This window comes from Hetaerina americana, unplaced genomic scaffold, assembly GCF_022747635.1.
Source record: "Hetaerina americana unplaced genomic scaffold, ioHetAmer1.1.p SCAF_8, whole genome shotgun sequence".
Lineage (NCBI taxonomy): Eukaryota > Metazoa > Arthropoda > Insecta > Odonata > Calopterygidae > Hetaerina > Hetaerina americana.
The window spans coordinates 13,344,452-13,416,540 of record NW_027287427.1 but is presented as its reverse complement, the minus strand read 5'-3'; the positions used below and the strand labels follow the sequence as shown (position 1 = coordinate 13,416,540).

The window sequence follows — 72,089 nt, the reverse complement described above, 5'->3', positions numbered from 1 at the left end:
ATATATATATATATATATATATATATATATATATACATACATATATATATACATATATATATACATATATATATATGTACATATATATGTACATATATATGTACATATATATACATATATATATATACATATATATATATACATATATATATATATATATATATATATATATATATACATATATATATATACACACGAGGGTCATCCGGAAAGTAGTACCCGTTCGTGCCGCATGAAGTGCTGACAACGCGAGTAGCCGCTGGACGAGGTCAGATAGCTTCAGTGGCTTGTCTGCCTTCTCTGAGCCAAGTTGCGTGACGCTAGCATTGCCTGTGTTGTTTCTGTGATTGTTTACAATGTTTAAAAAAATTGAGAACGCCGCCAGTTGTGAAGTGAGGGCAGTGATTAAATTCCTCAATGCAAGAAACGTTCGCCCATGTGATATTCATCGCCAATTAAAGGAGGTGTATGGAGACAATGTAATGGACGAGTCGTCTGTTCGGCGGTGGTGTCGCAACTTCAACATGGGGAGGGGGAACACACACGACGATGAGCGTTCGGGGAGACCGTCTGTCATTACAGACCAACTGGTGAGCTCAGTTGACGAATTCGTGAGGAACGATCGGCGCGTCACAATTGATGACATCTGTGAGCATTTTCCCAATGTTTCTCGAACAATTGTTCATGAAATTGTTAAACACCATCTGCATTATGCAAAAATTTGTGCAAGATGGGTCCCTCGCTTATCTCAATGAGCTGGCGGCGAAGGACTATGCAGCAGGAATACAGAAACTTGTCACACGTTATGACAAATGCCTTAATTTGCTTGGAGATTATGTTGAGAAGTAGTTTAAAGTATCCTCTTTCAAATAAAATTTTTTATGTTTGTTAATATTTACTTTTGTGTCTTTATTTCACGAACGGGTACTACTTTCCGGATGACCCTCGTGTGTGTGTGTGTGTATATATATATATATATATACATACATATATATATATATATATACATAATTATACATACATATATACAAATATTTTTTTTGTGTTCTATTGTACCATCCAAATGTTATATTGTTCTTGTGAGTGCTTCTATATCATCGATAGAGAGAATATATGTATGTGTGTGTATATGTATGTATATATATGAATATATGTATATATATCAACACAGGGAAAGGAACTGGCCCGCCTACCCTGATGCGTGAATTTCACATGCCGTCAGGCTTTGTACTCTGTGAATTCTACCATCACCTATCAAACCGACCTTTGGGTTGATTACTGTGTTTATGGTTTATATATATACACACACACATATACATTCAAACATGATAACCCACCATATGGCAAATAAATATTCATTCACGTGGAAAAAATAGATATAAAGAAAAGGAATAAGAACACTTACAAGGACAAATACAGGAGAGGTGGGGAAGGCAGAATCAAGTAGATCACAAATACAAAATAATTCCTTGACCGGGACTTGAACCACAGATCTTTTGACTTGCTGGTCTGATGCTCTAAACACTTGAGCTATCAAGAAAATGTAATTTACACCCTAATGTGCAGGGGGTTTATGCAAACAAGTGCCCTGATTCTTTGGCCTGGAGATGGCGTTAGGGAGCTGTTTCACCCACCAAAGGAGAAATTGATGACACAAGAGGAAAGGACAGTTGGAAAGCAATAATACAACGTCATAAAGGATAGGAAGTGTGTTTCGTGTCACGCATAGCCAGAAGAAGGAGATGAGCCACATTGGTCAATTACACATTCACACAGAAAAACCCGCAATATGGCAAACAAATATTCATTCATATGAAAAAATAGAAAAAAGGAAAAGGGATAGAATCACATAAAGGACGAACACAGGAGAGGTGAGGAAGTTGGAAGCAAGCCAATCACAAGCGCAAAACTGAAATTAATCCAATGCCAATCTCACTGACAATTTAAATCTCACCTCTAAGAAGGCCTCATTCTTGTGATAGGGTTCAGCACTGCTTGCTTCACCCACCACTTTAGCTTGGGGTTCCCCTGTTCCATGGTCACTATCTTGCCTTTCTACATCCAGGATAATTAAAGACTCTTCCTCGACAAATGATCCAGATTCAGCCTCGTCACCCTTGGATGCAGCAGCACTTCCTTCATCACACTGAGATGCTTGCCGAGCTGATTCCATTGGCTCAGCACTCACTCCCACTCCTCCACTTCCAAGCGACTGGTCTGCTTCGGCTAGGTCATCATCACAGCAGTTCTCATTCAGTGCCTCAATTTCAGCCTCAACTCTATCCTCTTCTCCGAGTCCCCCATCCCCCTGACCACTGCCTGCAGCAGTCTCCTACAGAAAATATTCACAATTATGAAAACAAATTACCACCAAAAGTAAGTATGACATATTAGATTTTCTTACAAGAAAATGCTTTATAATACTCACTACAATCTCTTCTTCCATTTCTTCAATCTCCTCTGGAATTTTCCCACTGTTTGGTCCAACAGCATTAGATGAAGTGATAGCTTTGATGATCACTTCCCCAATACTAATCAAAAGTTCTTCACCAACATCTTTCAGCCTGTAAAACAAAGAGATCAACAGAAGGTTATGCAATAAACTTCTATAGATAGATACCTAAAACAAATAAATTTACAACAACTTGAATGCTAATTCGCTTGCCTTACAAAGGCTATAGTATTAAGTATAGAGTTTTGCCACAAGCTTTGATTTTTTTCAAAAATTATTGTAAAATGGCTCTCTTTCCAGTCAAGGAGAGGAGACAAAATATCAAGTAAGGACTTCCACTCATGACAATATAGGGATACCATCCAATAGATTAAATGAAACATGGGGAACTTCAAACTGAAACAATACTTCGTTAATTACAGTACTTGGGCAATCATTAATATTAAAAAAAAAAGTTTCAGCTCTCCAACCCACATACGCTGTAGTGTAAATATAGATGTATATTGAGATTATCAACTTAAGTTTTGGTTATCTCATTTGTTTAAACTATGGTTAGCATCATATAAATGATGGTAAAGCCCAGGCACAAAATCTTTTTCTTCACTCCTGCTAATGTTGTTCAGGAAAATCCTGAGAAAGCTGTCTCATAAACTATGCTATATTTTTGTTTTATAAATTCCAAAGAAACTGCGGGATATGCCGCCACAGTAACTTTTAACAGAGTCATCCGCTAATGTTGCATTGAGATTTTGTTTTATAGTTTAAATAAAAAATGAAATCTAACTATGGCACTCTAATGTGGAAAAATATAAATAGTAGATAGAGTAGTAAAAACAAATTTTGAAATAGCATGAGAGAAGATAATAAAAAATGAATCCACTTAATAATTAGCTATACGTAAAATGACTTACTTGCATCCCTCGAATGCATGACAGGTTTCCTCAAGGAGACTGTTAAGTTGGTGGAATGGCATTGAAGTATTAACAGCATTATCTTTTGATTTATTGCTATTTGCATTTATGCTAGATGATAAGAACTGGAATGCCAACAAACAAATATTCTGAAGAAGCATGAAAGAGCTTGGTTCATCTAAATGAGGCTTTAAGAGTGGCAGTAGCTGCTCCAACATGGACTGAATATTTCTATCCAAATGCTCCCGCCTCTTTTGACTTAGCGCTAAACCTGCCGCCTCATCAACACAATGAGATTCCTGCAGACTCTGAAATTAATAACAATGTCAATGTTATTAAGGGCACCTGCCTTAACTCAAAATTTAATGCAGCAAAATAGAAAATTTCATATCACCAGTTGATACACCTTGATTCCTCACCAAAAACTGACATTGATATTGGAATGAATGAGAGCATTAATTTAGAAAAAATAACCTTTAAAGAAAGAAGACATTCAATGAAACAGTCAAAAGAAAATATAAGTAAATGAGTCACTAAAACCGGTGAGTAACAGATTAGACCCACAAACTTCAATTACTTTTAAGGGGGGAGGATCAATTGTATTTCTAGTTTCCATATTTAATTTTTAACATACCTACAAACTAAACTATGATTTTCACCACAATATGGTTTCACAAAATACAAAATGCACTACCTGAAGTGAGTAATGGAAAAAGGAAAATGGAATGCACTCATTAATCATTGAATAAGGGGAATCAAGACAAAACGTAATAATTCATTGCATTTCATACGTATTATGGGAAATGACCAAACTAAGACAGCTGAGGTCAATTGTACTAATGAGTTTAATTGGGTAGAGGTAGGAATTTAAGGAGTGAGGGAATCACAGTTAAGCAAAATTGGGCCTGGATGATGTTGGATTGGCAAAATTTGTTCCTTTACCATAGTTCCCTTGGCCCTGACTGCATGTAGCAAGTAGGTAACACATGGGTGAGGATAATAGGCCTAGAGGTCTTAAGTGCCCAGGGCTCCTATCAAAGACCTCACCCAACAGCATTGATCTATTCTAAGAGAGGATCTACTCTTAATTAATGAAGCCAAGGGACCACAGTCATAGCACCTTGTCCAATGGAAGACAAATGGGGTGGTGTACTTGACTGTAAAGATATCCATTCAATAGATGTGTGCTGAATTTGAAGTGGGCTCCGTGCAGCATCCAATTGTAAAATGAATTACCACTAAGAAAGTCACAACTGGAATTATAGCCTGGACACCTGTCTGTGCAATCATACACCATACTTTGCCACTGAATACAACCACTCCTGTGAAATTCTAAATACATACAAATGTGGTCACAAAAACTTGGCTGACATAAACGTGAATATATTAAAAGTTCAATACCAGTGTAACTTACATTAGATTCACTTTCTTGCAGTTTAGATTCAACTTCAGAATGCTGTTCATGAGGTATTGCATAATTAATCCCATCTTCAGGCACACGGTAAGTTCTTTCCTGATAAATTTAAAAACACAAAATTTTTGGTACATCATAAGCATTAAAAAGAGATACGAGATTCAGAAGTACTGCAATTAAAACGAAATAGTCTCACCTGAATGTCTTCATCACCAGAAGAGTCACATTCTCTACCAAGACTTAATCCAGTTTCAGGTTCCATCTTAATTGGATGAAAGAAAAAATAAGATTACTTGAAAATGAGTTGAAAATACTTTTAAAAATATGCATGATTGTCAAATCCTACAAAGATAGAGCATGTTTGAATCACTCCTCTGCAAGCAGACAACTCATGGAGAATTACCAGAGGGGTTGATGGGTGCCCACTTTGCATTTCTTTTCCATTTTCTTGAAGATACCGACTAACAATACGGTGAATTGTATGTAAAGTCCTTTGTCTGAGGGCATCACAGGAAATCATCTGAAGGTCTCTAAAAAGCTGAATTAAATAATGAGGTCTATTCTCATTTTGTGCTATTAGTGTTGCAACTTCAGAATAAACAGACTCGCGGAGAACTTCAAAAAGGCCTCCTCTCTCCCTTGAGGAACGTCTCCGGCTGTGAACAAATAGTAAGTATAATGCAACTTTTAAAAAAGTACATAATTCAACCTTAAAAACTAATGACACAAAGAAATCATTCATTGAATATTTCCTAAGTTCCTATACTGATGTTTAATTGGGTTATGTCTAGGATGATACTTAGACATGCACCTTGAAATACAGGGAGTCTCCAATTAACAAAATAAATGGGACAGAATTTTGTTCATTTTTCAAATTTAAGTTCTTTCAAAAGGAATATCTTTCAAGAGGTGATATACATTTTAAAACTGGAACCAGACCATTAACTCGCAAAGAAACACCCAAAAGTTGTATTGACAACTTCTAAGTGCCACTACGAACTAGGAGCAGCGCATGAGGCTAAAAAAATTAATAATTTAATAGAATGTAAAATATTTCTTGCAAATAATTCTTCAAGTGAATAGACTGAAAGAGAGACATACAAAGATGTTCCAATGTAATAAGACAGCAGAGATCAGAGATGTTCTCACAATTTAGAAGTAACCATATACACTGGATATTTGCATGGGAAGAGAAAATTTTCCAAGATACAAATTTTACATATATTCTTGTGCCTGTATTACAACTATGAAAGGTATGCCACAGAGAAGTTGGAGTAGTACTGTTATGCATCCCTAATCCAGAAATCTGTAATCATGAAATGCTCATAGGCAGTTTGGTGAGAATGATTACAAGCATACTTGAAATGAGCTTTAAAAAAATGTCTTTAATAATGTTGTTTTGTAACTTGCTTCAACTTCACATCTCTGTTGATTTGGTTTTTTTCTCATTCACAGATAGGTATCAGCTGAATTCAAATGTACTTCCAGACAATAATTACAAATGACAATTATTTTGTTATTCACTCATGAATAATCATACAGAAATTAGAGAAGTTTACATAAATATTTGAACAGAAAGGGTTAGAGTGATAAAGTAATGGGTGAATGTGGTTGAAGAGATTTACCAGGAAAAAAATATTTAAAGTTTCATGAACAGAAAGACAGTTATGTAAGAATGCATGAATGAGACGGAGATGTAGGAAGTATGCCAAGATAGGTCAGCATGGAAGAAATCAGTGAGAGAAGGTTTTCTACACAGTCCTACCTCAAAAGGGAATGACATGAAGGATATTTGTTGATGCAATAATAATGTTACCATAAGTCAACACATCTTTCACCTGGAATCATCTGGCCCTGTGACATGTTCATCTTTCACATGGGAAGTCTGAGGGCTTTGCTGGCTTTCCCATGCTACATCATGCGAAGAATAACCGACTGCACCATACAATCCAGCTGAGACATCAGTTCCTATAAAATAAATAATTTAGAGCTGCACATCAAACATCATAATTTTTTTCCATAGAAATCCATCAAAAATGCTCATAATAATACATAGTAAGTTATTTTAGGGATCTAACTTTGTTAACGAAAAATGAGGATAGCAAATAATAGTATAATTGAAAATAAGGGCTAAACTCAGCAGCCAAAGAATACAATTCAAGATAAAGAATGATTGGATTCACAATTTAAAGGCTTTTATACGACAGCTGCATGAATATTATAATCTCTTCACAACATTCTTAATCCATTTTTATATATTTCTGTTTTTTTCACTAGGTCTACTTATTAATATTTGTGACCTATTATGACTTCTGTACCTTTTCAATTACCTTTTGTTGTAAATTAGTTTGATGAAAACATTTGTTCATGCTATTATTTTTTTACTTATACCTGAGCTAAGGATATTACTTGGTATTTTAGGCTGATAGGTACACTTTCACTCATGGTTAAGCTACAATGTTCTGGAGGATACCTTATACATACCAAGCTAGACAAAAATTTTAAAATCTAATATTTAGGCATCACAAGGTTTGTATAAAAGGTATCAAATAGCTCAGTTTTTACAACCATTACTCACTTTCTTCCACTCCTTCCCCACATCCATCTCAGCCCTCAGGCTCCTGACCACCTAAGGGCCTCGACATAGGTGGAAGTCAAGTAGTAATGCCTAAAGTGTATTCCCCAGATCTTCCAGTCTCCCAGTCAACCCTCTTCAATCCCCCTAGCCCCCCTCATATTTTTTTAATGACAACAAGTTGGTACTCCCACATGCACCCTTTGACTGTCACATATTCTAGGGGAACATGCAACTCTGTGTTCTAATTCCCAGCCAAACTTCCTCTTTCTCTGGATCCAATACATTGCCTCCATACACTCAAAACCATGTACACCATGGCCGACCCATTTTCATCTGTACACACACTCCCTCCATGCCCTTTTGGTCTGCCTTCACTCCCTGTAGCCCTGAGCCCTTTCTATTTCCACTAAAAATTAACCTCCCTCACCTCACATTTTCCCTTCGGTATGTTGCCACAAGGTGCCTTATTAAAGTGAAACTGGTTGGTTATATGCAAATACAACTATGTAAAAGTACCATGTCTTTCACTTCTTTGAATAATGAGCTTCTTTGTTGAGTGAGCACAAAACTATATCAGGAATGATATTTCAAGTATCTAATAGAATAGGAAGTTAACAATAATAAACACAATAGGTATTCATAAAAACAAGCCAACAGTCAAGCATTCCACTGCATGAAACTACTAGAAATAATTAGCTCAGAACTATATCAAAACTACAACCAACCCAATCCAGAAGTTTGTGACATGAAGTTGGCATTGGGCTGCATAGATGAACCTGTTTGCTGATCTGTATTCAACTTTTCTTTCTGCACTGGCCTGAAGGATGAGATCCAAAAACTTCATTAAAAAACTAAATATAAATTAATTGAAAAAATTCATAGCATTCACTCAAAACTAAATACCAAACATGAATTTTAAACATGCTAATGCCAAGTAAAATATTTTTCAATCAATGAACTAATGAGAAAAATTTTGAGTCCATATCTTTGTAAACTAATGTTTTAAAAAATATCCCAGCATTTGTGTCAACAGTTTCGTTTCCAGAATGACACCAATACTTAGGCATAAAATCTGCTCCTCTTAGGGGTACATTCAAGAAATATCTCAAGCATTTTCTGATTGATAAATTGATATGGTGTGGAAGAATTTCTGAAATTTTCAGAACACTGAAACTTCTGATTGTTTCTCTCTAACTGGTCTTGTATTTTACTTTGTAAAGTCCTGGGACCAATAAATTTTACTATATAAATAAATAAATATACATATAAATTATATATATATATATATATACACACACATATCGATTATACGGAAACACTCACACGAGTAGCACAATGATGGGACGGCACAATAGAACACAAATAGAACAGCAACATTTAAAAGGACACTGACACGGTAATCTGTTCGAGCTTTCGGCCTTCTTCAATAAAGACTTAATAAGACTAAGACATTACATATATATATATATATATATATATATATATATATATATATATATATATACACACATAATATGTATATACACACATACATTATTGTAGAACTTACAGGAATATTGTTTTGGAAAAAAATTTGTTTCTGGCAAAATAGCTGCAATTCATACAATAATGAATTTTGAAAGGAAAATAATATATTCAAACAAAAATTATCCTGACATCTTCCAAAGGAAATATCCTGAGTAGTAGTATTTAGGGGAGACGACCGACAGCTAAGGTCATTCGCGCTAAAGGGATGGACAAGAAAGGATGAAGGGTGGAGAGAAACCCGGCATCGGCATTAGCCTTCTCTTAACGAAAGGCACCAAGGGGTCCACAGCTTAACGTCCCATCATACGGACAGCATACTCACTCAAAGTGCCCTCCACAAAGCACCTCAAGTAGGGATCGAGATACCACTGAAAAATATTCAACACCGCCGGGATTTGAAACTGGGCCCACTAGGTGGGAAGCCAGTATGATAGTTACCGCACCACATTGATCCATGGAAATATATCTCTTAGCACTTACTTTCTTTATATAAATATCCAATGGAATCTACACAAGCAAATGTTTTATCAAGAGTTTTCAAGATTCCTAATCGGAATGGAAACAAAATTATGTGCATGAAAATAATTTAAATGACAGACTGCATCATTAGCTTTGATTTATCATTGGTCAAAAATGCATCAAGTGTTAGACAATGCTGATGGACTAGATCATAACATTTGCATATATATGCACTTTCAACATTCCCTCTCATATTCTGCTTGAAATGCTTCCATAAAATAATTACAAAATTAAGATGAATCAATGATATTCCTACATTTATTGTCATGGTTCCAATTCAAGAACTCAACTATTTCAAAAATTGATAAATTAACACTTTATGACGTCTCAAGACAATTTATGGAGAATATTATTTAAATTTTAGATACCTCAGTGGGTTAGTTAATTAAATTTTATTGTTGTTCCCTAAAATACAGTAAAAATATATTAATGAACAACCCATTACTAACTTAACCATCTGCATAATGCCCCGAGATTGCCACAAAATGTATGGCATGGAGTGTAATGTTAACATATGATAACACTTACATAGAAAGGCGAGCAGCCTGGGAAACTGCTATTGGAGAGGCATTCAGTCCAGATGCAGGAATGGGTGGACCGTGAGAGGCAGTCCTGAGGAAGTTATGTGAGCGCATAACCAGGGGACTTGGAATGTGAGGAAATCCCTCGTTGCTTTTACTACTGGTTGAGAGTAGATTTTGCCGAGAGTAACTGGGTTCATGGAAAAATTGTGATTATTTTAGCATACAATTCATTCTAAAAGTACAGGTTCAAGCTCTGATCAATTCAATGAGAATAGAGCTCTATTTAGCTTTACATATATTTTCCTTCATTTTCTAATTAATAAAAGTTCAATCCTAATAAAAGTTACCTAAATAAAGCTGGAAAATGGTAAGAAGGGCAAAATATGTCATCAGAGAAACTGAAATTGACTTCATCCTTCATTTTTAAGATTTTAAAAGTGACATAATTGAAAATGTTAAAATGCCATGAATGGAACCATATGGCAGAATGCACTTCAACTTTACCTCAATCTCAACTAAGTCTATTCTTGATGATTTCAATTTTGATCACAATATTACACTCAAAATGTTATGACAATACAATTATATCAATATACTAAAACATAAATTATTCAAACTACTCTGTTAGATGCATGAAACATCATCAATACACTTATGATTACACAGATGGGACAATCAATATTTTTAGATGATTACAAGGTTGGAGTAGTATGCTCTTTTTCAAGGACATTAGATTTATTATGCAAACTATTTCAACTTCTAGCAACAAGTCACGCAGCTAGTTGTACAATCCTCAATAGTGAAAGCAATTTTTTCTCAAAATAAGAAAAAAATATTTTTTCCAAAGAAAAATGTTCTCATGTGTCACGGTTAACTAACTACAATAAATGTTTTATTGTAAATAAAAACACATGACTCTCATTTTCAAGTTATTTAAATGTATATTACAAACTATTACTTTATAATTAAAACCAAATTAAAGTGGAAATAGGCATTGCTTTCCTTTTTATAGTATGGATGATACTGTCAAAGAAATGAGTCGGCAGCAAATATAACTTAAATCACTCCAAGTACATTAGGCATTATTTTGATGCTTGAAAATAGGCATTCACATGGTAAAAAAGTATACCCTGCCATAAAAGAAAAGTGATTTGAAGAAAGTAGTATGCTATGGGTATGCACGCAATTCACTGTGTGCCTTAAGAAATTCCGGTTGCATTTTTGTGTCATTCATGTAGGTAATTTTAGCTGCACTTAGTGACCAAGTTGTTAGTGCCACAAAAAACCCTCCAAGAATAAACTTATGTATTTACTAGCATCATAACCAGACATGCTTCCCTACATAAAATGAACTTTTGGATATGGCCAAACAAGGTAATTTACTATTTAAAAAGATTTGCTCCAAGCTATAATTACCTATACGTTTTTTTAAAGGCTTAATTATTCTAGGAGTTTTCCTAGATCCAGAGAAAATATCATGCGGTTCACTGAAAGGCACATCAAATGAACGCAATGCTGATGAAAAATTTTTAAAGTCAAATCATATGAAATATAAAAGAAATATTTTTCCTTGATTGTGAACTAATGCAGAGTATGGTTTATCAATGAAATAAATTTAATTGCTCACTGGAGAAATTTTCGATTTGAGTCTCATCCAAAATTAGCATTAAATTCTGCACTAGCTAAAAATTATGAAGAAAGAAGTTCTCTTTCTATTGATGCAATTTGACTGAGAATATGGGACCAGGAGAGGCATTACACTAAACAATGCACATGCAATGAAATACCTACAATTTGTTTGAACAAGCTGATGTTGAGTAAGAAAACACAAAAACTTGGAAAAGCTCAATGAATCTTAATTACAACACCCAAAAAGTTAAGGTAAAAACTAAAATTTCAGGATTTTTCCTGAATTATGGAAAATATGATGATCAGATGGTCAGGTAAGGAGAAGACCTATCATTCTCATACATTCTATTAAATTAAGGGCTCAAAGGAAACATTTTAGGGGTACATTCTCCAGAATATTCATTCACTACACGAAGAACAAAAAATAAAATTTAACATCACTTAATTCATTTTAATCAGATGTATTTTAAGAAAATATATAACAGTTAATCCTGGAAATTAAATAATTTCATCACATTCAACCGTGCAGAGTCACACATGGATACCTTAATGAGAAAAACTTGGGGTTGAGCAGAAAATAAAACATAAAATAAAACTTCAAACTTACCCAACAAAATCAGGACACATGCTTAATGACGAAAGTAGAATTTAGCTATGAACAGGTAACATTAAAAGAAATGAATGCAAAGTAACTGGTGGCTATACATGTAAAACGCATATTTTTAATAAGAACAGCCTCAATAATTAGTTAATAATTTTAATTGCTTCAATTCAGATTGAGATAGCCAAGTAGCAACAAATTTATTTTGTAGTTGTGATTCCAAGTGACTGTGATTGATAACTTACAAATATGGATTGCAAATTTTCATTTTTGTGAAGATAATTTTTCCCAATGGAATTTCCCAAAATCTATGACAGTACACATAGCTCAATTTTGTCTTTCTTTGCTATTTTTGGTTCTGACCTATGAGTACATCTAAAACGGCACATTATACATATAAAGTATTAATGATAAAATATTTCAATTAAATACAAAAAAACTACTTATAAACATTATCAGCAGATTAATATAATTAAACCATTATATTGGAAGCAATATTCATATATTTAATTGTTTGGATGGGGGTAATGAAGACAAAATTGATTCAGAAATAAGAGCAAACTATTAGTCAGTCTTCAAGTTTATTTTAGAGGTAACACTTGAATCTAAAAATGCATTCAATCTTGGGATACAATAAAAGAATTCAACATCCGAAAATTTTGTTTGCACGGAATCAAATCTTTATTGAATCACAGTCAATTTTTAGTTTCCAATTTCATATATAAATGACGGAATATATTATTTTCTGATGAAGCTCCTCAAAGAATGTAGTTTGAAACATTATGACAACCTACAGATTACAAACGAGACCAAAACTCATCACCAGCTATTCATAATGGATACAATCATAAATCACGGGAGATAACATTTAATAGGCATCAAATGGATAGTGATTACAGAATGACTTTTGCTCCTCAAGGCAAGATCCTAGAAAGAAATGCAAGAGATACCCTGACAGTAACTTTAATGGAGTCATTCAGTAATTTACATTAAAATGCAACAATTTCAAAGTGTAAAAACGGTCAGGAGAAATGATGATTTTTACACTTTGAAATTGTTGCATTTCAAGATGATGGTGTTCACAAATAGTAAAATATTGAATGAAAAATTAGGAAATCAAAATGCATATTTTTGGAGTAGCATTGTCCTATCCCATCATCGTAATCCTTTTGATAAGTCTCTGTTTATTGAGGGGTACACATAGTGCTCCATTTCCATGCATAAATTTATACATTGCATTAATTCAATGTTGTGACTACAAAGTGGATAACTCAAATTTTAAAACAACTTTCCTAAGAATACTTTGAGCTTTGTCATAAACGAAAATGGGACTAAAAACCAAATAGAAACATACTGCATATGTTCCCTAATATCCTGAAATAATCAACTTTTTCATGACTATTAAGCAAGGCTTTGGATTAAATGAATACCCCGTTTACTATTTTTGGCATAATATTTAATTTGACTGCAATACTTATTGAAGGAAGCTATCCAAATGATGTAATTATAACATTAATCATTGGAAAACTTTAGAATTTACAGTAAAGGGTCTATGTAATTTCCAATGCAAAAGCCATTCCTCTTCATACACAAAATTTAAAGTAGAATGTAAACCATTGGGTAACATAAATATTTTAAATTATGCAGGGGCAGTACTATGAACATGGAGCCTTCTTGTGAATACCTACTTCCTCAAGGATTAAAATACATCAAGTGTAAAAGTTGAAGTGATTTTATAAGGTGAATATAATAATAACAACTTTGACCTCATAACCATATAAGACAGGGAGAAATACAGTTGAATGTGATGTTTTTGATAAAAATAACACAGGGATAGTTCTATTTCAATTTTTTACGTTTTTGAAAAACCTTTTATCAACTAATTCACTCCAGTAAATTATTTTTCAACAGATACTACTCTTTCTTTTCCACTTGTTCGGCTATAGACAAGGTTCATTACATTAAATTGTGTAAATACAACTTTAACGTCTTGAAACTAATATTCTATTCAGGTTTAGCATATCCTTTCAAAATATCCTCTTGGTGGCGTTTAAAATAGAGATGGTTCTCAAAGAGATATCAATATTAACTTAAAATAAAAGAACATTGTTGCTAAGCAACCACAGCAATTTTTGTGTACACAGATGCAATATGACTCTACTAGAGAAGAACCAACTAGATCAGAGCATGCTTTTAATTGACCCAAATCAATTCCTGCTATTTTCAACACAATAACCCAGACCACAAAACCTTTAGATTGAAACCAAGGAAAATAGAGAACATTTTGCAAACTTCCCCTTGCATGGACACATATAGTTTCATTCATTAAGTTTTCTGTGTACCTGCTAAACAATGTTAAAATGGAAAAGTATCAAAATCATGGTAAATAAATTTACAATTTAAAAATTTTGGAAAATTACTTTTGGTCAATTTCATTCAGAAGACCTTGATTGGAGCCATATCGATTTTCATATTCTGAACATATTACAACAATTTTTTAAGTTTCATAATATTCTTTGAAGGCTGAAATTTGCCACCCTAATATTATTTAAACAAGAAGAGATGCAAGACCAAAACTTCAGATAGGCATACCTTTCCATACATGTGCGTCATTATTTCTTAATGATTACTACACAGTCCCATAAATAACATTAATGCATATTGCATGCAAAAAAAACTAAATGAAGGCTGAAAATAGGCAACACTGTTAACAAAACAGGGGTAGGTACTTTGTCTAAAAATAACTACATAGTTTATGCTCTGAATATTTTTTATCCTTATTTCAGAAACTACTCAAATGAACTAGCAATATGCATTAAAATGAATTCAATTGCAATGCTGAATATTTGGTTAAGTAGAATTTTATGCACTCCATAAATTTGGAAACATTAAATATATGCTTAAATTTATCTGTCATGAGCTAAAAATGCTGAGTTGCAAGGCCTGGGCTGACCCAGTTCTACCACAAAAATAACTTCTTTTTAACATGATGATTGAATTGATTTTTAAATAAAAATAAATTTTCATTATTTCAAATCTTCCTCCACAATAATAAAATTTCATTAAAAACTACTATACATGGACAAATACTAGTTTAATCCAAGTATACTCTAAGTAAATCATTTGCAAAAACTTTGAACAAGATATTAAAATATTGTGAAATCAAAATAGGCACTAGAATTAAATTAAAATGATTCAATTCATGAACATGAAATGGGTGTATGTATTTTGATATGCTGTAAGGAACTAATTTGTCATCACATAGCAGAAATTCATAAATGATTTTGATAGGTTGTATAATGACAAATGCAATCAGAACCATAAAACAGCAGATTGATCATCTTCTCATATAAATGCATTTATGAGTAAACAATGTGACAAAAATGAAAATATCCAAAAGAATTGTTCTCAAACTCTTAGGGAATATTTAAGATGTTAAATCGGGGAGATATCTTCTTAGGGACAGAAAATGGTGATATCAACCAATCAACCTAGATCTTTCATAATAAGGAGAAAAAAGGAGAGAACATACAAAAAAAACATGTGTGGCATAACTGTTTCTTTATTGATCTTTGCAACTGATACAATAAATACTTTAAAAGGAGAATAATAGCACACCTTTTTGACACATGGGAATACAAATCACCTGTTGTAATAACATTCCAGCGCAACAGAAATATCAACATAACTATTAATGTTGCTTTGACCAATATAAAAGTGACCTATTCTCATGTGCCAATTAACTTTTCATATGTTTCCAAAGGGAAATAATTAAATAGAGCAATGTATAAATCGCAAATGAAAGCTGAAATATCTTCAGCACAAGTTTTCTTCAAAGGCTATAAGAGCAACTTCTGAAATAGAATTCCAGCTACCAAAAAATAAAATAACATATTATTTTTAACACTGCCAAATTATATATATATACTGTTCCTTGGATGAAAACTTTCTAAATAAAACATGACTGTGTAAATTTCCAAAGTCCAAAATACTCTACAAAAATGAAAAGTTAAAATTAATTAATAAGAGTCCATTACCAGAGTGGTAAATGGTAAAAGAGTATTCATCCAGGCTCTGACATCTTCCCTATTGGATCAAGTACTTCACGACTAATCGAGAATGAGAAAGCTCACCTCCTGAAATTATCCCAATAGTTATTTGCTCGGATTCCGGGAGGCACTTGATTGTTGAGGGCAACAGGTGGACCCCTCGTTGCTGCGCCAGGGTGCAGCGCCCAGTGGTCTGCATGACCGTAAGAGGTGGTGCCCAGGGGAGGGGGAGGTGGTGGAGGGTGAAGGTGCTCTGGTGGGAACGGGTAGCTCGCACCGGGCGAAGTGAGGTGTGTCTCGGCAGACTGGGGGAGGAGGTGGGGGAGGCCCATCATGGGCGCCCCAGAGGCACACAGATTCGGGAGCGAGTGGGCGCTTGAGACACCTGATGCCCCTCCTGCCCCAGCCACACCATGCGCTGCACTGGTATCGCCCGACACCAGTCCCTCCCGACTGGCCTCTGGGTATGTGGCAGGTGGGTGGGTGGGTTTCAGCAACCGACCCTTCAAGGCAGCTGTGGTGACTATTCCACTGCTGACCCTCAGTGGTGTGGGCTGAGCGATTGACATGGGAACTGAAAATGTGGCCTGGGTGTTTGGGGTGGTCACTCGATTGGGGTAGGGAAAGGATTGGGGGAGAACTTGGGGCTGTTGGAGTTGTGGGTGTTGCTGCATCTGCATGCTTCTCAGCTCCTCTTCATCCTGAGCCACCCGCGGCTCACGGCCCACTCTTTCCTGGATCTGACAAGAGACCAGAGAGGGAAAATTGTTAGATGACAACATGAACAAACAACAACTGAGAGCAGTGTTTCCTAACTTTTATGGTCTCTTGCCTCCCTTGGGAAACTAAAAAATAGGTGTCATGCACCCCATTGTACTTATTTTGTAAGGTTGGTGGCTACATGTTAATCTTACGTTACACCTTCACCAGCAACAAACAATGCTTCCCAAGGAAAGCACATCTTATGCTTTGAGAACCACTGGACTAAGTTGAGAGACTTCGGACTGATTTACCCAAAACTTATTTCAATTCTCAAATCAATATTGAATTCAGGAAACATGAAATGGTATTATTTATGAACACAGAAACAGTTATGGTACTCATTTTCTATCATTCTTGAATCCAACCAACAATCATAGATGACATTAGGCAGTTCAAGAGAGCACTGACTGTTGAATCATACTGGACATTATTTTTAATAAACACTAGCATCAATGTAAATTTAACCATTGAAAGTGTTTGCACATGTGCAAAAATCAAAATTCAACAAGAGCATTTGATAATCAAAAAAGGTTCATCTGAGACTCAGCATTAAGATCACACACAAAACTGAACTTTGTTTTCAGTGACTGAAGAAAGAATAATATTATACGACCACAATTGAAATGAGATATGAAATTGAAATTTTCCAAGAGATAGTAATACTAGGTACCATGCGTCATGGGTTCTGGAACTGGTGAGTAGAGATGGTCGGGAGAGATTGCTTCAAAAGAGAGTTAATATGGGAGCCTGCCTCGCATTTGAGTTTTAGAGACTTAGTTGAAAACAATATATACTTAAACAATGCATAATTGCAATACATCTGAAAAGGATATCTCATATGAAAAACCACTAAAAATGATACCACTGGATATCCCTCTTGATAATAGATGAACGAACCAAGACAGGCTTTGTGCTTTTACTTGATTACCCAAAATAAGGAGAAATTTTGCTTTTCTTTAAAATGGAAATGTTAGATTTAGCATCTCTTATTCATAAACACATACAAATTCTATTATTCTCCATCCAGTTTTTTGTGCTTTGTAAATAATTTCAATCATTCGTGCAGGTATTGGACCTGTTAGCACTCTTCTTGGGCATAGCAGAGGTACTGGAATTTGAAGCATGCATTACTTTACCGGCAAGAGAACTCAAATGAGAATTTAATCCAACTAACAACTTTTAAATATGGTCCATACGATATAGGTTAGTCCAGTATTAGAAATATGAACATCATGAAAACAATTCTAAATAAAAGACTGAAAAAAGAACGTTCAGGATATTATCTGGTTCCAGATAAAAGAACTAATGGACTGAATATTTTTTTTAGTTTGATTATACAGTATCCATTTTAAGGCTTTAAAAAAACTATTTAACATCATCTATAAATTACTAATCGACTTATGCTCATATTTGAAAAAAAATATATATATAATATCATAAATACACCCATAAGACACTATTCATTTAACTCTTCCATCCAATTCTGCTATACTTCATAAAAAGTGAAAGCAAACAAACAAATGCCCATCATTATTAACAAGTCCATGAAACCATTATGTTTCATAACTTTGAATTAACTACTTTTGATCTGACACTTGAGAATTTAGGACCAAATATTTTTCATCAAATATTTTCAGAGACATTCCATTAACTTTTGGTACATTGGTTTCTGTACAAAATAGGAAAAAAGTCTCAATCAATCATTGAGTCAGAGAGGATACGGAGACCCCAAGAGCTCTAGACAAACCCCATCTAGAGACATATGGTGCGGAAGAAATGAGCGGTGAGATGGGAAAAGGAAGCCATATGAGAAAAACGGGAGAGTGGCTTGGATGGTGATTATAATAAAGCCAAAACCAAACCAATGCTGGACACAATTAAATGTGGAAACACTAAAATTCAAAAATGTGAGCATTCATGTATGCTTGAGAAATGATGCAAAAACATCGAATAGATATTGTCAATGTGGAAATTTTATTGCTTCATTTGATTGTTTAAGATTCTATTAAACAAATGAAAATTAATTACTCTTTAAAAAGAAATAAAGCACACTGGAATATATATTAACAGTATAAATAATAATAAGAGCGATGATTAGTGTCTTTGGTGTTATAAATTCTTGCATGACAGCATGATAATTTTTATTTTACACAGGTGCCCACACCCATCATTTTTCTACCTATCCATAGATTTCTATGAGTTTCAAACTACAGTGTTATGTGAAGATTAAGTAAAAAAATGCATCTATACTACTGCATTGGTATGCCCATTTAAATGAGTAGCTGTAATTAGTTGGTTAATGAGATACATTACCTATAATACAATATAAGGATAAAATTATCATATCAATTACTACTCCAAAATTGATGTCCAGCTAATATTTGTAAGCAAGCATCAATTTTTACCATTTGGGCATTTGATTGTATCCCAATTACAACTTTTTGAACATCATGACTACCTTCATTCACAAGGAAAAGCAACTAGCTAGCTAATGGACTAATTACACCAAAGGCATTAGCGTTGGATTTTGGGGGAAGAATAGAAGAATTTGCCAGATTTAGGATAGTCAAAGAACACCAGAAACTAGAAGTTTAAATTTGAGTTAATCGAAACCCAGAATATCAAAACCTACACACTAGTGTACACACACATATATCATTACAAAATTAATAATCTAATTACCACATTTGAGAGAAGGGTTTTATGGTTAACAGTCAGAGAGAGTTGAGTGGTAGGTAGGATAAGTACCCCTTGGACAGTGGCCTGCAGTGACGCTAGCTCACGATGCTGAAGCCAGAGTAGATGGCAGCACTGGCTAAGGGTCAGGAGGACCTGCTGCTGTTGGAGTTGGTGGGAGGCACATGAGTGGAGGGTAATCGAGGAAGGGGAATGGTCGGAGCTGGGAAGGAGGGACGTTGGCGTCAGCATCCAAGGGGATGCCATGTTGGGAAATGGCCATGACGATGGGGCTGGAGGAGTCGCAAAACCAATTGGGTGAGGGTGGGCCAAGTTATATCCACCAGGCATTCCAGGTAAAGTACAACCTTGTCCGCCAGCTTGGTGCTGCTGCTCCGTCATGAGGGACTGGCACAGTGAGGACGTGGCCTCGAGCTGATTTTGCAACTGTTGATAAAAGAACTAGATAGAGGACCACAAGCATCAAGGCAAAAAGAAAAAAAAAACAATTATTGTCAAACATGGAAAAATTGGTTTGGCACAAAGTCACACACTGTAAGCAACCTCAAAAAATGTATGGAAATACAAAAGGTTTCAATTATGCCTTGCATAAAAATAAAATAATTTTGACTTTCTTTTCACTTCCTTCTTTCCTACAACAATGATTTTTTTGAATTGCTTAAACAGCCTTTAAGACAACCCAGTCACTAGAGCCTACATTATAATTTATGATGAACATACATACTGGTGTGGACTGATTTTTCACTTTTTGTTACATGATTCATTGAATCTTATCACTCAAAACATTTCTCTCCCATAACCTATGGCTCCTTTGAAAGTATTTCAATATTGGTCAATTTCTTGAGGTTTTGCATCTAACAGAAATTTTTTTTGCATCACTCTTGAAAAAACTAAGCCAGGTTAACATTTGTAGTACCTCAAAAAGAGCATGGCAGATATTCCAGAGCCAAAGACAAACCGACAACTTTCAATTTAAGTATTCCAGAGGTGATAAACTTAAAAATACAAAAATTAATTGGAAGGGAAATCGTGCAAGAAGGGAGTGACCTGGAGGGTAACCGATTCGTCTTTGATTCCACTTCTTCATCTCACTCTCACCACTTAGCCAGAAAAGACAATGATGAAAACAATCCCTGATGTTCTAAAAAAGGATCCAATCATGAGCAAGCAAGGAAGCCAGGTAGCCAGTCAGTATAGTTTATGAGTCCAGTCCTGTGAGTCTAGTCGGTCAGTTGCTCACTCGTTGATTACTAACTTTGGTTTGGTCATATAACTTTTTGTGCATAGCTGTTTTAACTGCTCCATCATGAGCAGGTTTGGCCAAACATTATAAAGCCAGCATTTGGTACCAGTTCTTAGTAATTCATTGCAAATATCTTACAGTCAGTACATACATATGAATGTACATGACAGTACTATTTTAAAATCAGAATAATTCTTTTGCCAGCTCACTCCAGAGTAGTGGGAACTCAGACAAACCCAATGCTAAATTCCTTTTCTTCCATACTAATGGAATGCACCTCTGTGATTTAGCATTGATTTCTCACGCCAAGAGCAAGACTCCACATGATGTTGGTGATCAACAGAGAGCAGGTTTGTGCTGTGCAGAAGCAAGGGTGGGCCTGTGCGGGTCAGGGCACTACAGTCATGAGGTCCAAACAAACAACATGATAGTTTCATTTGACATTATCACTGATAAAACTTTCTAAAAAATCAGCTAATTGTCGAGCAGCTCTTTTCTTTGGACTATGAAGGACCTGTGGTGTGTTATAACCCCTACCAAGGATTTCTCTCTACTCAAGTGCCACCTGTAGAGAATTTCGTTATGAATGAGAATGCCTTCATGCCCTTAAATGCCAACTTAAAATGGAAACAACTGCTTGAGTTGCTAGTTTCACATGCCTCTCAAAATCTTGTATATGCCATGGAATTGGATTCAAATAAAGTCTAATTTTATATTTCTGTTTAGCATTAACTCTCTGTTGCTTAAATTATTCATTACAAATATATCCAATACAATAATATTTCCAGTGGGATCATGTAAACAATAATCAGTTTCTGAATTGACATATGGCATGCATGGTCAGCAGATGTGAACTTTTACTTCCTCTCATTTTGTCATATTGTATTCCAATGCAGTAAACAGATGCCTTGCTTCTCATCAAGCATCCTAACAATGTTTTTCCATGAGCATATATTTTTCAGCATCATAGTGTCTACAATGGTTTAGATTTCCGATTGCAGTTTAAATTACAAATTGAAAGACTTCCAAATTGTTGCGATCCTATCAACATTTGGTTGTCATTTTAATGCTGAAACAAGTTTAGGCCAGGGGTTTTAAAATGAATTTGGCTAAGCGTTTTTTAAGTTCTTAGATGAAGGCTCAAGTTCTAAGATGCCCAGAGGCATAGAGGGCAGTTGGCAGCAGTACCCCATCTGCTGCGAGGCAGGTTACCATGGTTACTAAGAGGAATGCCAGATGCACATTAACCATTAGAAACTGTGACACAGAGCCTCAAGATACTGACAAGTTTTAGATTTCACAGAGCCCACAGGGTATGAGAGAAGCATTATATAAATAATAACCACCCATGAATTAATAAAATAACAAATCAGCAAAACATAATACTTGTATGCAACTGTCTGGTTGACACGATTTGTGGGCAACAGGTAAACCCTAGTTTTAGATTAGGTGACCAAAATACTTCCCAAAACCTATAAAACAGAATGATATATTAAGGGACCTGATGAGGATTTATGGTGTGAAAATACCATAAAAAAAAGTTTGTTAAATTTCTAAAGACAGGGACCAGGGAATTTTAACAATGTAACCCCTTTGAAGGGTCCCAGCAAGTGGGCTAAGGTCAAAGAAAAATGAAATAATGCCACAGCAGGGCCACATTAAATTATTATGTCTGAACCTTGGTGAGGTTACGTTTTGAAGATTAAGACGAAGAAGGAAAATAAGTCACATTAATGGAAATGTTATGAAAAAGAAAAAAAAGCCACAAAGACAAAGAAAAAAAGCCAGAAAGAGAACCAAAAAAAAGATACAGAGCACTCTCTTATCCAAATAGTATGATCTTAGCTCCAAGGCCAGATAATTGAATGGCCAATTAATCACGAAACATATTCAAAATACCATTTCAGAGGTATACATTGAATAAAAATATTGAAAAATGTTGTTTGTAATATTTCTATTATGACAAATGAAACTATTGCCTGTTAAATGAAAACTCTCCAAACCTTTGAATCTTTGCTTTCCAAATCATGCTCGCACATGTGATTTGTATGATTCACTCTCTGGAGGGGCCAGGAGTGGATAAAGTTGGCTGGTTAATGTGAGACTGGCTGAGAGGGATTCAGTTGTTAATCAACTTAGTTTTAGTATCAAAGAATACTCATGAATAAACTGACACAAACTGAATAATTTATGAGGTTAGTTCAAAAAAGTAGATCAAAAGAGGGAAGATTGTCACACAGTATCGCATTTAAACTTGAAGTCGTGAATAATGCTTCAGAACATGGAAACAGGACAGCTGAAAGGCATTTTGGCCCACAGCCAACTGAGAAGATGATACATTTCAGAATGGAGGGAGCAGAAAATCGATTTAAAGAATGCAGATAGGAGTGAAAAAAATTTATGTTCATGTGCTCCTAAATGGCTAAAGCTCGGGGAACATGTGCTGGATAAAACACTAGAGGATTACTGTTTCAACAAAAATGATTTGATTCGAATGAGAAAATTAGCGATAGGAATGTATATTGCTGATTTTTCTGAGACAACACTGCAGTCAAAAGGATTCACAAAGAGAAATGGTCTCTCAATTCAAGCCAGAACTACAATAGCACAAAAATGCCACTGGAATACGAAAGAAAGGTTAGAGAATTCCAGAGAGATAATAACTGCGTACATGATTTTAGCAGCAGTATTGACGCTTCTTTGATTCTACAATGAATAAACATTTATATTGTTGAAAATCTTTCAATGAACCATTACTATTTTCATCCTATTGACTGTAAAAATTAAAATACTCTTCAGCCTAATCTAGGAATTTTTCATTAATTCTAACTAGGAAAATCATAGAGGGTCTTATGCACAGGGAAATAGGTTACTAATTAAAGATACCATTGCAATAGTATTTCCAATTTTCGTAAAATATTGATCACCTCATAGAAATGAATTTAGGGGAGTCCTAGACTGGTACATCTGGTATCTAACACAATACATCCCAAGATAATAGTATAAGCATTGATTAGCATGTATAATGTGTCAAGAGTGAAGTTCTTTGAAGGTAAATAGAGAATTCATCCATGTAAAAATAAACGTACGTGTTGTGCTTGCTGCTGCCACCACGATGAGCCAGGTGGAAGTGTGTTGGGTGGATTGCCTTGGGGCAGATGATGCACAGATGGTGGTGCAGAAGGGAAAGATGATGGTGGACCAGCTGCATGACTATTTGCACTACTGTCTGCAACTAATTCATCTGCTGAGCATAGGTTCTCTTGCCGTGCATGAACAGATGGAGTCCAAACTGCTCTTGGGGCTCCTTCTGCCAAGTAAAAAATAAAGAACACTCTGAACCTTATAAATAGTGCAGACTAATTGTTTTCTTTGTATAGAACAAACCAATTTCTGACAAACAAAATTATTATACATGAGACACATTGCTATGACTAATACAACTATCATGTAATGAACAGAATGAATGGATTAAAAAACAAATTTTCAATTTATTTCAGTTAAAATAAAAGTAGGTAATTTCCAAGTTTTTCATGAGGTAGAAGGATTTTTCCTTTGAAAATACTTTGCTGCAACATTTTGCTTTAAAAATTCCTGTTCTTACTTATTAACATTTGAAAGAATATCCACAAAAACATAACATTTCACCAACAGAAAAAATCAGATCCACCAAAAGAAAAAATTATAAAAACCACAAAGATACAAAATATGTTTTCAGCGCATGGTTTATAAGTAATATCTTCAATTTATCCTGGATGGTAACTTCTCTTGGAGTCCATTGGTGTTGCGACATGTTGAGTTTGGTTTCAACAAAGATTATTAGCAGCACACCTTAACCATGTTGATAATATTTCATATTATAGTTCCTGTTAATAAAATGAACTCGAGGCAGAAGTGACTAAAAATTAATATTTTAATGTACCCTTTCTGATATGCCAAATTTATAAGTAGAAATATTTACTATTTTAGTGATTTTCAGGATTGTCAATGAACTGAAATATGACTATTAATTTTAGAGTTAGATTTTTACAAACAAGCCATTTTTGAAGTTTGTATGATACATTCTTGAAAAAATTGACAGAATTGTTGCCCTTAGTCCAAATGTTATTAATAGAGAGAATAGGCAAGGTAAATGTGAAAGCATTCATAGTTGTAACATTTAGCACAACTGAGGTACACCGACATTACATTGATTCAACTTATTAACAGTGCAACAGTAAGAGAATCCAGCAGGATTAATGTGCCACAATTTTGGAACAAATTGAATGCAATGACAATTAAGGGATGAAGGAACTCACCATGTGAATCTTTCTTCCAGACATTATGCGAGGTGGCGGGCATTTGATTCCGAGATGGGGTGCTGTTAGCTTGAGGCTGCTGCATGTGCCCTTGGCTCATCCGTACCGGAGATCTTCCATGTGAGCTTCTGCTAACACCTTGCAAACTGGAATTGACATTACCCAATGTGCAACTTGTACTGCTATTGCTGTTATTCGAGTGAATGGATGTTTTTGACCTCCCTTGCGAATCTAAAGAAATGTTCAGCATATCCCTGCCAAAGTAATGTAACCATTAACATAATTAGTCCCCCAATTCCAATGAGTTCTTATTTGTCATGTAAAGGGAGGCATGGATGCGCATTTGTCATCAAGAGGACACAGGCAATTTTAACCATGGTGTTAATCATGAAATTAATTTTTTTAAACTAATAAAATCACTAAAATATCATTTATGCTATTGGATCACTTTTATAGTTTCAATTCTATGAATATTTAACTAGTGATTGACGTATTGAAAAAAGAAGGGAAAAATAAAAACTAAGAAAGCAGGGAAGAACAAACTTAATATATGTTTACTAAAAAAGTGAAGCTGATAAAAAATAAAGTATATATATGAGTATATATTTCAACAACAATGAAAATACTCCAGTGAAGAGGCATATGCATATTTTTATCGCAGAGGTAACAAGGATAATTTGTACAAGCTATTCAGTTCAAAAAATGAAGTCACAATGTTACACAAAATTGCTATCTCCTTGAAAGGCACACAAATTTACATAATGCTTATAAAACCTTATAGCACTCCTTAGGAAAAATTGTTGTGAGGATAAACATTGTGATTTGCCTGCACCTCCAAGAGGGGAAAGTAAACTGGAGATAAGAGAAGACTAACTACAGCACAATAACAACTCAATCATCAACAGTAAAAACCAAAATGGATTTCAATCTGAAATGAACTACCTAAGGTGAACCTAACTTTCCTATATGAATGTAATTAATAAAGATAAAGCATTCATTAAAAATTTCTTGATTCTCACCTCTGAGCAGACTGCGATCTGATATTTTGTTGTTCTCTGGCCATGCTGACGTTCAACTGTGTCATCCTTTGATCTTGAAAGGCTGATGACTGATGGAAGTTAGTTCCTTCTTTCGTCTCATCATCATTCCTTCCTTCATCACTGTGAACATGATTCACATCATAACAATCAAAGTAATGAGTAAAATGTGTATTAAATATTGTACATTTAAGCTTGTTTTGCTAGCCCAGGCAAAGAAATGTTGGCATGTATAACCTGTTTCCATACAAAACCTACCTTAAACAGTACACTACCGATTAATAATAATAACAATACAGAAGCTCTGCAAAGTATCTTCTGTAACTGTACAAGACTGAAGGCCTTTGGGATATACATTAATTTTATTGGGAGTTACCCATTTTTTCAACACAATTCTTCTCAGTTACAAATCTGTAAGATGTCCAACAAAAGGCAAAAACTTTAATTATGGTTTTTATTCATTTTTCAGACAGCACTATTATTAAAGTTTTTCAAGCATCCCATGGCACTTCAGCATCATTATCCCAAGAGTGATTAAACCTTTCAAAATCAGCCAATGAACTAAAATTCTTTCCCAGTAGCATATTAGTACAAGAACAGACAACCTTCATGTTCTACTTAACAATCTATTGATGAGTGCATGCCAGATACCAAGATACTGTATAAGTGACCTTCTGGTAGCTTTTGGAACAGATACTCATAGATTTTCTTAAATTCATAACTAAGGGAAGTATATTTTTATGATTGCTTGAATTCGAATTACATTGTGGGAAAATTTTTCATGCTCCCATTTTGGCTAACAGCCACAACTTGCTAATGCTGCTTACGACATATTCCCTCAAGCACGGACTTCATCATTTCAGCATTTGTCAGCCTTGGTGCCAGTCTTCAATATATTTTCCTGTGGCTTTCAAGCAATATATTCATATTTTTACGCATACCTTTGAAAATTTCCTTATGCCTGATTTCTGAATTTCTATAGCTTTCATAGATTAAACAGAATACAAACATTTTTACTTTGGTGCTCTTCCATAAGTGATTGTTTTTCCATCAACATATTATACGTCAGATAGGCAGTTATTCTATTGGCTGTCAATTTGCTCTTTCATTACCAGATTGGACTTTCCAATTTTTGTCACAGTAGTTCTTAGGCATTTTAATTTAATTAATTTTCTATAATCTTGCTGTTTATTACTCATTTGCATCTCGAGAGGATATGGAGACACTCTCATGCATTTAGTTTTCCCTATAGATATTGTCCTAGTTTTTTAAAATAATTTATTAAATTGGAATAACATATTTCTGATCATCTTTGACCTCCCCCATAAGTGTCGAATTACCCGCATAGCATATGATATTGATCCAATTTTTATTAAATGAATACTTTCTTATGATTCATTCATGAGGTTTTTCATAGCAATTAACCCTCGAGTCATTCAAGTAAAATGCAATGAGGTTTGAAGTATAGCCATTTCAAGGACTATTTGAGTCCTCCCTTTTGTTTCAAGTAGAAGAAAACTTAAAATCGTCATCATAAAAATGTGATTGATTAGAACAGACAACTAAAAACATGCAGTACTGATTAAAGGTTGAGATATTAGTCAGCAATAGAAAGAAAACTAGAGTAAATCTATGACAGAATTTTTAAATTTACATGTACTTGGCAGTAACATTTTATATTGAGGATAAATACAGGATTCAGTGCTTAAATTCGGACAAGCACGCGTTTCCTCGAATGAGATTTCCTCGCCGGGTAAGCAAAACCTTCCCCAGACTTCTTCAAAGCATTACACTTAGCCACAATATCGCGAATAGTTGATTGGGGTAGCAAAAGAATCGAACTATTATTCAAAATATAATGCCCAGCGCAAACACTTTCAATAATAGTGGCTCTTCAATTGTACTCCGCAATTGTACGTAACATCTCGGCCATTTTGAGGGTATGACTGTTCACTAGATGCCTATAGCTTTCAAGAATGCCAATCGCGACCTCCAGTGGAACTACGATATGGCAGAAAATTCAAATTGAAATTTGTCCGGATTAAAGCGCCGCACCCTGTAGAATCCCTAGTAGAGTTAGAGATACATGAATGAAAAAGGTTCACACTTTACCTAGAGTATCCTCCACTTTGATCTTGAATTTCAATGTCCCGCTCTGCCAAGTCATCCAAAGTACCTTGAGTAGAACCACCCCATGTAGCATTAGTTGTGGTTCCTTCAACAGTGACATGGCTGAAGCCTTGAAATTACAATCATACTAAATGATTTCATGCAAACATAAAATTGATGATTAATTATAAAACAATTACATGAAGGTATATATTTAATTTAATACATATTTTTTATTTAGGTTGATAGACATGCATGGGGGGTATGTACATGACTTGCCCACATAGTGGTTAGCAAAGGCAATTAATTTCAAGTAAAACCTTTAAAAGAAGTTTAGTACAGAGCAATGATCTTAATTTTATCATACCACAGTGTATAACGATGAAAAAATAAGCAAACACTGTAAGCAAATCAATAAATAATATTAAAAGTCATATAACATTACCAGGTACTTCAGATTTTCCTGCAGATATTTCACTGCAAACATCTTGGTTGATCGATGTCTGATGGCCACGATCTTTCTTCATCAATTCTTCCAGCTCTCGCCGCTTTGCCTGCAACTCGGCTTGAAGAAACATCTGCCGACAGGATTGTGTATCCAGGCTCTGCAAAATCAAGTACATTTAATTATACATACAAGCAAAAATATTAAAACTGCCCTCGTTAAAACAAAGGCAAAGAGGATAATATGGAAAATTTTTCAGGACTATAGCATACCAGACTCAATCAAAGTCCTCAACAGCTTTTCCTTTACACATGTACTTAAGGTGCCTGACGTCAACCCCTTCCTATTTGAATAGGCTAAGCTATTTACCTAATGCAATTCTTTTGATACTATTACAACTTTGCCTTTCTTCATCTAATATACTTCCTTTACACTTCATCTAAAATACTTCTACCTCTGTTTTAGTTTATATCCTACAATTTTTGTTTAAATTAGGCCTCCTATTTCTTGAGAACCCCATTAGCTTCATTGTCCAGTATGTTTGATTACATCCACGCCTATCACGCTAACTCTATAATTCCCTCAGCAATGATTTCAATCCCTTGGCTAACTGGCTTTCTAAAGCTTTGTCATATGCAAATATAATTACAAAAACATTGATAGAGGCGAGCCAAACCAAATGCTTGGGAGTAGGGGAGGTTTTTAACAGTGATTTGTCAGCTTTTTGCCAGGGGGTATGGATAAGGATGATGAGGGACAAAGACTACTGGAATACCTGAAGTGATGGCTCAGTTGACCACACACCACTCATAAGAGCCATTTTTCAGCCAGAGTTTAAGAGTGCCAAGGGCCTATTTCTCTGCTATTATCTTTCGTTTTGGAAGAGATTAGTGAATTTGGGCGGGACACTAGTAGACAGCCTCTACAGGTCCGGTGCGAATACCAGGTCCAGTCCGAACTCCAGACTTTAAAGGTTACTTGGCATGGTATAGAAGTCAAAATCTATGGAGCTACATTTTCTAATTACTGTATCTACACATATGCATTTGAATTTAAACTGTCATTGAATAAAATTAATCTTTCGAGTAACACTGAAAAAAATATTTAACCAAAAGTTTTCTGACAGTGTTGTTGAAGTCTTTGGGTGATAAAGATTTCTGAAGCACATTCAACAGACACTGAATAAACTTAATTTTAAACAGTGTTACCTTGAAGACTAATTTAACTGATATATTTACAAATTTGGTTCAATGAGGACAATAGTGATGTCACTTTTTTAAGGCCTTTAATATTATGCGTGACTTATGTAATAGGTAGGGAAATATGATATGGACAAATTTTGAGAAATAAGAGTTTATGTTCACATAAGCAACCATTGCTGATTCTTTGGAATCTCTGATGATGAAGTGTAGATAATGGAAGTAATCCACAAACAGTAACTTTTAAGTGGAATTTATCAAAGGGTAAATTTGATGATATAAAAAGGATGAAAACGATGGTGAACAAGAGGGAGTAAAATACCATAATTCGCAGTAAGATACAAGCACATGTGAGATTATTACTAAGAATGCCTCTAAAATGGCTTATACCACCTGAAAATCCAATATAGTATACTGATTCACCATAATTTTAAATTATTTGATATGGTATTCCCATCAGGTACCATAGACAACTGATACTCTACTGTACATGTATATTCTGCCCACCATACGAAACCATAGTGTTGCCCAAAATTTAAGGTTATAGAGGAGTCTCCTTGTGAGTCAGTAGTCCCACAACATTCACCCTCCTTATTTGATTGCATCCTGGCTGTACCTATACGCATATGTGCTACCTTTGCTTTCTCCTGTGACACCAGTTCTGATATTTTACCATTTGGCACCTTTCTCATGGATATTGTCAATGTTAACTGAATACTAACCACAGCATTGCGGTTCTTGACTCGGCGGACAAATGAGGAAGCAGATGACGTTGATGCCGATGAAGAAGGCGGTGGGGACGGAGGAAGTGGCTCAGTCCTGCGACGTTGAGATATTTGCCATTTGACTGCAGCCAGACGGTCTCGCTCAGACCGAATTGTCATGGCCTGCTCACGCAAGTTCTGGGTCATTGCCTGCAGAGCTTCCATGCTTAATTCTGTAGATAGTGGCGATGAAGGCCTGCAGTGAAATTAAACATATACACAGTCAACTTAGTCATAGTACAAAAGAGTTACTAAAACACTTAAGATAACAACAACCAAAATCCAAGAAATAGGGTTGAATCCTACAGCATTGAGACTCGGTACAACCAAGAAATGAGTTGTCCATTGCCTAAGGTCAAGATATAGAAAATAACAGACACAAGATAAACAATTCAATTGCTGACGGTTGAAGGGGAGGGAATGGACAGGGTGATGACCTGTGAAGTGGGAAGTGAAGGAGCTGCTAACATAAATGAATGCGCAGCAGAAATGGAGACATTTTATTCATTTCTGATAATGCAGCTTGTATTGGAAGAGAAAGCTTGAACAAAGGAGTCCCTTATGACAAGAACACATCTCTTGAAGGATATCAACATTGCTATATTATGATTGTAAAATGCTCTCACTGCTAACTAGGAACCATCGTCAAAATTCTCTTCATGGGCACTTCCTCTTCACTTTTACAATCCTGGAGCAGGTCATCCTTAAATTTTAAAATGCACAAAATCTGTGTTTTCCTGAATTTGTTACTTTTGGCAAGTTTTCTTCAGACCAACCACATTCACTGCATTTGTTCACATTGCTTTGCTCACTAGACTTGACAATTCCATGTTTCTCTTTGACATATGGAAAGGACAGACATTAAACGACACTCAAACAATGGATTGTACAAATACTGCAACAAAAACAGGCGCATGAATGCTCCAAAGGTAGAGAACCAACTGGTTGAAATACTGTACAAACCTCTTTACCATGCTCAGTTTTTTTCTCCCTCTCATGTATCATTCTGCCATTCTCAGAAATCATCAGATTAGATAAGTCAACCCATCCTCTGCCTCTAAGTTCATAGGTCAGAGCATGAAGTCAAATTGTAGAGCTAGCTTGGGATCTACTCTTTAATCATGTACTGCTTTTGGGGGAAGGGACAGCATTCCATTCAATCGCACTTACTTATCAGGGTTTGGAGAAATCTATCATAAAGTTGGATTATTTCACCCACTATTGAAAGTTGTAGGATGACTGCCATCTCTTTCACTTGGTCTGAAAGGTATAAGCTATTTTTTCCTTTTTGAGTTTAGCATGAAACAGAAGGGATGCACATACCAGAGAGAGAAATAGCGTGAGGCAACCACACTTTCATATTTCTTACAAGGGATTATCCCAGAGTTATAGGATACCATTACATGAACAAATTACAAAAAGGCTAGAGGAAGATATCATGTAAATTTCTGCTGTCATAATGATGTGTTCTGACTGAAGAAAGATGACTCCCCATTTTTACATGCCCAATAAAAGAGGAGAGGATTTTTAAGCTATTGTCAGCTGCCCTAAAATTTCTTCCCTAATTTTTAACTTGCGATTTGACTTCCCCGTCTTTGATTATATGCATATTTTTTTGCATTAACTACAGTTTGGATACACCAGCTGATTGCTGCCCTGAACCACACTAGACTCAGTTTACTTGTAATCATCATTGAGGATGGCTCAACTTCTGTCTCACCTGCCATCTCGCTAATACTGGGGAATAATTTTTCACCTGGCCTCCTGTGGCATGGAGATTTCACATGAAGGGGTAAAATTTGGCATGGCTACTGCCATGTTGACAGGAAATCATCAAATGGAGGTTCAGTTAATGCCAAGTCGTACTGAGTATTAATTACTGCCTGTAAAAAGTCGTCATTTCGGAAGTTGGTTGGCTGATGGAAAGTGGCCATTAGCAGAGGTTTCACAGCATTCCTAAATGTGAAAACAACTACAACAAGATGAGCTCCACTCATCCATTTAGAGGATATATAGTAACTACTGACCTGGGTCACGAAATACAAAACAAAAATTATAGGTAGCTACCATCACTTGGACTCACCTATTCTGCCTAATTTCCGTCGCCTCACAATCTCGCATTGATGATGATCTTGACCTTGTCGGCTGCTGCATCTGCTGACTGCCATGAAATGAACCAGCCTCATCAGCAGACATGGATCCATATTTTTTCCGAGAACTCTTCCTAGAATTTGAGTGCAATGACTGGTCATCTGCCACATTCCCCAGCAGCTCTTGGACCTTGGTGTCATCCAATGTGCTATCCCCACCAGCTGCCTCATCCTCATCCCCAAGTGACTGCATCAACTGGGAGTAATGCTCCGAAGTGAGAGATGGACCATCCTTTCGATTGTCTTGCATCACATCCAAAAGTTTCTCCAGTTGTTGCAAGCGAAGTTTGGCTTCCTGAAGTTTTCTTTGGAAGAAGAAAAAATCGATTACAGGTTGATCAGCCATATTTTAAAAAAATATGCTTTCAGAATTATCCCCCAAAATTTGACACTAGATAAATAACTTAAAAATACATGCTCCACTGCTCCTCCAGATCTCTATCAATCACACAATACAGTACTCTATCTTCTTATACATAAATTACAATGTTAATATAAAGTAACATGACCTCAAAAAGGGGATGTGGAAAATGATTTGCGAAAATTTTCAACAGATGGTAACTCCTACAAAATCAAGGCATTGGAGTTCTGATAGCCTTAGTAGATACAGAATGACAATCCATATCTTATGGATTTAGTAATTAAAGTTCGATCAAAAAATAAAGAAAACAGTCACTTTTAATTTTTAATTACTATAAATGTAAACATAGATTGTAGGAGAAAGATAATGCTCTAATAGATACAAATTCTTTTTTTAATTTATAAAATTGAATTTGGACTCTAAAATTCATTTGACTGATAAAATAAGAAATTAAATGCAAAATTCAACTTTAATGAGGTTGGTTCAAATAATAGATTTGGAGAAAAAGATTTTGAATTTTGGATTCCACTCACCCTTAACATTTATACTTTTTTGAATGTGACACCTTTTAACATTTTCTAACCAAATAGGGCAAAACAATGAATAACTGTAAAGGCCAAGTTATTTATTTTTACAAACAAGTACTACTCATTACAAATAATCCCTTAGCTCAATAGACCTTACTAGAGCCTAAATTTTAATTCCCTTACTTGCAAGCATATTATATTGAAGTAGTTATTTCAGCTTATAAAGAAAAATGACCATGTAGCATGTCACTTGATAATTAACAATGACCAAACTCAAGCCAATTCTGGTAAACCAACAGAACATGAACTAAGAGTTCACACCCATTAATTGAACTTCTTGTTCAATTTTACGTAATTTTACTTTAACTTAGACTATCACCTTATTCCAGCGAAACAAGAATAAATAAAAATAAAAAAGTTCTTTATATTTGAGAACTTAAAAAACAGGGTATCACATGGCATGTCATTGAGGAAAACCTAATTTGATCAAACATATATCATGGTAATTCACAACATAAGAGGCAAAGAGGTAGGAACATTTGGGTTTCAGTAGACTCTAGTTAGATCATTTATTGAAAGCACGTTTTACTTGTTAACACACATTCATTCTTTCAGGTTCTGGTCCAAACCCATGTAAAAAATTATGGTGGGCATGTTTTGGTTTCCCCTTGTCTACCAATTGTGTAGTTTCAGGCACAACAAGGAAGAATTTGAACATAATAATGATCAATTAGAAACATTTTTCTCTAGATTATATTTAATTTATGACCAGTTTTATGTACTACCTGGAAGAAAAGGAGTAAGCTGGCCGCCAACAAAAGCACGCCTCGCCAACTATTACCGACCACAGAAACCCAAAAATGATGTAAAATCCCCTTCATATATAACACATCACACAAGACAGCCAACACAATCACAAACGATATAATCAGGGTCTCTTCGTTTACTCAACTTGTCGAAACTGGTATGTAACAATAAAAACGTCATTGAAAAAACATGAAAAAGTGGAGTGTGAGAAATAATGTGCGAATGCAAAGCCACATGCGAGGGCCAGATGAAGAGGAACTTTTCCACCTATATCAAAGAGAATGAAAAGTGCAGAATCCTAGGCAACCCCACATCGATGATTGCCAAACATAATCTCAAACCAACCATGACTGCAAATTTAATTTGCAAGTACTTCATGTGCTAAATAAAGGAAAAAGTTAGACGCGCTGGAACAATTAAGAATCATCTAATGGGTCAAGAAGAGCACCCCACTCCTAGATGACACACAGGTCCCCTTCACCTTCCTTTCCATAAAATTCCCTTAGAGCATAATTTGGCTGTGAAACACTCAGATGCCCCTTGCCCCTTTGCTCCCCCATCATCCCTCCACCGGTGTGCCAAGGGCAGTGAACCTTTTTCCTTTTCCCACCAGTTTTTAGGATCTTAATCTCATGAACCAGATGACCACCTACCTACCTACTACTCTTCAGTTGTCATTTCTTGCTGAATAAGATATGGTGCACCAAGATGACTCACTGAAGTGGGATCCCGACCTTCTCTTTTGTGTTAAATGTCTTTAATGCTGTACTTTTATGTGTTATTTCACCATCCTCTACTAACCCTTCCCCTATCTCCCCTTCTATTTAAACCACATTCCCAATTCCCCTCCCTCTTCTTACCACATATTCCCCCTTCATTCATTTCATGCGGTTAAAATGTATACAAGTCTGCAGTTTTCACCTGAGGTTGATGTATTACATTGAAACCCGTCATGTATTAAATCAATACCTAGTGGAAAAGGTGTTACTACTTATTCAATATTTACCTTTTTTATTCATTCAATAAGAGACCAAATTTAAAATGTGAGAGAAAGTCTCAAAAAAATGTGTGAGAAGACAATCCAGAGGAAAAATATCTGAAATGCATTTTATTATAATACTTTCTCATATTTGATGATCAATGTTAAATCAAATGATATTTCATTTATGCAAGTAGTTGTGAAAATATGGCTGTAGTTTATGGTTAAAAAGGAATAACAGTGAACATATGAATGTCTTATTTTGTTTTTCATGAGGCCACCACAGCAAGCTTTATAGTGATGTTTTCTTTGAAATTTTGGTGGCCATGCTATCATAATAGTCCGAGTAAAAGTATTAGGTGTTATTAGAAGATAGAAATGTGTATTATTAATGAGCAAATAACAGCACTTTTCCAATGCTAAAATTCATTGTGACCAGGTTTAGACCCACTACATCATCTTCAGGAACAGACCGACAAGAAGGAATGCCTTACGTATTGATACCCTGTAGGTATCTGGGAGGAGAGGAAGAGGGGAGAGTGGCTGTGGAGGAAGGAGGGATAAGAAGGTGGGATGGGTTGGCGTAGGATTGGGAAACAAACAAAAAGAACAGAACTTCTCTGATGTACATATATTGGAGTGGTGTTCCCAACAAGGCATACTTGAGTGTTAGTGGACACAACTGCAAGGGTATTGGTAAAGGAATGAAGTCTTAGTAGGGGGAGGGAGGGAAGGAAGCACGGCTGATGACCACCATACCCTTGGGATTATGGTCAATATGGAGAGTGGGAAAGAAGGGGGAACCCACTTAACACCAGGGAGGGTTCCACGCAGGGTGGTTGGGTGTACTTAAGGACAAAGTCAATTTCATTAATTGGGGGAGGAAGAGATGTTTGAAGGAGTTTCCCAAGAATTTGCAAGCACTAAGGGAGGTTAATGGAAAGTGAGCTGCACATCATTAAGGAAGGGGAGAGTTCTTCTTTGCTTATTGAGCAATTTCCAATTTTGTGGCTCCCTTGGAATGATTCTGTAATATCAACCGATGAGAAATATGTTGCAAAAAGTAAATTTTAGACCGAAGGGTAAACTTTTCTGAGGAGTGAACTAAATGGTCATGTGAAATGATCATACAGGGGTATTAGAGTAATAGCTCTTTCGGACAAATTAATATTTTCAATCTTTACATTTGGCATTACTTGATACTTACATTGAATGCAATTGTGTGGGTACATGCAGCAATAACTACTACAATTTTCCATGTAACGTGAACCTTGCTTGGTTTGTTGGTGTTTCAGGTTAAATCAGAACTTAAGGTCCCTTCAAAAATGTTATAACAAGAGCTCACTGAAATACATATCTATGAGCCAGAAAATTTACCATTTTTTCTGAATTCTCTCAAATTATTAAAAAATGTTACTTTTTATGCGTACACTTACAAAGTTTTTCTCTCCAGTTCTTGAGTTGAAAGATATAACTGTCGAGAATCAGAATTGGAGATAGAACCAGCCTCAGAGCTTAAGGAGATATTATCTGGTTTTGATGAATTTGGCTGCTCTCTGCTATTTTCCCTCTCTCTCCTGAAAGAGAATGAAATAATTAGAAATTAAAAAAATAACTTTTCCATGAGAACCAATCACAACAATAACCATTCTCAGTGTTGTAAAACAGGAAAATTGGCCAAATGAAAAACAGAATCCTATGATATGCTACTATGTGGTAATTAGAGGCCATTAACAAATACAACTCAGATGACCTGATGCTAACACCAGCAGCTCTCCTTCATGTGAAGGAAGGTGAATACACATGGGCCAGGGTGATATTCACTTAAAACCATGCAAATAAATTATGATGAAGGCTCAATAATGAGTGATCATCAAATTTTTATTTGCATAACATTTGCAAAAATTAAATTTTAAGTTACGTTGTATATCAAGTATTGCCTAAAACATATTTACCACAAGTTTTATTTATTTGACTAATATCCCATCAGCAGCAGCCATTACAAGTTGAAACATGTTCAGTTCACTTACGCAGGCTGCTGATAATGAAATATGCTTTTCACAGAGGTGTTCCTACACCTTTGGGAATAATAAAAAGTCACATGGCATTAGTATCTTTTTAAAATTATCTTTTTCTGTTATGAAAAGTGCAATATTCCACTTTGGTAATGTTAAATTTTGTTGAAATAATCCAGAATTATGTGGATACCCAACGGCCATAACTAAAGGGCCTGCAAATTTTATGCACTATTTAGTATGCTTTCTGGAATACAAAGAACATGTTCTTTCTTTAATTTTGGCTTGAGGGGCTGTTTTACCTTTCTTTACTCAATGGGAGGGAGCTAAAGGCAAGCTAATCTAAAAACCACTGACACATTTGCTCTCTAAATACAGCGATTGGAAGCATTAAGATGGTGGACTAAGGGCTTTCATATGAAAATGGGCACTTGACATCATAAAAGCTTTTGTTGTGTACTCCTTTTCCATGGAAAAAAAGACTTCCACTTTCTGTCATCCCTACGCCATAGAATTACCACCCACCACCTCTAAGATCAATATAATGAGGTTTTAGTACAGTAATAGACAAAGAAAAGTTTACAACCAACCTTATATTTACAGAATTATCTTCTTTGTCTCCACCAATAGCACCATCTGAGCCTCCTCCAGAAGCCTAAAATCAAAATAGAGTCTTTGTTGAAAATATGCTATCATGACTATGGCGCAAATAACCATGAAATACAGAAGGAACATTCAAAGCATAGAACTGGGATTTTAGAATAGAATTAGGTATTTACATGCAATATATTTTTATGCATCTACCAGGCTAATCATAGGTTCTAGACAACAGAAGGGAAATAGTAATACCGTATGGAGTTAACACAATGATTGAATGTAATATGATTTATGTGATGCTCCACTTAGAGGAGGTAGAGGAAATAGCTTTGGTAAAGCATTTAAATAAGGATTATTTTGTTCAAGTGTTGGAAAATGACTTCCTTCTTATTGATGAGATGTAAAAACTTAGGGCATAAATATAAGATAATTTAATGAATAAAAAACACACAAACCTGAATTTGATTGGCTGTAACATTCATCATTCCTTGAAGAATGGCAAGCCTTTCCTTCATGTGCTTTAACTCCTCCATATTTTTTAGTACTTCCTGAATATCATGCTCAGGTTGTTGCTCATTTTCATTATCTGCATTGCTCACTTCTTGAACTGCCTCATTACTGACAGCCTCATTTGATGCCTCAGCAGCTGTTATGCAAGAAAGAGGGAACGAGAGATTGAATATTTACAATAAGACACCCTTTCAGTCATAAGAACAATCAATGAACCACTAAGTCTACATTATCAGATGATGTTTTGCTTTAAACACACAATTATAGGAGGGAATCACACAGGATGGATATTAGGAAGCATTGATATATACAGAGTAATTATTAGAAAATTAAAAATTTTACAAATTTTCATACATAAACAAGTAGTTTCACTTTCTCCTTGTAGGATAAAGCTATGATTTTGAATAGCTTACTATTATATCTAATATGTGATACCTAATGATGTAGGGACAAAATATGAAATTCTAAAAAGCTTCTGTTCTGAATATTAAGTTTAGAATTTAAGATTAATGTTTTGGGGTTCTGGTTACTTCATATGGCTTCTCAAATGATTTTTAAAAAAGTACCAAGAGTCATAAAAACGGCTTTAAGATGAAGATAAATATGGAGTCCCCTGTAACCTATGATGGGAGACCTGCATAAGGTGTACACATACTTTAGATGTACTTACCATCCTCATCTGGCATGAAGGAATTAAGGCTTCTAAGTTCTTGAACCAACTGGTCCATCTGACTTTTTTTCTGCTGTAAATCTTCAAGTTTATTTTGAAGTGCATGATGTTCAGAAGACAACTCCTCATCCTCATCACCCAGAAGTTCCATTAACTAAAAAAATGTAACAGTTAAACAAAAACCTAAAATTACCATCTTCAATGGAAGTAAATTCAAACAATATTTCTTAACAGCACATGAATCAATTAAAAAAATTGTTCATTTTGTTTGATGGTATAAGGGACAATTCAGTTGCATAGGTTCTGGTCACTTCATAAATATGTGCTTACAACCTTTCCACAGAAAACTGACACTGCTTCAAAATAAATGACAACAATATGGAGTTGGGCAGAAATTTTGGATGAATTGGACCCCAGCAAGGAGGAAAATTAACATGCTCTCAATAGATAGGGTATTTCCATGCCTACCAAGCACAGAAAAAAAATGAAAATTAATAAAATAACTATTTCCCTTAAAGCTCTGTAATAGTGACAAACTGCACCCAAAAGCCAACTCATAAAATAACCCATTAAATTGTCAAAATGTACCTCCACCACACAGTTATTGCTGTGGAATAAATACGCCACAAGAAATTCTGCAAATTTATTAGCCTAAAATATGTTGAAATCAAGATGACTGATTACTAAAAGGACTATGTTGACCATAAAATCCCTCACTCAGCTCATGAGGAACACAGAAATGCTCAAATGCTTGAACACCATTTCCGACATGAGAATCATGGGCAAGGGTAACACTCGAACCTGAACTAAGGTTTTTGGTCACGGTATTAAAAAAGGGCTTTAAAAACCATGGATGGCCCAATCGGTGAATTTGTATTTAAGCTATTAGTAACCATCTTCAGCACATTGAAGGTAATAATAAACACTGCAATTTGAAGTCATAGGGAATTTTAAGGCAAAAATTTGGGTTTATATAGCATAGGATATGGGTAGGTAAACACTGGTGCAGATTGAAACCAATAAGGAATTCTGACCACTGATGTGACATAAACTAAACAAATAATACCTGATTTCTGTTTTCATAAAGCTCTTTCAATGCTTGGATGCGATCTTTCAAATGATCCAGTTTCCCTTTCCTTATTGAGGGGGGAACTTCAGCCACTGGAGACCTTGAGAAGTCTTGAGAAGAAGTGACATCTTCATTCTGAGTTTGCTGTAAGACATGAACAAAGAAATAAAGACTTAAGATTACTGGAATTTCCATTTCCAGAACTATTTGATACATTAATACAGTTCCTTTAATTCCTCTGATAATATCGCCATATGCCAAATAGTACATAAGAAGCCAGTTTCTTCATCTAGTTTATGATATTGAAACATATGTCAGAGAGACTACAGGATCTGTACAATAAGTATCAGGACTGGTTCCAAAAATCAAAATTTATAGCAGTTATCATTACAATTACTTAATAATCTTCAAAGTACATTCCTCCTGCATTGATACACTTAGTTTGGAGCGTATGCCACCCATCAAAAGCCTGCTGGAAGTCGGTTTCTGGAATACTGTTGAAAGTCTTTATCGTCGCCACTTGAACTGTCTCAATGGAGTCGAACTGATATCCTTTGAGCCCCTTTTGGGCTATCCTTTGAGGTAATAATGTTGTTGAGAAAATATTCATCTTCCTGGATGCGATCCAAAATTTCTTGCAAAATTTTCACCTGTGACAGTTTTTGTCCCTCGCTCAAGACTTTCACCACCAGCTTCATGCACTCTTTCCTCATCACAAGGTCCTCTGTTACAATGGTGTGGACGGTTCCGAATGAAAGGCCAGTCTCCTCACTGATGAGGGAAACGGTTAAATACCAGTCAGAGTCCAAAACCTTTTTTACTTTGGCCACCTGAGCATCAGCTCGAGCGGGTGTTGGTCTGTCTTCGACGAGATCCTGGCCTTCCTTAAACATTTTGTGCCACTCAAACTCTTCTGCGGCTTAAGGCATCATCCCCATAAGCCTGTTTAATGAGTGCAAGGGTCTCCGATGCTGATCTCCCAAGTTTAATGCAAAACTTCACAGTGTAGCGATGTTCCATGCTGGTTCGACGACACCACAAACAATCACACATCACAATCCATCCCCTGTCTCAATGCATGCCCACAGGAGACTGAACTAAAGTGCCCCTGAGTGGTGGGGGACCCCTCTACTGAGCCGACCAGTTGGACCACCATCATAACTGGACTGTTATTGAAGTCATTCATTGGAGATGAAACTCCTAGAGATTAACATCACAGGAAGTAACATTGCATAATTACATATAAAAAAAGATTAATAAGTAATCTGATCCAGTGCATACTCTGGCCGACAAAAATATGTGCATCCACAGTAAAATGGGGGAGTTATTAAAAAAATAATGGGTTTAAAAAAATAAGATGACATTTTACTCTGGCTGATTGGAGCTTAGCCCCATTTTACTTTTCATCTGTACTTAGTTTTGACCTATTATTACTTGAGTGCAGTATAGCCATGAGTGCTTTTATCCCATTCAACTGAGTTACCCAAAGAGCAACCTTTAAGTCCTGGTTTCATCACCAGGTTCATGTTCTCAGTCACTTGACTGAAAATCATTACTTATCATTGATTAGTATCATTGGGTTATGAGAATATCCCATTATTATTGCTGGGTTTCCCGATTGAAAGTTTTATGGTAATTTAGTTAACAACATGAGACTTTTTCATATCATTTTCATTGAAAAAAAAATAATGGGAATGTTAGGAAGTAATCAGTGTTCAAGTATTAATTGCTGTTGGTGAAATTCAGCTTGAATCTATTAACCTGTGACACTCATGAGGAATCATAACCATATTTCCTATGAAGCTATTCTGCAGGATTAGAATTAATAATTAGTAATCAAACCAATCCATAATGTTTCGATCTGCATATGATCTAACAAGTACCATCCATTTTCTCTTCTATACAGTTTTCCTTCCAAAGTCACCAATACTTATCATTTTTTGTTTTAAACTGTTAATAGCTTTTTGCACACTACTGTCAATTTTAGGAACAATCCCAATAATTTTAAGTAAAGTCCCACATACCTCCAGTTCTGTTTTCTGCAGCTTTGCCCTCAGCTCATTCCTATGGCCAGCCTCAGATGATTTGGCAACTGCACTTGCCTAGGAAAAAAAAATATATTTCATGTATTCGACAATGATATAAATACATAGTAAAAGTAAGAGAGAAATAGCAAATTACTGTTGATGAAAATAGTTACTTCAGAATGGCTCAGTGATACTATAGCTTTGTGGAGAAATTCAAGAAGTGCTAATAATACTTTTATGTCACAAAAGAAAGCCGTGAGATTAATAACTAACACTGCAGGTAGAGACCATTGCAAACTACTCTATGTAATGATGTGTGATATGTTTAAACAGAGTCGAACCTACTGAACCCGAAAAATGGTTAGCAAGAAAAATTAGTAAAGACATAATGTGCAGGAATGATCCATTCTGGTTCCTATAGTTTTCAATGCATTATATTCAGTTTACTCTAAACATTCTTTACCAGCTGTTAATAAAGAGATAAATTAAGACTTAATTACCAGAAACTTATGTCAAAGGGAATTTGGGCAAATACTAAATTGTAAAGTCACAAAGCCAATAAACATAAAGAAGGAGGAGAATTACAAAAATATATTTTTGAACTTTTTATCTCCGGTAATTTAATGATGAAAAATTATTTTTTCCCACTATTTTCACATTGTGTGTTCATGGTAAACATAGAAATTAAAACGTTCCAATAACGACGGTTAATTTTATAAATTTATGTCCCCAAGTGAACCTCAATGAATGAATGGTATTGATGCAGTGCACATCATGACTATGAAGCAATAGGTAACAAGAATAATTAATGATGAATTATACTGGAAAGCCTTCCAAAACTTTTGGAGTTCCATAGAACATTTTATTTCGAGAATTCTGCAGGCAAAACAGATGAGGATCTAAAGAAAATTTAAAAAACTTAAAAGAAACAATTGGGAGGGCAGCCCATGGCAGATCACCAAGTGCCTCTCACCTGCAAACTTGTATGACTGCATCTTCAACTTAAGGGCTAAAAGTGAGGGAATAAAAGTCCTCCTTTGTTTCTTCAGAAGAGATTCAGACTATGCTCACTTATGTCATTCAAAAAGTAATCCTGCTTCCCTTGCTGGCATTCAAAACAAAATTATCAAACAATTGAAATCATACCATGTCACTGGGATGATGTGGTGCATTAGCCACTTGTGAATTCATTTCATTTTCCCGGCTTATATTCCTTCCTGGCTGCCCAGCCACCCGCCTAACGTCTGGGTTGCTCTGTTTCATCTTTCCCTGTAGACCAAGTTTATAATGGATTTTTTACAAACAGAATATATTAATAACAAAAAAGCAAAATAGTTCATGAAACACCATATTTTCTGGAACAATCAGAACTAAAACTGACCAGCATGAAATAAAGTAATTGATCATGGGTAGCTTAAAACTCGAGCAGAAGTGATGCATGAACCAGATTTATTACTACAAAACATGAAAAAATGAAAAAAAATAACCTATCACATATTGTAAGCAATTAAAATACAAAACAATATCCCACGTCAACCAATGGGGTAAGGTGCCTGAAAAACCCTTAAGTTAGGAAACTATTATCTGCATGCATACTAGGCCAACTATATTAAATAATATTTCCTTAAGCTATAAATGGAATCAACTCTTTATGGCTTAGGGAAATTTTATTTAACATAGTTAAAAAGAGGTCACAAGAAGTTCAATTTGCCATTTCCATGCATACTAGTATTAGGGGTTAGGTTTCGTGTTCCATACAACTAGAATACACATTTATGTTACTTTATTGCTACACAAAAAATCTACTAACACATTACGGTGGAAATATTTCCATTCCATCTTCAATGGTGGTCTGTAATATGATAACCCAATAGAACTGACAACCACTTCAAAAAAGATTGCGGTGATTTGCTAGATTTTACTATGAGAGGCATAAGAGCATAAAAGAAGGGCCTTGGACCATCTTGGATCCCAGAGCTATCTCATCAGAGTTAAAGACAAATGGCTATGAGCCAAAACTTTAGTCTCACCAATAAAATTCTCATTTCATTGGCATTTAGGCTGTGCTCTCTTTAGTAAAATTTCTCTCCAGAGAACTTCAACATAATATAAGGATAATCACTCAAAACAAGGTGATCTGCTAAGGCTGTAGCACTAGAAATATTTAGAGCATGAAGGTGGCAGCTATTTTTAAAACTTGCAAAAAAAAAATTGATTTAAAGCAGATTCTATGTTATCATAGTCACATACTCACATAGAATATTTGAATAATGGCATAAATTTCCCGAGTTTTAATTTATTTGAATTTTAATCAAAACGTTTTTTGCCAAATTAACTATCCCATGGAATGTACAATAATTTCACACTTCCAACGGGTCAACTAACAGCAGTTTAACATATTACATACTTCTATTGTCTTCTTGGTGGTTGGTCTCAATCACCACCATTAACTACCATTTCAGTTTACATGCATGAAAATTTCCCTTGACATTTGCTTCATCACAACCATGTATATGCCATGGTTTAAGAATGACAGTATTACTCAAGAAGTGGATAGTGGATAATCAAGGGAAACATTCCATGGTTGAGAAGTCTAGTACTCAAAACATAGACTATGGGTAACCATGTTCGGTGTGATAGACAAAACCACCATTTATAAAAATCCATTCACAATTTTTCATCTAAATGAAAAATCAAATGAATCGCATTATAACAATGAAAACAAATCCAAACAACTCTATGACAAAAGTTTTTCAAATGGAAAATGCTTGTAGTCCATAATCAGAACGGCATAGGTGTGTACAAGTCTAGTGACATGCACTTTCTGCAAGACAGTCTTTTGAAATTTGACAGATCGTATCCATCACCTGCGAATGCAATCACACTCTATATGCTCATTTGTGCTGACAAAATAAGAACCAGCTACTCTTGAACAATTGAAAGAGTATTTCCCATTGACCAAAGCAATTTTTCACCAAGAGAAAAGATCTAATATTGTTTCACTCATAACACTTAATAGATACTTGCAAAAGAAAAACTAAGAGGCAAAGATTAGCTAACACAATTCAAGCAAAAAATTTATTTTTAAATTAATGAAGAACACCAAAAAGAAGTTAAAGTGTATTAGAAAACCAAACTACTGCAGTGCCATGCTCACCATTCAAGAACAAACCAACAGAGTAAAACTTTATTTCATTTTTAAACTCTTCTAAGAGTAATTTTCTAATAACATGTTCCACATGTATTAAAATAATAGGCATTCAGAAGGAAAAATAATTTAGAGCAGCGGGCTGGAAATTATTAAATTTAGGTAAATATAATATGCAGAGCTGAGCAACGAAGATTATTAGCTTTAGATGTAAAGTCTTCTTTTCTGTGAACAAAAGTCCCTGGAGGTAATCCTTATAAATGATGATATTGGAAATTGCATTTAATGGTGGTATTCAAATTGTGAAGAGGCTTTCTATTCAAATTAAACATTAACCAGTAATAATATAATCAATGTTTCAATGAGAGCATTAGTTGAGGGCAAAGGGAAACACAAAAACCCTTTGCCAGTTGCAGGCATTGGATGATGCAATAAGGGTAATGCACAATTAAAGAATTGAAGAAAAAGAAAGACTCTCATCTATTTTATCCTATTGAGGTCCTTTTCTGGAAGAGATGGATAGTTACTTCAAAGTATTTCTGTAAACAGAATCCTTGGTAATGTTAGAAATTGGATTAAGGATGCTCACAGGACAGAGTTTACATCAGACGCTAAACTAAATTCAATAAACACCAATCCGTTCATGACTAAACAACAACAAAGCATAAAGTGGGATTGTCACTTGCAACCATCTGGTGGGCACAATACCCACTGCAGGAAAATTAGGTCTTACTGCATTGTCAAAACAAGAGTTTTGTCACAAATTATACATACAAGAATGAAAAATATAGGCAAGTAAGAGGCATATTTGAAAAGGAAGGGTCCTTTCTTATATTTAATGATTTGCAGGTAAGAACAAAGTTGTAGCATTCAGTGCCATATATCCAGTGCCATATACTTATACATGTTTTCTAATGCAATCGAGTAGTTTTTTTGACTCAGTAACTGTTTGGTAGTCAGTGTATTCAAACAACTATGTCCACAAAAATCATTGCTACCACCAGTTGCGAAGTGCATGCTGTTTTGATTCTTGAGTACTAAAGGCTGATCATCCGGCCTCAGTGTTGGCAGGATAACTTTCTCACCTGCCAACTCAGAGGTCACGGACTCAATTCCCACCTTGGTGAATCTTCTTCCACCAAGGGCTGTTTTGGGGGAAGGGTGTTTATATTTGTCTTTAACGTAATGTACAGGGGTTAGGTACAAGAAGAGACAATAAAAGCCTCAATCTTGCCCAAAAAAAAGATGCCAAATAAAATAAATTAATTAATTAGTCATCTACCCAAATTGATTGGGAGTTGTCCCTAGTTTAATGCTGAGCCTACAGTAATGAGCAAAGGAAAGGTTAGAAAAAGGCATCTAGAGAGCATAGCTATTCATGAAAACTTCAATCAAGGATAAAAATAATTTATAGTTTCTTTTACAGCTATGTAACCTCCCACATTATCATGATTAATTCACACAGCTTACTCCTGTTTGGTGAAGACTCAATGGTACATAATAAGTGCTTGATTTCCATATGTTAACTTTGAAAGAATGTGTTCAGCCAGCGCTCAATCACTCTGTTGAATACATTATCAGCAAATAAAACACACATAGCTTCAAATGTCACAATTAGAGCAACCTTGATTAAACTTGGGAGTTCAGATTTGTACGAATCATTATTCATCACTGACTGTGAACTCTTTGGCTACTATCAAAACAGTTACGGTCTCAAAACTCACAACCACTTCAACAGTGGTGAATACATTTATTTCAATGTCAAGTGACTAAACAGAGATAAACATAGTAGCAACAATTTGGTAATTTTTCTCTTCAATCAATGTAAACCATGGGAAGCCTCTGTCTTCACCTCTTTCCCCTTTTATCCATCATCAAATTCACAAAGTGCCTGCGTATAACAGGCTATGAGCATCTAATAACAAGTTAGATGAACTTCACATAACATCTACCTTGCAAACAGACAATTGTGAAGAAAAAGCTATCATACCAATGAGGAGCAAAAGAGATTTTATGGTAATATCACTTTCAAATGGAATATATTATGATATGCAATATTTTCAGCAACTTGTTTCTTCTCTAGACGAATCTAGCTAAGTAAGAAAATTTGGTATTAAAAATTGATCAACATTTACCCAATTCCTGGAGCAAAGATGGAAATACATGTCTTCTTGCCTCTTCAAAACCTCCAGCAGTTGTGAGAAGCGCTGAAGGTGCTCATAGTCAACATTTTCCAACTTAGTAGTCATAAAATATAAAGACACAAAAGGAGCAAGGCATGTTAGATATGACTCAAAATGCAAAATACACAAATCATGCAAAGATTCATTTTATACCAAATGTTCACTCAAAAACTGACAGATATTCAAAAGAAAGTTAAAGCTGTTAAGTTCAAGCTACCAGGAGGAATATTTGAAGCATATATATTTATGGATTGAGATAAACTTATTAGGCAGGATCTTGGATTACAATGAAATTTCATCCAATGCTCGCATCAGTACAAAACATCCAAGGTTAAAGGATAAAAATGTGCAATCCTGAATTATCCATTAATTAAGGTTAAATGATCAAAATATGCTGACGAAATAACAGGGAAAATTGCTAGCATGGAGCCATCTTGAATTTAACACACACTAGAGATGCTGTTATTTGTAAAATATCTGCTGAAATGCCAAACCTCACCATAATTTTCATTCCATACTCATTGTTTCTTACCGTCAAAATAAATTAATGCAGAATTTAAAAGAATAATAATAAACTAAAGCAGGAGAAGGTACATCCCTATGAATGCAAATGACCAACTTATTTGAAGCAGAAGTCTGCAGTAATAGTTTGAGGAAATACTTTAGGTAAGCAATGTAGAACTACCACACAGAAATGTATTCCCCGTACACTTTGTACTACAAGATAAACATATTCATACACTAGCCTGCTCAAAGACATGAAATCTACTTGAATTCTTTCTCATACAATATACTGTTTAAAAAACCTCATAGAAAGCACAAAGGAATGGTTGATAAAGATCTTTTCAAGCTAGAGGAAAGCCATGAAAGTCATTTTATGAAAAAAGCCTTGATTTTGCTTTACCTATGAGGAAAGAGAAAAATGTTGGAAGGAAAGGGAGCTTCTCCCCAGCTGAGAATATGATGTGTACTTGAAAAGATGGTTTTCCATATTGACTGCTTGAACAGCCTACCTACTAAGCAATGGATTTTCCCTGACCAATGTAATGTGATATATGAATGTAATTATTCACTTAATGCCACTCATTGAACTCACAGAAACAAAATTTTTCCCTGCGCTGGGAAAGGAAGGAAAGAATTTTATTTATTTAAGTGCTTTATTGAGGTGAGATTGAGACTTCATAGTCCCTTCTTCCACTAAACCGCTATACAAAATATGGCTAGAGAGGAGCAGAAGAATAATTTTTCATTTATGGAGAGACAAAAATTTCAAGTGAAAGTAAAGTTAGAGGGAAAGATACATTTTGTCAAGTGTAGTAACCTTGTTTTTCTCAACAAATAACATGTAGAGTTAAAATATGAGTCATTGTACAAATGTAACTTCATAGTTACCTTCAGAGTATTCCTTTAATAAACACAAATATTTTTTTTAACTTTGTTAACACGTGCAATTGGTATTTGATCCCAGTTTTTCTTCCAGAAACATGGATGGCTGGTCTGTTTAAAGAAGAGGGCATTTGAAAAGTTGAGAATCTAATTGTGAAGGAGTGGTCCCAGGAAAATGAAGTTGAGACATTTCGAATTGACATTCTCAACATGAGTCAATATCAAAAGAGAATTCCCATACAATTATGCCACAATCCATTTCTACTTCTCCTATGGTGTAATTTTTTGGGGAAACAATAGTGCTGCAGCCAAGGCCTTTTCCATGCAAAAAAGGTCTTTCAAAGCTTTGGTTTAAGGTTCCACCAGAGCTCCTGGAAATCTGTTTTTTAATTAGAAAAAAAGGCACTGCCATTCAAATACATTTTTTTACTCTGCATTGCTTGTGAAGCAAATCCAGGTTTATTTTTGCCTGACTCATCTGTACGTAGTCACTTAAGGAAGTTACTATGCACATTTAATTTAGCAGTCTTGTGCCTTATCTAAGAAAGCATCACTCTTTTTTACTTATTACAGTAGTTCTGTCATTGTCTGTCCTCTTCATTACTAAACCAATCAGGAAATGTCATAATTAAAATTGGCTTTCAAACTATCACCATTATGTGCAATATGGGAAGTTGAAGAATAAAACGGAAATGCAGTTTTCATGGTGCTCCTCAGAGAAATAATACCTACCAGTAAAAACTTTATTGCTTATTCCACAGGGTTCCTCAAAATATTACTATAAGTTTCTGATTGACAGTTGCTGTTTGCTTTAATTTTGGACTGATAAAACATTTTTAAAAATAATATTGATGTTTTCACATGTTTAAAGTAAATCCATGCATTGAAAAGAGTATAAAAATGACTTGGAACTTGCATTTAAAAAAGACAATAAAACAAGGTGTTAATAACAAAATACATAGTCTATGATAGTTTAATTAAGGATAAGACTGATCTTTCAACTCTTTCTGGAATAATACTTACAACACAACCACCACTAATATCTATTTCACCACATTCTGCCAAGTTTTTCAGTGTTGACAGCAAATCTTCTAACTTTTTCTCACTGTCACGCAAGCCAAGGAGCATCTTGGTCAGTTTGCAATACTCTGCTACAACTCGCTGCATTTAGGGAAGAAAAAAATTGTTAATGCCACAGAAAAATTTCTTTTCTAGGAATCATCAGTATCAAAAGACAGTAACTATGTACGAAGTCTGTTCAAAAAGCATCGCAAATTTTGAATTTCCACGTGTTACGTACATTTGATTTTCGATTTTTTTGTGGCATTATGTTGGTACTTATGTCTGTCACTTATGCCGAAAAGTTCAGTCATTTTGAATGCTTAGTTAATTGTTGACAGCTGTTTTGCTTGGACGTGTTTTGGCTTGTCTACGAATTTTGCCCATTCCAAAAAATGAATCAAAGAATCTGCATCGAATTTTGTGAGAATAACAAAATTAAGTGCACGGACGCATTCCGAATGTTGACAGTGGCATATGGAGAGGCTACCTTGGACCGAAGAAGTTAGAGAAATTGTTGGGGACCTAAACATATCGATTGTGATTTTTACCAATGATTTGGGCATGACACGGGTCACCGCAAAATTTATTCCAAAATTGACCAATTTCGACCAAAAACAACAACGCATTAACATTGCTAATGACTCTTTCCGCGACAACCCAGAGGGTCATAACTGGTCACGAATCATGGGTTTATGGTTATGATATGGAAACTAAAGCTCAATCATCCCAATGGCAGCTGCAGCACAAGCCAAAACCGAAAAAAGGACCTCAAATTCGGTTGAATGTGAAAGTTTTGCTTACAGTTTTCTTCGATTGCAGGGGCATGCCACAGGGTAGAACGATAAATACGGAATATTAGCTACAAGTTATGCGCAATATGCACAAAGCCATCTGCCACAAATGCCCAGATTTGTAGATGAACAAAAATTGGCTTTTGCACCAAAAAACTCCCCTGCTCACACATCGTTACTTGTGCACGAATTTTTGGCCAAAAACAACACATCAATGATGCCACAGCCACCCTATTCTCCAGGGCTGGCCCCCAGTGACTTTTTCTTGTTCCCAAAACTGAAGAGGCCCATAAAAGGACGATGCTACGCTACAATTGACAAGATAAAGACCACATCGAAGGAGGAGCTGAACAAGATCACAAAAAATGATTTTTTGAAGTGCTTCGAGGATTGAAAAAAATTCCAAAGAAACTGCGGGAGATGCCACAACAGTAACTTTTAACGGAGTCATCTGCTAATGTGCATTTCAATGCAACAATTTCAGAGTGTAAAAATCATTCGTCTTGACTGGGATTCGAACCCAGATCCCTCAATATCCGGTTGAGTGCTTTAGCCACTTAAGCTATCGAGGCATCCTCTTAAACTCTGAAATTTTTGGGGCTTTTAAAGGAACAAGATGTTGTGACGAAACACTGTACATACAATGTCACAGGCATTCGTTGTCGTGCGCGACGTGCCACTGTCCACGATGTTAAAGCCAACTTTTAAACACTTATGGTGTTTATACCTTGACAAATTCCAAAGAAACTACGGGAGATGCCGCAGCAGTAACTTTTAACGGAGTCATCCGCTAGCTTAGGTGGCTTAAGTGGCTAAAGCATTCGACTGGATATTGAGGGATCTGGGTTCGAATCCCACTCAAGGCGAATGATTTTTACACTCTGAAATTGTTGCATTGAAAAAAATGTTGGCACAAGTGTATAATATCTAATGGGGATTATTTTGAAGGGGACAAAATAGATATTTATGAATAAATAAATAAATAATTTTTAAAAAACATAAAAGCCGTGATACTTTTTGAACAAACCTTGCACTTATTTTGTGAATGCTATCGTGAAATTTTTAATTAGTGATAAATCAATTGGGATTAGCACATTTAAAAAACCACAAACTTTTATAACTTATGAACCATCATTGACAAAACTTACACTTTTACATATTTTATCAAATACTCTTTTAAGATTGCTTAGTACCCAGGATTTTGTGTTCCCTTAAAACAGTCAAACTTGCACCTGGTTGAATAATAAACCTCATTCTATACAATCCCAAAATGGCATTCATGAAATTAATTTGATAATAATTTAGAATTACATTTAGGCTTAACATCCTAATATGGACATTTCTCTTTCAAATATCATACAGGCGGGTTAAAAATGGTATTTTTCCTTCCCTGATGTCACTCTTATCTAAATTATTCTACTCAAAGCATTATTTCAATTGTAAAACAGTCATGTCAGAATTATAAATGTTATTATTACATTAAATCCCTATTACAATGAAACACCACTTACTGGATCCCTTGAGTGCTGCATTCTATCCATCAAAGAAGTTGTTTGATTTATGTAGTCTCGAATTTGATTCAGGCGACTTAAAACTTGGTTGCGATCCGGCTATATCAAAAGTAAGAAGTCATTTAGTAACTCTTTGATTCAAAACATAAGCAGTAAACATCTTTTCTATTGCTAAGAAACAAGTTTCAAATGTTGACGATAAATTCTCAGTACTCTCTGATAAGACTATTATTTTCACTCAAATCTAAAATAAGGTGACACATTTTTGACAGCTCACCATTTTAGTAATGTTGCTCTTATTCTCCCTTTCGGGCAATATATTTCGGTCTCGTTCATCCCTTGGCTTGGAAGCACCTCTTGAATGAGGCTCGGAACCAGAGGGTGAGATGTGCTCCCTACTTGCTCTGCCTTCACCACTCCCACCCTGGTCTACCCAATCTGGAGCACCACCATTCCTCTCATTCAACGAGTGAAGTTGCTGGAATCTAATGCTGTCAAAACTTGAAGCACCCTGGAAAATAGGTACATAAATATACATTAGTGATTTCAGCTGCTTGCTGAATGTCACCCACTGCTTCATGGCTTTTCTGGGTCAATAAACATTGGAGTTTAGTTATGCCTTTAACACAAACATCTGCCAAGTGGCACTGCATTTTAAAATGTGGGGCATCCATCATAAATGGGCAAGAAGAATGAAAAAGATTTCATTCTTCATCTTAACTGTGAACTACCCCACTGTTAACCCACATTTCACAAGATCCCTTAAGGCTTAAGCTCATTAGCATGACCTATTCAAATCGACTAATTGTGCTTTAGGAATGGGTAATAGCTGTGATGGGCTAAAATTGATGAGATTACATACAAAATTAAGTGTACACTAATTTATACCAAGTGTCTAGGGTCTTTCCTGGTATTTCTCTTCTCCAATTATGCACATACAGGTACATAGAGACAGGACAATACAGAAAAAAAGGAAGCAGCTTGGACAAAAGAATAAATATTCCCTTTCAAATTTACTATTTCAGTATTTTAAAATCAGTAAAAACTTGAGTTGACTACTTAGTATCCCCCTCCAAAAAATAATCTTAAGAACAAGAAACCCTATAATTAATGAGATTAGCCTAGCTATATACAAGTGATCATTCCTAAATGCCCACATATGCATTTCAAGAACCCCTAAGAGTTGACAACATTAAGTTGATGGGCTGCTAACCAGGAGACTATTATGTTAACAGCTGTGGTTCTGTCTCTGGTAAACCAGATGACAAAAGATGATATGCCAAGATTACAGGGCAATCAGACCTCTCGAAGGTTTAGCAAGTACTGTGTTTTCCAGCCCATGACACCACTGTTTCACTCCAGAATGTGCTCTCAAATCAATCTGCTTCAAATGGGTCAAGGGTAAATGAGTAAACTTCGACCTGTAATCACCAGCCGATTCGCTGGCAAAATACTTACTATTTTGTATTTTTCCCACATCAAAATGGCTGCCATTACTGTAAATGTTGATAGTATCACAGTTTTGATTAAGTAGCATGGAAGAGAGCTTTTATAAATCATTGAAAGTAGTTCCTAATAAATTCCCAAATAAATCATAAATGTAGATGGTGCGCAATTAGTTAAATCTCGCATGTAGTGCTGTTGTGAAACTTTATGCGTATCAGGATAATGGGTATGTCGCCCCTCTGCTAATAAATTCCTCCATGGTATCTCTCCTGATAAACTCGGAGTCTTCAAGCATTCAAACTCAATTCATATGAGAGTTTCTTAAAGGCATAGAAAATGGTTGCTTTTAATACAAATTTGGATAATAAGAAAATAATAACAGAAACTAAGCATCACATAAAAATTTTAAATTATTATAACTTCATGGGACCTTTGGAGAGCAGATTGTCATACAACATTGTATTTAAACTTGAATTAATGAATTACACTTCAGAGCATGTAAACATTCTCTGAAGGTGAAAGGAGTTTTGGCCGAGTGGTGACGAATTTCCAGGATTCTACGATGAATAAACGACACGTGTAACTGCAAATTTTTTAATGTAACAATTCAATAATCTTTGTACTAATTGTTAATATCAAAATACTTTCACCTTTTCTGTTCGATACCAGTATTTTTCATGAATTCTAACCTGAAAAATCATGGTGCATCTTATGGGCCAGGAATTCAGTAATTAAAACTTGGGTAAGCTAAAATTGCTGCAAATATCTGTTACTATGTATTTTGTACATGATTTTTCCACATTATCAATGCTAACAGACTGGATATTTTTTATTTTGGAGAAATATGGTCATAAGGGGAAAACTTTACAATAGAAATGAAAATGATGATAAGGTGTAGGTTATTTCATAAGGTACAATTAGTATTCATTTGGGCATACCCAAGATTTAGGGGATGGGAAAGCCAGCGGCTTAAAAATACTTGCCTCTTCCTCATCACTAGCCATCATCATATGATATGTACCATGCGACTGATTGATATGAGATGAATGTAGGGAGGGCTGACTAAAGCAAGTAAGTCGATGTGTGTTATGTCGGAGCTGCCGCGGATTTGGAGTCGGTTTCACTGATGCAGGAGGATATCCAAATGGCAAATAAGGAGGCTGAACTCCTTGCTCATCAAGTACTCGACGCCGGCGGTTATCTATATCATGTGAAACAGTACCATCTGTAATGATAGAATCAAATTCAAATTATAACATCATACATGTTTAAGGGTAATACATTTTGCAGCACATATTAAAATGCTAGAATTTGGATTTTGAGGTCATTCAAAACGTTAATCATTTTGTACTGAAAAAATGTAATCAAAGAGAAGAAAATCAAACAAAGAAAAATTCTTCAAACAAGACTAATTTTTTATTTGGCAAGTGAATGCAATGCACAGTACACTATTTCAGCCAGTAAATACACCTGCTGATCTATCCCATTAGTTTTAGAATGTTTTCTGACAAAAGAGATCACAAATTATGGCCTATAAAATAAACTAGATGCATCCAAATTTAGACTCCAACATTCAAAGATAAGAGCACTCAATACCAGGCAAAATCTATCCCACTGAAATTTAACCATAAGTCAGCTGGATGTTCAAATTAATGGTGAACCATGATCTACCCTCTTGGGCAAAACAATAGGCATAAATCTGAGAGCTACCATTCACCCACCCCACACCTAAACTTATGCCAGCCTTCCCAGATTTTAAGCTAATAGAATGAAAAGTGATTATTTTATGCATCAGAGAAAATATTGTTACAGGGACCAGGAAATACAGTACATCGATAAGAAAGTCCAATTGTTGCACCCTTCAATTTGTCATAATTTACTCATTTACTCTAATAACATTTGAGTCTATTAAACTGATGGAAAATAGTAGGCAACGTTAGTTCTATTAGTTGGCAGAGTTTCAGATGAGTTGTAACGGATTGAACTTCAGCATACAATTTAAGTTAAGTAAAAATACTCCAAAAATAGTTGTTTCCAACAAAAACTTTTGAATATTCATATAACAGGGTAACTTAGCAGAAACAAAGGTTTTGGAGAAGAAAATGTTCAGAAGAATGAAGGACATTCACAACAAGGATATAGAAAAGAAGACAAACCATTAGTATTCATATGATGGGAAAAGATAGGAGACTAATAGATGACATTTGAAGATGGCTGAAAAAGTGAATGTAGGAGACTGTGACATAGTGGTATGTTGAAGCCTGTGATGGAATGGGGAGGAGATAAGATGAAATTATGCAGATAGTACAGGTGCGCAAAGAAGATAAAGAAAAAAATTATTAATGCCATGGAAGAAATTCACAAGATATTGACAATTCGTCACGGGCTCCTATAAAGAAAAATTGTAAGATTACCCACAATGATGAAGTCATATAAACCAGGTCTTAGGACGCTCTTTTAGGTTAAAATGTTGACATTTTGAGAGAAATTTCCTCATGAAAAAGTTTAGATGATACCATGTATGTTCTAGTTTACAATTTCAATGTCTATCTAATAAATACCACCACGCTAATTACTTATGTTTCCACACATCCTTTTGCCCAGGGTTTACACCCAAAAACCTCTTTGTTATGATGATATGAGTCAATTTCAACCTCGTTAATCATGTGGGTAAACCTATTGCTAGAATATGAACATAAAAAGTCCAAATACCACTAAAGGCATGACTGCTATCATGAAAGTAATTTTACTAGGATGAATGAATATCATAAACTAAAAATTTTCAATTAGCTTAAAATGAACAATCATCACAATGCAAAAGATGTTATTAACACTATTGCTTGAAATATTTACCATCATATACTTACTTTGCAAGCAAATCAACATACTAGAAGTATTCTGTATACAGTTCTACATGAATAGTTTTAATGATAAATTACATTGAGCATTACCTATGAAGCCTTTACAATGACCTTACCCTTCCACCAACATTGGAGTTCTAATCAGTTAATTGTAATAGTGCTAATTAAGGAAGTCACTCCATCAAGAAACCAATAAGCAATAGATCCGGAAATATTGAGGATTGGATGCACCAGTAATAGGCAATGATGACAGTTAAATAACGTATACACTGGTTTGAATTTTTACCTATTTGAGCAGTATGTGCAAACAATTTTAAATACCTTTGGAAAGTAGCTATATATCTATACTGTTCCTGAGCGAGCAATCCAAATTTAAAAACCAAATAGATAAAAATACAATTGAATTTATTCCGCAATATATTAACTGAAGCTTCATTATTTGTGACATTCTGTATCAAATTTGTATAACTTGTACCTACCATCCTTCGCTATATAGAAATCACAAACAAAATCTGTGAAATTAAGTGCATTATATAAACTACCAAATACACCTGGATTTTCTGGTCTGAATAAAATTAGCACAGGAAAATAAAAAATAAAGGGAGTATATAAATAACTTTTATTTCTGTAGTAATAAATATTTTAGTACTGTTGTAAGTTGACCCGATTTCTGAAAAACAAAGTATATTTAGGGGAAACTTGTAATAATATTCCATAAATGTTAAGTATTAAAATCTGTTGGGAACATTTTAAGGATAATTATAGGATATTACGCTTAACCATATAAGCGACGTAAAACAAAGAATCATTTTAAAAAAATTCATTACAAGAACATGCAACATTGAGAAGAAGATATGCTGGTGAAAATATAGGCGGTTTAAATGGACGCTAAGAATGTACATTTGAAAGTTAGGATTAATCAAGAGTGTAAAAAACTCACCAATTTCGTAGCAATCACTATCACATGTTCGAGTATTTGATGGCTTCAACGATGAGTTCTGCGAGGAATCTGGAATCTGCTGCCAATCAAAGGGTGCCTTAAATGAACGTATAATTTTGTAGTGAAAATTAAGGGAAACCTGAAGCCATACTAAGGAGTAGAAATTTGCAAATAGTCAATTTTGTAGTTGATTGCCGGCATTTGCGAATGAAGATCCTCGCTGCCTTCAAACTGTCTAACGAGACTGCGGCTAAATTTAGATAAGGTATTTTAAGCACCAAAGATTCATCCCTCACGCCTTGTTCGACGACATCAAGGAAAGTACGCAGTATTATTTAATACAAAATGATTAAATTATTTTCGGTTGCTATCATTAAAAAACCACATACCAGATTATTGGACATGTTGTTAATTCCGGAATCTCTCCGATTATCAGATTCACGTCTTCCATCATTATGAGTCTTCGACTTTGGTACTGTACCAGTATGTTTTCCTGACCCATTTACTCCAGGAGCCATAATTAAGAGAAATTCTGTCTAATCCGTAATATTATGCCAATTTTGTGTCGCGATTCACGACAGAATGCCAAGTTTAAACAGCTTACGGATACAGTAATTTTCCAAAATCTACATTTTGGGCTGATTAGTTTTACTGAAGTAAATTGTGAATAAATACAATGAGAAATATCACTGTTTTTGCTAAAACCAGCTCTGAATCAACAGTGACTGAAAATTGCAACAATGTCATTTTGTCAACAATTAGGGGGTCATGTTCTAAGGCTACTGGATAAAAAAAATTACAATAAGTTTCTAAAAACACCTTAAGAAGAAACGTAAACTATCAAGACTGTAAAATTGAATTACAACTCCGAATGAACATTTCCCTGTCGCCTCCTTTCAAAATAAACAATCGACAAGCGATTTACCTAGTAGTCGCGGCAACTCGTAACCCCGGTAACCAGAGAAAGGTAACCGTTTCATTATATTTTCTATTGACAATAGTGAAACATAATTTTAAATTTGAGAAGAAATTACAGGTTTATAACTATGAAAATAGAGTACCAGGGTACATTAGCTTTTATGTTGATCGCTTGTTTAATATCTTAGGGGCACGATTGTAGTGTACAATAATGCACAAACATTCCTGCCAATAGTAAGGAGAATGAAGCCAGCATTATTACTTACTGTGGTTGAGTAAGTAATAAAATGGTTTCTAACACTATATTTAAAAAACGATTGGTTATGGCTCCAAGCTATATTTTAAGCTCGTGAAGAAAATTTTAGCATTACTCTTACGCATCTTAGATGGTTTTAAAACAAGATTATTGGATAGCAGCTTGTTTACTAAGATGCCAAGATGTAGTCTGAGTTTGCATTTTTCAGACCGGGCCAGTGTCAGCAGGCCACCCATTTTTTGACCTTATTCCGGGCTATCCACGTTTTATTAACGAAGAGTAGTCGGCAGACCTCCCCCTCCTAAATAAGGAGGTGGGTTAGGGTAACGTCTTCCCGGGAAAGGATTCAATTTCGATTCAAACTGAATCTTGCAAGCTTCGAAAGAAGTTGAATTGTTTGTGATCTTTCCCTATTGAATATTCCATAAATCAGCAATGGCTCCTAGAAGATGTTGCGTGTTCGGCTGAGAAGAGATACTCAAGAGAAAGATATATAATTATATATGTATATATATACCTTGATCAAAAATTTCCCGGAATTTATTCAGAAAATTAAAAATACAAGTTTATTCATCTAAATCTATATTGTCCCCTTCAAAGTAATCCCCATCGACTGCAACACACTTATGCCAGCGCTTGATCCAATCCTCGAAACATTTTTTATATTCGGTTTTCGGTATGTCCATCAGTGCTTCCTGCGATTTTTCCATTACTTCCTCTCGGCTGCTAAAACGCGTTCCCCGTAATGGTTTTTTAACTCGATTGAACAGAAAGAAGTCACAGGGAGCCAAATCAGGTGAATTCGGTGGCTGTTGGATGGTATTTGTTGCATTTTTCGTCAAAAAATTACGAATAATGATAGCACTGTGCGACGGTGCGTTATCATGGTGCAAAATCCACGAGTTTTCTGCCCACATTTCTGGTCTCTTTCGGCGAATTGCTTCACGCAAACGTCTCATAACGCCCAAATAATACTCTTTGTTTACTGTCTGGCCTTCTGGCAAAAATTCATGATGCACTACACCGTTGTAATCCACGAAAACCGTCAGCATTGCCTTCTTTTTTGACTGAAAACGACGTGGTTTTTTTGGTCTCGGCTCATTTGGTGAACGCCATTCACTTGCCTGATGTCTGGATTGCGTGTCGTACTCATAAACCCACGTCTCGTCTCCAGTAATGATCCTTTTGATGAATGTGGGATCGGATTCAGCCTCGCAAATCATGTCTTTTGCGACGTCAACACGGTCTCTTTTTTGCATGAAATTGAGGTCTTTTGGGCCCAAATTTGCTGCTACACGACGGAAACCCAAATCATTAACCACAATGTCTTGGGCGGATCCATAGGCAATGTTCAAGTCCTCCGCTATTTCTCTGATGGTTAATTTGCGGTTATTGACCAACATTTCTTTTACTTTATCAATTTTTTCACCGACTTTCGATGTCGATGGTCTGCCACTGCGTTCATCATCTTCGATTGACTCACGACCACTTCTGAACCGCTCGTGCCACTGGTAAACGACCGTTTTTTTTTAGAGAATCGTTGCCGAAACACTTTTCCAACATTTCCAACGTCCGTGCGCCACTAAATCCGTTTTTTACGCAAAATTTAATACAAGTTCGTTGTTGCAAATTTAAATCCATTTCTGAAATTGTAAAAAATCGCCAACACACACAGAGATAGATGTACTCTTGGCTACGTAACTTTTGCAAATGTCAAGTTATGACACTAAGATTTAAAGAGAATATCAACAACAGATGTACCAATTTAACAAAAAAAACAGAACTCAAATCGGAACAATGGGAGCGCCACACGGTGGTTATTCCGGGAACTTTTTGATCAAGGTAGTATGTATATATATATATATATATATATATATATATATATATATATATATATATATATATATATATATATATATATATATCACACGTTATTTCTTGATCATTCCGACGGAATTCAGCTCCGTCTTCATCGGAAGAAACAGACGTAATGACTGCTGGAATAGGAGGGGTGCGGGAGAAAGGGAAGGGGGCCAGGGAAAGGGTAGAACGGAATGGTTGGGGGAGAAGAAAGAGCGAGGAGAGGCTAGAGGGGAGCGGAGATAGGGAAGGAGTGAGAGGGAGGAGGTGGAATTGCCACAAAATCGGAAAAGAAAACAATCTGCTCACCACAACTATTGCAACATCCGAAACCCAGGTTTAAACTTACAAAGTCGTGATCAAGCCCTTTGTTTCGACTTGCAGGGTATTGATCACGACTTTGTAAGTTGAAACCTGGGTCTCGGAAACCCTTGAGCTGGCCGTCAGAAATGAGAGTCATCATATGGATCACTGGCAATCATTCCTTGCCATTTTCAAGCCACGGGAGTTCCTGGGAAAGAGAAAATAACTCCACCCTCCTTTGCAGGATGGATGGTTTGCAGAAATAAGAGCAGTAATGTAGTTGTGGGCTGAACTGAAAAATGTGTAGTTCTGGCACCTCAACACAAGAAACGTTTATCAATATCCAGTAGAAATTTTTTTCAATATTATTGGGCAAAACTGGGATAATCACAACCCCAACATACACCAGTTCTGTGCAGCATCGAAAACTGCATTCATTAATAATTTCCATTCTAACCAGACCCAAGGAAATGCCATGGATAATGGTTGTGATTTTTAGACTGCCTTATCCTCTCTTTTTAATAAACATGTCCAATTCAGTACAGGAGAACTAGCTGAGAAGTAGTTGATTTTCAATATTTCAGGTGTCGCTTGTAGACATGATTTTGAGAGTTAACTGAACTTGGCCCACGGAGAGCTAGCCCACGACTATATACCAGCCGTTGGAGCTCCGGATCTTTCAGTCATACCAACGAAAATATTTTTGCACGAAGTAACTAAGTAAATCCCCTAAACCATTGCAGTAATCTCACTACAACGGACATATTATACTCAGTGATACTCCCTGTAATCACTTGCTTGTAAGACTCGGCTTAGCATTATGTTACAGTCGTTCTTCGTATACATGGTCACAATAACCCTGCAAGTGTGTGTGGCTGGGGTTTCTAGTTCACAGGGCATTCTACCTATACTGTTATGACAATGGCAACAAATGGTGTCCAACACAAAACTGTTCATTGCCGGTAAAGTGTTTTCATTAGTCACCACTGTAAGTTCTTACCAAAATACAATCAAAGCTTGCGTGTGGTTGGGTGGCTTTCGTGCTGCATCCTGGGGTGCAGTTTTTTGTTGGTTTAAGGTATATGTGTTTGCATGAGTGTTGGATGAAGGGATTTTTGCATGATCGTGTACGCTGCTGTGGGTGTAATTTTCCATGTTGTTGTTTTCCATGTGGTATTGTTCCTTTTTACGGTTTGTGAACTAACACCCCCTGCCACCCTCCCCGCGGCGGCTTGCGGGTTATTATGTAGATGTAGAAAGTTATTCCATAGCAAAAGCAACCTTTCGTAAAGCGCTCGCTGATTTCAGTAGAAAATTTTAAGGCTATTTCTAGGAAAACTTAGTCAACATTAATTTTTATCAAATATTTGGTGGAGCCAAGTTACCCAAAGATTGTGAAGAAGGTAACATGACGCCGTTTTAGTTGGTACAGGAAAGTACGCAGCAATTACACGCCAATCTATGTGACATCAATTTCAGGTCAGGATGTAGAATACATGATTACCACGACTATTAGGGGGCAGAACGACAGTATTGTATGATCAAGATTCGGAATGGCCCTACAGTGGACAGATTCCACTGCTTGAATAAGGCCTTCTATGCATAACGGTTCCCTGAGCCTTCTTTTTCTGGATTATCTGCACAATCAAACTGACATTTATGTCGAGCTGTGTATTAGGATTGTGCATGTTTGACTGGTGACCTCGGTATTTCCTGGCAATATTTAGTACTTTCTTAGTGCTCTGCAAGGCATCGCCATGGTGTGTGGCATAGAGTGAACACACGCCAGACTAATTTTGACCCGAATATTTTTACCGCTACCGCCGCCGGACAACATCATTGGGATCCCTTTTCTTCCTGGGAAATTTGTACCTTAGTTCTATCTGTTCTACGTTTAATCTCTCTGATGCAATTTACTTGATCTTTTCTACCGTAGTACGATGACAGTAATAAAACATTTTCAACATATTCCTTGAAGAGACGTCATTTCAATTCCTGCGAGCGATTTAAACTGTAATTTAACTCTGTGGCGGCTCAACCCTTGAATCATCATTGAGCGCCATTGCGAACGCGCCTTCGCCGGCAAGTGTTTTGGCTTCCGGCGTTCGCCACCAGGGTCCGCCGCCAGGGCGCAACCACGCCGCCAGAGCCACTCTCAGTCTCACTCTCACTCTCTCTCTGACTGGCTCTGGACCGTCACGCGCGCCGCCATCGTGGTCAACCCAAGGACGCTGCTTCCTGGTGAAGGATTCTCTCCTGGCTTCGCCACCGCACGGCCGAATATTTACTGAATAATTACTGTTCAATCGCCTCATCAAGGTTTTAATTTTCTGAGCACAATAAACTTTGTTAATTGTTAGGAGGTGTCATTATTTCCACCACGATACCTCCTTCAATAGTGGTGACCCCGACGTGATTCATTTCGCCCTACGTGCTTAGCCATGCCCTGACCACGCCGTTTTGGTCGAGCCCGAATATCTTTACATCTGCCTCGTTATGTGATCAGGCGACTCCTTGAGCGAGAGGAGATGGGCGACAGGAAGCCATCCCAGTTTCTCCGCCATCTCAAGGACTTGGCAGGCTCGTCGATGCCTGACGAGTTCATGCGGTCGCTGTGGCTCACCCGGCTACCCACGCCTCTCCACGCCATCTTAGCAGCTCAAGATGGCGTCGACCTAGACGCCGTGGCTTCCCTCGCCGACAGAATTAGTGAGGTGATACCCCGGGAACGAGTGCCCGCCCCTACCCACGCTCAGGTAAGCGAGGTGAGTTCCGACCCGCCATCTTGTACCGGTGGATGCTCGGGCATGTTGGCCTCCCTCCTGAGCCGAATGGACGACCTCACCCGGCAAGTTGCTGCTCTTTCGGTGGCGCGGCACCCTCGAGAGGAACGCTCCCGTTTCCGAGGCCATTCCCGTTCCCGCAGCCAATCTCGCGGCTCTGAAGACGGACCATCAGGACGCCGTACGACGCCACAACTCTGCTGGTATCACCGGAAGTTTGGTGCCGACGCGCGGCACTGCACCCAGCCGTGCTCATTCCAGGTGCCGGAAAACACCGCGGGCGCTCGGTAGACGCGGCCGCCGACCTTAGCCCTACAGCAAGCCGCCTCTTCGTTACGGACACGACCACAAAGGTACAGTTTCTTGTTGACACTGGTGCTGACCTTTCTGTGTTTCCCCTATCGCTCGTCAAAAGTCCTAGACAGCGGACCGACTACCAACTTTTTGCTGCCAACAATTCCGTAATAAATACGTACGGTTGGGAAGTATTAAACCTAAATTTCGGTCTGCGCCGCGACTTCACGTGGAGGTTTGTTGTGGCAGACGTTGCACAGCCTATTATCGGAGTGGACTTTTTGACGCATTTCAGTCTTTTGGTGGACGTTAAGAATTCTCGTCTTACAGACAGTTCGACGACAATTTCCGTCGCCGGAAACATTGTACGCCTCCCGGCAACGCAGATAAAGGCGGTAGTCGGAGAAACCCGTTTTCACGTTCTTCTCTCGCGCTTTCCCGAAATTACGCGTCCAGCAGGGACACCCGGTCATGCGTCCCACTCCACAGTGCATTTCATTCGCACGACCGCAGGTCAGCCGGTGTCATGTAAACCACGTAGGCTTGCTCCCGACAAACTTGCCGCAGCCAAACGGGAATTTGAATTAATGGTGCGATTAGGGACAGCCCGCCGTTCGGATAGCTGTTGGTCCTCCGCCCTCCACCTTGTGCCCAAGAAGGGAGACGAGTGGCGCCCATGCGGGGATTATCGCGCGTTAAACGCTAGGACCATCCCCGATCGCTATCCTGTCCCCCATATCGAGGATTTCGCTGCATCCCTCAATGGTGCTCGTGTTTTCTCCACCATTGACCTCGTGAGGGCATATAACCAAATACCTGTGAACCCGGAAGACATACCGAAGACTGCAATCACGACCCCCTTTGGGTTGTTTGAATTTCCCTTTATGTCATATGGACTGCGAAACGCCGCACAGACTTTCCAACGTTTCCTCGACGAGGCACTCAGAGGCCTCTCCTTCTGCTACGTCTATTTAGACGATATTTTGGTCGCCTCCCAAATGAGGACGAACATGAGCATCACCTGCGTGAGCTTTTTGGCAGATTAAAATCATACGGTGTGCTCATTAATCCTGCAAAGTGTGTTTTTGGTGTTCCCAATGTCAAGTTTTTAGGATATAGTGTAAGTGCCGAGGGTACAACGCCTTTAAGTGGCAAAGTGAGTGCTATCGCAGACTTCCCACTCCCTGTGACGGTGAAACAGCTCCGCCAATTCTTGGGGATGCTGAATTTTTATAGAAGATTCCTTCCCCATGCCGCCGACTTACAGGCCCCCCTCAGTGAAGTGCTACGCGGTGGTGTACACGGCCGCGACAAAGTGGATTGGACGCCCGAACTGCGCCTTTCTTTTCAGCGGTGTAAAGACGCTCTTTCGAACTTTGTGCTTCTCGCCCATCCGGCCCCCTCCCTTCCCCTCGGCCTGTTTACCGACGCCTCAGACTTCACCCTGGGAGCTGTGCTCCAGCAGCGCACAGAGGCGGGTTGGCAACCGCTTGGTTTCTTCTCCAAAAAACTAAGCTCGGCCGAGAGAAACTACAGCCCTTATGACAGGGAGCTCCTGGCGATTTATCGGGCGGTCCGGTATTTTCGCCACATGGTGGAGGGTCGGAATTTTACAATTTTTACAGACCACAAGCCGATAGTGTACGCGTTCCAGCAAAAACCTGACAGATGTTCGCCCCGTCAATTCCGCTACCTCGACCTGATCGGCCAATACTCGACAGACATTCGTCACGTAGCCGGCGCGGATAATGTCGTGGCGGACGCTTTATCGCGCATCGATTCCTTGTCCTCCGCGGTAAATTTTGAGGAGTTAGGCCGTGCACAGGAGGCAGACGCTGAACTTGCTGCGCTCCTTAAGAACGAAGAGTCTTCCCTCAAGCTCAGAAGACTTCCTGTTCCCGGTTGTGCTGTGCACTTGTTTTGTGACACTTCCACCCCTTGTGCTCGCCCATACGTCACTCCCGCATTCCGGCGTCAGGCGTTTGATTCGCTTCATAACCTGGCGCATCCCGGAGCGAAAGCGACGATAAAACTCGTGACATCGCGTTTCGTGTGGCCCTCTATTAGGAAAGACTGCCGCGAATGGGCACGCGCGTGCATCCCGTGCCAACAGGCAAAAGTGACTCGTCATGTTGCCTCCCCTGTGCGCAATTTCCCGTCTCCAGGACGGAGATTCGAGCACGTCCACATCGATTTGGTCGGACCTCTCCCAAGTTCACGTGGATTTCGATATTGCCTTACGTGCGTGGACCGTTTCACCCGATGGCCCGAGGCAATACCGATTGGTGACATTTCGGCCGAGACAGTGGCATTCGCTTTCTTTAGCGGATGGATGTCGCGTTTCGGCTCACCCCAACGCATCACTACCGACCAAGGACGGCAGTTTGAAAGCAACCTCTTCCGCCAGCTCTCCCTCATGGCCGGCGCGGAGCATTTCAGGACGACAGCATACCATCCTGAGGCGAACGGGATGGTAGAACGGTTCCATCGACAGCTGAAGGCCGCCATCCGTTGCCACGGGACCACTCAGTGGGTGGACGTACTTCCTGCCATCCTCCTGGGATTCCGCGCCTCCTGGAAGGAAGACCTAGATGCCTCCACTGCAGAGCTAGTGTATGGGGAGCCTCTCCGCCTTCCCGGAGAATTCCTCTCACCAACCTCTCCATCGCAGCCAGCTGACACCGCCTTCATGTCCCAGTTGCGCGAGCATTTCCGGGAGTTGAGCCCTCGCCCCGCTGCCCGCCACGGTTCCCGTCAGGTCTTCATCTTCAAAGACTTGCCAACGGCATCCCACGTCTTCGTCCGGCACGGCCCCCCGCGGGGTTCTCTTCAGCTGCCGTATGACGGGCCGTTTAAAGTTTTAGAACGGAATGATAAGGCGTACAAAGTCCGCTTACCAAACCGTGATGTGTTCATTTCTCTCGACAGACTCAAACCTGCCTTTACGGTATCCAACCTACCAATTTATAACCACCAGGCAGCTCTACCGCTTCACCACACCGCGCCACAGCTGGAGGCAGCAGAATCGGACGAAAGATGGCCTGCCGCCTTTACATCGCGCCCAGCTGCGCTGCCTGCACCGCCAGACCCTCAGCCCCCAGGTGCTGCACTGCGCACACAGCGCAGCGAACGGACAACCCGATCTGGGAGACACGTGCGCTTTCCGTCGCATCTTGAAGAATTTCAACTATAATTTTCTCTTTTTTTTTCGTTGTCTTGACTTCATTACCTAACCTGTCATGCTTCCACCACCACTACACCCTCCTTCCTTGCCGCTCACCCGTTATCACCTCCTGTTTCCACAATTTTTCCAATGTCTACTAATCACCAGGGACTATAAAACAACCAAGGGGGTGGTGTGGCGGCTCAACCCTTGAATCATCATTGAGCGCCATTGCGAACGCGCCTTCGCCGGCAAGTGTTTTGGCTTCCGGCGTTCGCCACCAGGGTCCGCCGCCAGGGCGCAACCACGCCGCCAGAGCCACTCTCAGTCTCACTCTCACTTTCTCTCTGACTGGCTCTGGACCGTCACGCGCGCCGCCATCGTGGTCAACCCAAGGACGCTGCTTCCTGGTGAAGGATTCTCTCCTGGCTTCGCCACCGCACGGCCGAATATTTACTGAATAATTACTGTTCAATCGCCTCATCAAGGTTTTAATTTTCTGAGCACAATAAACTTTGTTAATTGTTAGGAGGTGTCATTATTTCCACCACGATACCTCCTTCAAACTCCCTTCCGTGAGTGATTCCGAGCTTAGCAGCTGTAATAATTTTGATGCTCTACTCGGTTTGTCATAACAATATCTTAGAAATCTAACTCCTATCCAAGCTGCACGCGATCCTAGTCGGCAATCAATCCAACCTCGAGAGGATCCCATGTACTTGCAGCATTTTTTAAATGAGACCTAACCAGCGAAAGATCGCATTCCTCTCTTACCTTTTCATCGCATTAACCGAGGAATCTTCAATTAAATTCCAATTTTTTTGTTAGCTTCCATATATTCCTCGCTCATGTTTCACCCAGGAAACGAAGGACATTAATTCCGTAGTTAATTGGCCGATGATGTTTTGGTTTACCGAGATATCCGTAACCCTGAGGATAAAGCAGCTTAACGCCCACGGAAGCGTTTGCATTCGTTGAAAATCCATTTAAAGTAAGCTAGCAGCTTACAAACATCTAACAAAAATAACCATTACATGGTTATAATACTTATCGTATTTTTAATGTCATTTTTCCCACAGACGATAAACGATCAGAATAACGTGAGTAGTCACCCCCTGTCCCACACCCTAGCGGTGCCTTGCAGGGTAAAATGTAACCTATCATTCTAATAAATGAGTAATAGCATTGTCAATCAAAAGACCCAATTAGGTTTTCCAACGTCTGCTTTCCTTTCTAAAATGACAATATATCTCAATTTGCCACTAGTTTCCGAAAGGAATTGTAACCCTATTAAGCGGTGGCTTTATCCTCAAAAGGTAAGCAACTATGCCCTAGCACAAAACCCCTGGCAAATGACAAAGACATATCTATCTTAAGCAAGAAACGGTTATGAGGAAATCCCTGAGAGAGGAGCCGGCAAACTGTGTAAACCATAACGAAAACTCTGTCATGAATATTGGGAAATAGGGCAGTTTCTTTCTCCCGGCAGGAGTGGGGGGAAATATTAGTCCAAGGAAAATTTGTTAAAGGGAAATGGGCTAATATGCTATGTAGAAAGTTCTTTGCGATTAATTAGCGCTGAGTTCTTCCTGTCCGAGACTATCGCAACCGAGGAGGCAAATGTAGTATTTTTATTAGGGCGTATTGTAAGCATAATGAGTGCAAGGTCTTTAATATAATGGTAGACGATCCAAGCATAAGTGATAGTGGTGAGTTGTTCTTAAGAGTTATCAACAAGGGCCAAGAAAAACATGGCACGGAAAAATGCTGTCGTCCTCTTCGTGGATCAGATAGAGAGGCTTCAAAGTAATTCTAAAGAAAAAAAAGCCATCTGTTTTCCGAAGTAGAGCGGTTTTATCTTCAGAAGAGGGTTCTTTGGAAAGTGGGAATTTGCAAGGCTTGTATTCTCTTAATGCTCTACGCGGATGGAGAGCAAAGCCGAAAAGTATTTCAGTAATAATCCAGTATATGATTTAATTCAAATGTTTATGGCAGAAAAAAAGGATGAGGAGAGATACATCCAATTCTTAGGGCTCCCTTTAACAGTATACTGTTTTTCAACGAAGCAAGAAAAGCTCCTTGTCGAAAGAAAGCCGACCATATCTCCACCTTGATGCAACGGGGTCTGCCGTGAAACGCTTTCCCGGTTTTGAAAAACGCGTTCTTTATTACGCAGGAGTTGTTAATATAGGAAATGTAATTGTTCCCATTTTGGAGCTAATTAGCGATAGGCACAATGCCAATGCGATAGCCAACTTTCTATTTCAGTTTCGACATTTCGCTAGCTCCGTCACAAAAGTAAATTGACCTATATTTAATGGCATCGTGTGTGATTTCAGTTTTGCCATTATTAATGCTGTAATTTTGGTTTGGTCACGTTGCACCCTCTCCCAGTATTTGTATGATTGTTATGATATGTTGATTGGTAAGACGGATGCCAAAATTGATGTTCCCGTAGTCATCTGCTGCGCTCATTTTATGCATTTGCTGGCGCGACATCTTGCTAAGGCTTATCCCAAATTATTAAAACTTATATTTTCACAGTCTTCAAGTACAGCATAAAAATCCAGTGCATTAAAACTCCTGAATTAACTCTCCAAATCTTATGTTTACATTGTTTTGTGAGATGATTTTGGCAAATGATTTATCACAAAGCAATGCGTTTGTCGATGCTATTTCTGCGATGCCATAATGCCATGGCATCTGCAGCCAGACACTCAAATGACATCAATGGTGTCTTAAAAGAAATAACTTCCAATGCCATTTCACAGAGCCAATTCACGTGGATGTTATTCTTAAGCAAAAAGCAGCTGGTAGCAATGTTTGGGAATTAATCCCAAGACCGTTTTATTTATTATTGGGCCCCACTTGTATAATAATAATAATAATACTTTATTCTTTTTAAAAATGGTACAACCATATTAAATGTCGTCAATATAAGTATTATTTAACATATAAACATACTTTCTTAAATGTGATGAAAATTGTCACAAAAGAATTCATCCAATGAGTATAGTGGGTGAGCAAGTAACCAGGTATACACCCTATTCTTGAAACTCTGGATACCATCTGATTTCAACTTAGTAGGCAGATAGTTATACAGTCGTATTTTCATATTGTGAAATGTGTTGTAAGTTAATGACAATCTACAATAAGTAGTATTTAGATTCGATTTACCTCTTGTGGAATAGTTATGGAGGTTGGATCTTAATTGGTAAGTTTCTAGATTAACTTTCACATGAATCAGAGCCTTAAAGATATACAAACAAAATACAGTCATGATTCTATACCTAATAAAAAAAGGTTTGCAGGAATCACGTAGTGGTATATTAGCAAGAGAGCGAATAGCTCTCTTTTGCAGTAGCAAAATTTGTTTAACATGAGGGGAATTACCCCATAACTCAACACCATAATTCAAATGACATTGAAAGAAGGCATGGTAAAGTGTTAAACGATACTCATTTGAAATGATAAAGTTGAGCTTTCTTAACATATAAACAGCTTTATATATCAACACATTGAATCTTATTCATCGTCCCTCTTCAGTTTGGAGGTAGTATTTCCTCCCTTGGGCACCCCAATACCTTGTCTCATTATGTAATAAGTTTTTATCGCCATGGCTGAGTTATCGGCGAGTAACCATATATCTCATCTCCCCTCAAGGGCCTCATTTGCTTCGTCTGCATGTTACACTCCTGGCTAATTAAACACTACACTCTCAGCTCTGCTCTGTCAACGTAAAAATGTATGCATTTTTTATTGCAGAGCCAGTTATAGGAAAATAAGCAGGCTTCTTTGGAAGGTTTTAGTACTGTCCATCAATAAAAGACATTCCTTTTGCGAAGTTTTATTAAGACCTGGAAGAATTAATTGAAACAGTAATCTAAAAATAAATGAAATGTCAATCACTATGAAACGAGAAACTTTATGTGAACAGACATTGAAATAATTTAATATAATGCACATTATTAATGTAATGTGAAAATAAATAATAGATTTCAAAGCAGGTGCCTGTAAAATAGCAGGAGATTAACCTTGAACACCAAGGTTAATAAACTACGATCAAAGAGATTCAAGGAAACACTATTATAATACATAATATAAACAATATAATATTAGACATACAAGGTCTGTTCAAAAAGTATCGTGGATTTTGAATTTCCGCAGGGTTACCTAATTTTTTTATCTTTGATTTTATTGTGGCATTATGTTGGTACTTATGTCTCTCAATCATTCCGCCACTTTGAATGTTCCGTTACTTTTTGACAGATATTTTGCTTCGACGTGTTTTGGCTTATCTTCGATTTTTGCCACTTCCAAAAAAATGGGTCAAAGAATCTGTATCAAATTTTGTGTGAAAAATGAAATTGAGAGCGAGGACACATACCAAATTTTGACTGTGGCATATGGAGAAGCTACCTTGGACCAAAGAGAAATTTATCGGTGGTACGAAATGTTCTCAGAGGGCCGAGAAGATGTGAACGACGAAGAGTATGCCTGACGCCCAAGCACATGAGTAAGTCGGGACCTGTAATTCAACCAACGGTGAAGTAAGGTAGATCATTACACTCACGTAAAATCAGGGAAAAAGATTGTAGATACGATGGATTTAAAGTGTATTTTTTTCCTTGGACCAATGAAGATAAAAATAGATATGATCGCAAGCGCGTAGACAAATACCATTGGCTGTGCATATATTTCCCTGACTACCGGA

General features: G+C 36.9%; 2 protein-coding genes across 3 annotated transcripts in view; both read right to left on the bottom strand.

Moving 5' to 3' along the window:
- Positions 1-10,139, bottom strand: part of LOC139697689 (pericentriolar material 1 protein-like) — a 17,253-nt gene extending 7,114 nt beyond the window's left edge. Inside the window, exons 1-9 of the mRNA XM_071596506.1 lie at positions 9,930-10,139; positions 8,081-8,172; positions 6,616-6,745; positions 5,181-5,433; positions 4,974-5,039; positions 4,778-4,876; positions 3,364-3,671; positions 2,429-2,564; positions 1,955-2,332 (exon numbers count right to left, since the gene is read on the bottom strand). Of these exons, the coding sequence (XP_071452607.1) occupies positions 1,955-2,332; positions 2,429-2,564; positions 3,364-3,671; positions 4,778-4,876; positions 4,974-5,039; positions 5,181-5,433; positions 6,616-6,745; positions 8,081-8,172; positions 9,930-10,036 (1,569 nt within the window). The 5' untranslated portion in view covers positions 10,037-10,139. The remainder of the gene's footprint in view (positions 1-1,954; positions 2,333-2,428; positions 2,565-3,363; positions 3,672-4,777; positions 4,877-4,973; positions 5,040-5,180; positions 5,434-6,615; positions 6,746-8,080; positions 8,173-9,929) is intronic.
- A 5,560-nt stretch (positions 10,140-15,699) lies between these two features.
- On the bottom strand, positions 15,700-58,637 carry cmb (combover). 2 transcript variants are annotated; one of them, XM_071597092.1, is made up of 22 exons: positions 58,188-58,637; positions 57,799-57,895; positions 54,981-55,222; positions 52,829-53,062; positions 52,552-52,650; positions 50,211-50,348; positions 43,617-43,739; positions 42,468-42,545; positions 40,441-40,587; positions 39,375-39,528; positions 38,650-38,840; positions 38,188-38,252; positions 37,019-37,159; positions 32,842-33,213; positions 30,717-30,954; positions 28,796-28,955; positions 28,354-28,480; positions 26,224-26,364; positions 25,205-25,350; positions 23,996-24,216; positions 19,715-20,089; positions 15,700-16,944 (listed from the first exon to the last, which is right to left on the bottom strand). In XM_071597092.1, the coding sequence occupies exons 1-22, from the start codon at positions 58,314-58,316 to the stop codon at positions 16,285-16,287; spliced, it is 4,278 nt and encodes a 1,425-aa protein (XP_071453193.1). In that variant the 5' UTR covers positions 58,317-58,637; the 3' UTR covers positions 15,700-16,284. The 2 variants fall into 2 exon arrangements, with proteins under 2 accessions (XP_071453193.1, XP_071453192.1); XM_071597091.1 differs by having other exon boundaries at positions 25,205-25,458; positions 58,188-58,636.
- Positions 58,638-72,089: the final 13,452 nt, after the last annotated feature.

Excerpts from the sequence above, each read along its gene's own strand:
- cmb (XM_071597091.1), bottom strand. The coding sequence starts at position 58,316 with ATGGCTCCTGGAGTAAATGGGTCAGGAAAACATACTGGTACAGTACCA. Across the intron at positions 53,063-54,980 it reads TGGCTAGTGATGAGGAAGAG|GGTGCTTCAAGTTTTGACAG; the intron begins GCAAGTATTTTT and ends CCTATTTTCCAG. Across the intron at positions 50,349-52,551 it reads TGCAGCACTCAAGGGATCCA|CGAGTTGTAGCAGAGTATTG; the intron begins GTAAGTGGTGTT and ends CCCTAAATGCAG.